At 39.4% G+C, this 72,089-nt stretch overlaps 5 protein-coding genes across 5 annotated transcripts in view; 2 read left to right on the top strand and 3 right to left on the bottom strand.

Moving 5' to 3' along the window:
• Window positions 1-37,375: 37,375 nt before the first annotated feature.
• Window positions 37,376-38,584, bottom strand: LOC131006315 (U3 small nucleolar RNA-associated protein 25-like). Its single transcript, XM_057933520.1, has one exon. It carries the CDS (start codon window positions 38,582-38,584, stop codon window positions 37,376-37,378), a length of 1,209 nt encoding a protein of 402 aa, XP_057789503.1.
• Window positions 38,585-45,644: 7,060 nt separating this feature from the next.
• On the top strand, window positions 45,645-54,014 carry LOC131020171 (DDT domain-containing protein PTM-like). Its single transcript, XM_057948863.1, has 10 exons — window positions 45,645-45,901; window positions 46,130-47,064; window positions 47,476-48,159; window positions 48,343-49,585; window positions 50,214-50,505; window positions 50,595-50,719; window positions 50,841-51,289; window positions 51,396-51,424; window positions 51,962-52,438; window positions 52,574-54,014. The coding sequence occupies exons 2-10, from the start codon at window positions 46,232-46,234 to the stop codon at window positions 53,614-53,616; spliced, it is 5,175 nt and encodes a 1,724-aa protein (XP_057804846.1). The 5' UTR covers window positions 45,645-45,901; window positions 46,130-46,231; the 3' UTR covers window positions 53,617-54,014.
• A 5,544-nt stretch (window positions 54,015-59,558) lies between these two features.
• On the bottom strand, window positions 59,559-60,893 carry LOC131006301 (uncharacterized). Its single transcript, XM_057933497.1, has one exon. The coding sequence runs from the start codon at window positions 60,891-60,893 to the stop codon at window positions 59,559-59,561; it is 1,335 nt and encodes a 444-aa protein (XP_057789480.1).
• A 2,760-nt stretch (window positions 60,894-63,653) lies between these two features.
• Window positions 63,654-67,207, top strand: LOC131020243 (protein FAR1-RELATED SEQUENCE 5-like). Its single transcript, XM_057948953.1, is given in 3 exon segments — window positions 63,654-65,991; window positions 65,993-66,217; window positions 66,671-67,207. Coding segments are annotated over 3 exon segments (2,364 nt in total). The 5' UTR covers window positions 63,654-64,026; the 3' UTR covers window positions 66,845-67,207.
• A 528-nt stretch (window positions 67,208-67,735) lies between these two features.
• The window catches only part of LOC131020820 (AP-2 complex subunit alpha-1-like), a 10,167-nt gene continuing 5,813 nt past the window's right edge, over window positions 67,736-72,089 (bottom strand). The window contains 20 exon segments of the mRNA XM_057949860.1: window positions 67,736-68,319; window positions 68,415-68,494; window positions 68,672-68,743; window positions 68,831-68,911; window positions 68,987-69,112; window positions 69,210-69,269; window positions 69,271-69,297; window positions 69,387-69,551; window positions 69,670-69,750; window positions 69,975-70,071; window positions 70,073-70,255; window positions 70,344-70,420; window positions 70,422-70,493; window positions 70,628-70,726; window positions 70,728-70,749; window positions 70,847-70,872; window positions 70,874-70,952; window positions 71,030-71,136; window positions 71,504-71,569; window positions 71,687-71,792. Of these exon segments, the coding sequence (XP_057805843.1) occupies window positions 68,175-68,319; window positions 68,415-68,494; window positions 68,672-68,743; window positions 68,831-68,911; window positions 68,987-69,112; window positions 69,210-69,269; window positions 69,271-69,297; window positions 69,387-69,551; window positions 69,670-69,750; window positions 69,975-70,071; window positions 70,073-70,255; window positions 70,344-70,420; window positions 70,422-70,493; window positions 70,628-70,726; window positions 70,728-70,749; window positions 70,847-70,872; window positions 70,874-70,952; window positions 71,030-71,136; window positions 71,504-71,569; window positions 71,687-71,792 (1,771 nt within the window). The 3' untranslated portion in view covers window positions 67,736-68,174.

The following is a 72,089-nucleotide window of genomic DNA, read 5'->3' as shown; positions in this document are numbered from 1 at the left end:
CCTATACCATTAAATCATCCCGACTTAACCATGCAATAGGACACCTCAGAGCATGCAATTAAACCGAGAAATATTTTGACCTAGATAGACCCGATATTGAACTTAGGCAGACCGTAATCATACTTCAACCTCCCGTGCCCGCAAATACTCTCAAGACGCACAGTGATCGTACACACCCTATAATCTTGATTTATCTATGATCTAAGTCTACTCAATTAATTAATGGCTTGTTAACTAATCAAGTCGATTTAGACACTTGGTTATAATGCCCAGCACTTCGGGAACACAACATGCATTTACTTAAGCACACAATTAAATCTCATGAGTTTATAAGTTCATATCCACATCATCTATGCCTTGCCCAGATCTATAAACTTAGCTAGACATAAAGTAAATTACAAAAACAAAAGATAAATAAGACATGGAAATAAAATAAAGATACTTACTTAATAAAAGAAAAAATGGCAGGATGCTACTCTGCCAGCATAAAGCATAAACTAAATGTCTTGCCCAAATTGGGACTTAAACATAAAATGCAGAAAATAAAAGTGTTTTTGGTACTAGCCCCTACTCCTTGCTAAACTGTGCTATACTGTATTATCTACCCAAAAAAAGTAAAAAAGAACAGGTTTATATAGAGATCCAGGCGTGGGCCAAAGGCCAACACGCAGCTAGGGTTTTGGAGAATTTGACTCCGGCTGGAGTGTGCTTCTTTTGCCCGAGATAGAGTCCACAAGAGCAAGGACTCTACCTTTGATAAAACTCCACCCTCCGATCCGTGCATATCTTCAAGCTTTCGTCCATATCTTCTTAGCGCATGGGAAAAGGAATATTCCCGCGCATCTTCTTCATGCACCAGATCTGCCTCGTCAGCATCTAGCCTTGGACGCCTGGTTATTATGTATTGCTCCCATGTTCACCTTTCCTTCCTCCGTTCTGCCCATCCACATGCCCTCGATGCTTCTCGTGGTGGATGCTGATTTTTGAGCGTAAGTCAGGCCAACCTCTTGGTCAGCGGCAAAAGCCTTAGCTGCAACACTCTCTCCCAGAAACAGCTCCAATTGCCCAGGACGCCATAGAACTCTTCCTCTGAGTGGTACTACCTACTCAATCAACATCATGCCCAGCAAGTCAGCAGAAGCGACTCTCGATCTTTGGGTTGCATCCAACTTGTAGGCTTTGTTAGACTTGATCATTGAGGTATCTTCCCTCTCTCATCAGATTTGCTCATTTTTGCCCATTATAGCATCCACGAGTCCCTGCCAAACAAGTGTCCTCCCAGGCACCAAATTAAAGCACATAAAAAACACACGCAAAGACTCGATCTAGACCTAGACACAACAAGGAAAAAAGAGCACAAAACTTGAGCTTGTCAGGGAGCCTTGGGATTAGATCTTTTACTCTTATGAATAAGTGTTTCTTAATGAAGCTTGCTTGGAAGATGATAAAGGGTGTCGATCATTCTCATAAGATTCTCCGTAATCGTTATCTCGATGATTTTAGCTATGCTAAGGATTCGGTAGCCAACTCTTCGATTTGGATTGGTATTAAGCCTGAGGTGAATTCTCTTGTTGATAATACTTATGCGCTGATTGGTAATGGGGATCGGACGTATTTTTGGATGGATGATTGGTTGGGATATAAATTAATGGATAAACTTCGGATTCCTCATTACATGAGTGAGCATTTGAATTTTTCTGTTCGTGATTATCTCTATGATGGGATTTGGCACTTTTCGGAGTATTTTGTGCGTCGTTTTCCAGATGTGGTTGTTGATATTCTTTTGGTGCCGATTGGAATGGAAGAGGACACTAGATATTGGAAGCACTCGGTTAGGGGTGTGTTACGACTGCTCTTGCTTTTGCAAATTCTTGTCATCGTTTCACGTCTGTTAAATGGGGTAAGTGGATATGGAAACCTTTCATTCTGGTGAGACGTTCTCTTCTTTGCTGGCGTATTATTCATCGACGTCTTCCAACGATGGATGTTCTCATGCGACAAGGAATGATTACGGCTAATGGTTGTCCTTTTTGTTTTCATGAAAAGAAATCTATCACTCATATCATGTGGAGTTGCAGTAAATTGTTCCGCTTTGGTGTGAACTTCTTAGTTGGTTTAATAAGAGCGAGTTTCTCTCTTGTGTTGATATTCACTCTTTCTTGGTTTGTGCTTGGAATAGTCACTTTTGTTCGCAGGTTCTTAATTTGTGGAAGGTGGGGGTTATTACGCTTCTTTGGAAAATTTGGGATGCTCGTAATAGGATGATTTTTGAGAATGAAAGGTTTGAGCAGTGTCGGATTATTGTTTTTCTCAAGATTTATATTAAAGAAGTTGATATGAGTTTCCCGCGCATAGGCTCCGTTGCTAATTCTTGGAGTGATTATCTTATCACTCGTAGCCTCGGGGTAGCTAGTCGTGTTGCTCCTCCACCGCAAATGATAGAGGTTCATTGGTGGCCTCCGGTGAGTCAGTGAATTAAAGTTAATATGGACGGCTCGGCAACTGGTTCTCCGGGTTTAATTACAGCAGGTGGTGTTTTTAGAGATAAATGGGCTACAATTCGTGGTTGTTTTCATGTCAAAGGTGGTCGGGGGCTCGCTTTTGAAGCAAAGTTGCTGGCTATTATTACGGCTATTAATATAACTCATGCTAGAGGTTGGAATCATCTATGGCTGGAGGCTGACTCCACATGTGTTGTGAACTTGGTTAATTCGCGTTCCATGGATGTGCCATGGAGGTTTATTGCATCCTGGAAAGCCACGTTGAATATTTTGTCGAAGTTTCAGATTATTGTTAGTCACATTTATAGAGAATGGAATCGTCCAGCTGATATTATGGCAAATATGGAGCGTGTGGAGGGTTGGTGGCCGCATCCGATTGAGGAGATTCGTAGCGCGGCGGCTTTGGATATGGCTACTCATAGCCACGTTAGATTGGTTAAATGTGTTGGGAACCCCATGGAATATCAGGTTTTATTTTGATGATACCAAAATCTTTAGGTTTAATTTGTAATAGACTAGAACTGTTTTGAACTCAAGTGTTAGAGTTCGTTTCTAGTTTAGTTAGCAGTTTTGAAGACTGAAGACTGAAGACTGAAGGAATGAAGGACTGAAGGACTGAAGATACCAACTGAAGTATCAGTTGAAGAATCAGTTCACAACTGATTACTTAATGCGTGCTTCGAGGACTCAGCAGACTGATACTAAAGTCAAGTATCAGTTAAACATTCTTCCTCGGACTGAACTTCCAACGTTCAAAGGAAGCCACGTGCTTATACAGTACAGCCGCATTAAATGCAGAGATCTCAGGATCATCCCTCTCTGCAGAGGTCATTCCTATTTGGTGGCTACTTTATCAGAGACGTCACGTCTTCTGTCTTTCAAGAGAGCCGTTTTCACCAAACAAGGAACCTCGAAGATTGAAGCTTCAGCCCAAATTCGAAATGCTCTCCAACAGAAGAAATCTTGAAGACATTCTCCGCCAACAGATCTATTCAAGACCTCTCCAATAAATAGCGCTCGAGGATCAACTTCAATCTTCACCGATTCAACGACCATAGCTGAAGCTCTGCCGAAATTGCTACTCAGCCCAAAGCTTAATCTCCCCAAAGCTTGAATCGAAAAAGAGAATTCCAAAGCCAAAATCAGTCACTACTGATTACACACATTCTCTTAGACCTTAGGCATATATCTGTTTACCAGAAGCCCAGGTCAAAACTTGCTCCAAAGAACTTGTTCTTTGAAGTCTAGTTGGCAAGTTTTTCAAACCTCCTTTCGTGAGAAAGAAACCGAGTGTTTGAGTGAAAAGGAGTTCAGGAAAGTACTCTGACTCCGTGAGATCCTAGTGCAAGGTCGTGCTAGGAGCGAGAAATCCGACGCGAGTGAAGCGTGGGTACTGAAGTAAGGTCTCTTCAGTGAAACGGTTGTGTGCACCCGGTAAGCACACGGTTCGGTTTGCAGTGCACCAGTTAAGCACTTGCGGAGTGGATTGTTGGTCTGATCAACCGACCGTGGATGCAGGAAAGTGTTTTCCGAACCACGTAAAAATCTCTGTGTTATTTACAGCTTTCAGTCTTTACATTCTTATCTGTGTTCTTACTGTTGATAAACTGAATACTGAATAACTGCAAAGAGAAACCTAATACTAACAATGTGCTCAACCGAGGCTATTACGAAACAAGTTTATTTTCGCTGCGTGTGATATCAGTCTGACTGATCTATCCTCTGATAGTCAGGAAGACTTGTATCATCTCTGTTTTAGCAAACTCGACTGAAGCCCTTACGTGCATCAGTTAAGTTCCAGTGACTTAACTGATAACTCATTACTGAAGAGTTTTCAGTATCAGTCGTCAACCCTGTTTGGTCAAAATTGGTTTCAGTCAACAGGTGTCATAGTTTGCGTGTAAAGTTTCGTTTTGATCTCATTTTTGAGATCCCTCTGTTTTTAGAGGAAATTGTAAAAATAGCCCATAGGTGTATTCCCCCCCCCATACACCTATTCGAGACCCTCCGGACCTAACAAAATGATTGAACATTTGGAGTACAGGTTTTTTGGGATGGCTTTTTGTTTCTTAGGCTTTTATTTGGTCAGGTTTTATTGTTATGGTTGTAGAAGGTGGTTTTTGGTTGACTGGAGGTGTGATTTGGCCATTGATATGAAGAGGTGTTGCTGCTGTTTGGCCGTGGTTGCTGTTATGTGGTTTGGGGTTTTGAAGCGCAAGTTTCCGGCTGTTGCTGCGGGAGGGTTGCTGCCTGGCTGCTGCTATGCGCAGTTGCAGCCTCTGCCCTCTTACTTTTTGGAGATTCGGCGAGTTGGTGATGTTCGACGTGGTGTGTCCGGTGGCTTGTCCCTGGGCGCGAGGGTCTCGAAAGTTTTCATCAGTGTTGAGCTCCTTTTTTGCTCTTGTTCGTTGCTTCTCTTTTTCTTGGATTCTTTATTTTGATTATTTTCTTTTATGGTTTTTGTTGTTCGTCTGGTGGGTTGGAAAGTCGGGGTTACTTTAGAGAAATGGTTCGGCCGGAGCTCTAGAAGCAACCTCAACTCCGCTTTTCTTCTCGGTTTTTTCTATTTTTTCCGTTTAAACGAGTACTCTTTTCCCTCCTTCTATGGAAGGTTTTAATGAGGCTCGGCCCTTAGTCTGCTCCTTTGTGCTTTCAAAGGTTTAGGTTTTCTTCTTTTTCTTTTAATAAAATTCAATATTAGAAATAGAAGACAACCAAGACTAAGTCATCCACATTTTTAGGGATGTTGGTTAGGGCTTGTTAATTAACCAATCAAACTTCGACTCTATGTTTGTAATCGATCCCATTTCTTCAAGCACGATCTGCAACTCTTACTCTTCAAGCATACTATATGTTTATAAATAGGGTGGAAAGTCACTACATTCGATACCAGTTCATACGCAAAGAAAATACAAATGTCAAAGAAAACGACTGTTAAGTTGTATTGTTCTATCACACACTTCAACGTGTAGTTTCATATACCTTGATTGAGAAACTCATATGTCTAGCATACGTTTAGTGAGAGACTTGTATGTCTAGGGCTAGGTTATAGGTTTTGTATATTTGTGATATACATATTAGCTTTAGTATAATGCCAAGGCTAGTTATTGCAAGCATAGTCGATAGAATTAAGAGATTTCTTTTCTTATCGAATCTACTTAATGGGAAGGATTCTATTGAGTAGATCGTGTAATTCATTGTAAAATGGGTTTTTATAGTGAATTGACAACTACAATAAATTAACATTTCAGTACTGTTTTTCATACTTATTTATTGGATCAATTGTTCAAACATTCTATCTAACATACTCTAATTTGCGGGAGCAAAAAGTTTCAAGTTTAATAATAGAAAGCATCAAAATAAGAATATTTCATTGTAGAGTGAAATGTAGAGTTACTATTGAAAATAAAAATGTAATTGCTCTATATGTTACTCTACCATAGAGTGAAGTCCACTCTATTAATGTAGAGTTATCCTTTGGAAATGCTCTTAGAATAGTGAAAATCAATAGTTGTCCATTGAATATTATTTCAATGATATGTAGGTAATTTTAAATGTTTTAGATGGAATTATCCTCGCGTTATCCTACAAAAAAACACGGTCTCCTTCTATTTTCCTCACTATCTCTATTTCTCTGTATTTGAAATCCCATTTTATCGACCGTCTTGTCGAGCTGCTATCTCTGCCCATCTTTGATGTCACAAGTATGTCGCCGTCAATATCATCTTCTCCAAATATACATTCGTTCAAGATCTACAAGAATTACGAGATGTAAATATAGATTTAAGAATAGGGGGAGCAAACCCAAACCGAACCCGCTACACCGACCTGGACCGGGCCGACCTAATATGCATATACGGTCCGGTCCAGATCTATTTTTTAGAGACTGAAAATATTCGGGTCGGCCTGGGATTAAACCCGCTCGAACCCGTGTTCGCTATTTTATTTAACACGCCGCAAGTGTACGGGGTGCAATTGTGTATAGCAGTGACAAGGTCGAATCCACAGGGACTAATTGTTATCAATGCCTATTCTTAATTACTTTACTCTATCTGGAAAACCGAATTGTAAAGGTTTGATTTTGGAAAACAAATTTAAATTAAAAATAAAGAAACACTAAAAAGAAATCAAGCTGTGAAAAATGCGAAGTAACAGAAGAAAGAGAGTTTCCCAAGGCAAAGGTTTCAACAGATTCTCCTAACTAACACGTTTGATTCAATTAATGAGATAATTCCTAAGACAATCTCAAAGTTAATTCATACCCACTCCCGTGGCATACAAATCGTTGATTACATGCAAGGCTACCATCCCTGGATCACACTTCTAACATGTAACTCCTAAAAGTACCTAGGATTAACGCCCTCACAATTATTAATTCCCTTTAGAATTAGAATAAATGTGTTCTATGTTCTTAGTTCAGGTTATAATTATCATCTCCCGATCTCAAATTAAAACCTATGATAATGCTAAATTGGTGATCAAGCAATAAAGCAAACAGTTATAACAAGAACATAGAAAGGAATATAAATCTTAATTAATTAAATCAACAGTCAGAAGTTTGAATCATGTTTACTCCCTAAACCCTGGGAAAAAGGGATTTAGCCACACATAGACATATGACTAATAATCACAATCTCAATAAAACTAATGAACATTAAACAATGAAAAACCGTAGAGAAGTCGAGATTCTTCAGTCTTGCACTTGCTCCGTGTCTCACAGCTCTCAGGAAAAGTCAGAATATGATAAAAGATGATAAAAGGTTTAGAGAATAAGTTCTTGGGGAGTATTTATATGCCGTAGGTCTTGTAGCTCTCAAAAATACCCAAAATCACTAAAAAAAATGAATTTTGGGCGGAAAAACGGCGACTCGCGCGGCCACGTCGCGCGGCCGCGCCTCCAGCCCGCGCGCGCTGTCCAGAACTTCCTGTTCCGTCGCGCGGCCGGGTCGCGCGGCCGCGCGCCTGGACCGCGCGACCTCGCGCGGCTTTGCGCAGTGATTTTGTTTTGGCTCGTTCTCCCTCGTCCGAACTCCGATTTACGAACCGTTTGCGCTCACGAACTCCTCTCGAGATGAACTACAACTTGTATTTCAGCCAAAACTTCCAAATTCTGCTTCTTTATTTCTGAAAAATACGTTCAAACACAAGCAAGTGACAAGTTCTTGACCAAAAACCAATATAAGCTCAAAATAAACCATCAAACACACAAAAACCTCATAACTAACCATCAAATATGACACATCAAGAGGTAAAAATACATGTTTATCAACCCCCCAAACTTGAACTATTGTCCGTCCTCGGACAAAACAAAGATGAACCAAGAATGAATCAACAAGAGCGTAGAGAAAAGTGGATAACATTGTGGCTTCAGATTTGTCAACAAAAATAACGACATGCATTTGTATCTTTTATCATCAAGATATCACACTCATGACAAACTCAAATTATGGTCTCAATGAATTGCAATCCTCACAAAAAAAGATAAAGAATTTAAGATCTCTCAACTCTCAAGTGTATCAATCAAGATCATGGACGTGTATACGCTCAGTTCAAGCAAAACAAGTACTCATCCATAAGCTTGTCAATCGTCTCACCTCTCCACCACTAAATGTGTGCTCCTATAATCAAGATCAAAAAGGTCTTTATTGAGGGTTGTAATGTAGGCTCTTTGGTAGGGTAGGATATATTTGGCTAAGTGACTAATAAATACTCTCAATGTAGCACAATCACCAACCTTATAGCATTCTTACTCAACACAATCCTCCACCTCCCATAAACCAAAATTTTCAATACAAAATCCATTACAACTCATCAATTATTCCTCATGACATTATGACTTTCTAAAGCATCCTATGTACCTTTTTTTTTCTTTTTTCTTTTCTTTCAACTCTTTTTCTTTTCTTTTCTTTTCTTTTCTTTCTCTTTTTTTTTTCTTCTTTTTTTTTTCTCAAACAAGCCAGGGTACTAGGATTTTTTCAATCAAGAATAAAATTCACAATTCATGATCACTCATCTCCACAACTCAATTATCTCATATCAACGATTTCCAAGCTCCCACCCATGGCTACGACAAAGAATATGGAAAAATAAGGCTCAAAAGGGGTGAACTAGGATCATATCAAGATATAGGACAAATATGGGATAAACAGGCTAGCAAAGATGGCCTTCTATCATCTCAAAGTTATTAAGCACACTATGTGACCTCGAGGGAGAAACCAAGACAAGTTCTAGTGAGACACATGCATGCTCGAACAATCACTCAATAATAAGAAATAAGACTGTAAAAATGGTGACAGTCAAAGCTCAAATCTCACAGCTTATTTCATTGATTGCAAACACATAGAGACCATGCTTATCATTCATCAATCATGCTCAATCACAACGATATCAACACAAATGCATGCAATTTCACAATTTTAAAGCAGAAATCATCATAAGCCAATTATCCAACAAAACTCTACACATCTCACATCATCATCAAGGTACATCACAAAGAAACCAACAAAGCAAGACTAAACAACTCAACGACAAAACAAACAAGAACAACCAAAGCAAACAGTGCACCCACAAAGACACATCCCCCTCAAGAACATAGAAAGGAATATAAATCTTAATTAATTAAATCAACAGTCAGAAGTTTGAATCATGTTTACTCCCTAAACCCTGGGAAAAAGGGATTTAGCCACACATAGACATATGACTAATAATCACAATCTCAATAAAACTAATGAACATTAAACAATGAAAAACCGTAGAGAAGTCGAGATTCTTCAGTCTTGCACTTGCTCCGTGTCTCACAGCTCTCAGGAAAAGTCAGAATATGATAAAAGATGATAAAAGGTTTAGAGAATAAGTTCTTGGGGAGTATTTATATGCCGTAGGTCTTGTAGCTCTCAAAAATACCCAAAATCACTAAAAAAAATGAATTTTGGGCGGAAAAACGGCGACTCGCGCGGCCACGTCGCGCGGCCGCGCCTCCAGCCCGCGCGCGCTGTCCAGAACTTCCTGTTCCGTCGCGCGGCCGGGTCGCGCGGCCGCGCGCCTGGACCGCGCGACCTCGCGCGGCTTTGCGCAGTGATTTTGTTTTGGCTCGTTCTCCCTCGTCCGAACTCCGATTTACGAACCGTTTGCGCTCACGAACTCCTCTCGAGATGAACTACAACTTGTATTTCAGCCAAAACTTCCAAATTCTGCTTCTTTATTTCTGAAAAATACGTTCAAACACAAGCAAGTGACAAGTTCTTGACCAAAAACCAATATAAGCTCAAAATAAACCATCAAACACACAAAAACCTCATAACTAACCATCAAATATGACACATCAAGAGGTAAAATACATGTTTATCAACCCCCCAAACTTGAACTATTGTCCGTCCTCGGACAAAACAAAGATGAACCAAGAATGAATCAACAAGAGCGTAGAGAAAAGTGGATAACATTGTGGCTTCAGATTTGTCAACAAAAATAACGACATGCATTTGTATCTTTTATCATCAAGATATCACACTCATGACAAACTCAAATTATGGTCTCAATGAATTGCAATCCTCACAAAAAAAGATAAAGAATTTAAGATCTCTCAACTCTCAAGTGTATCAATCAAGATCATGGACGTGTATACGCTCAGTTCAAGCAAAACAAGTACTCATCCATAAGCTTGTCAATCGTCTCACCTCTCCACCACTAAATGTGTGCTCCTATAATCAAGATCAAAAAGGTCTTTATTGAGGGTTGTAATGTAGGCTCTTTGGTAGGGTAGGATATATTTGGCTAAGTGACTAATAAATACTCTCAATGTAGCACAATCACCAACCTTATAGCATTCTTACTCAACACAATCCTCCACCTCCCATAAACCAAAATTTTCAATACAAAATCCATTACAACTCATCAATTATTCCTCATGACATTATGACTTTCTAAAGCATCCTATGTACCTTTTTTTTTCTTTTTTCTTTTCTTTCAACTCTTTTTCTTTTCTTTTCTTTTCTTTTCTTTCTCTTTTTTTTTTCTTTTTTTTTTTTCTCAAACAAGCCAGGGTACTAGGATTTTTTCAATCAAGAATAAAATTCACAATTCATGATCACTCATCTCCACAACTCAATTATCTCATATCAACGATTTCCAAGCTCCCACCCATGGCTACGACAAAGAATATGGAAAAATAAGGCTCAAAAGGGGTGAACTAGGATCATATCAAGATATAGGACAAATATGGGATAAACAGGCTAGCAAAGATGGCCTTCTATCATCTCAAAGTTATTAAGCACACTATGTGACCTCGAGGGAGAAACCAAGACAAGTTCTAGTGAGACACATGCATGCTCGAACAATCACTCAATAATAAGAAATAAGACTGTAAAAATGGTGACAGTCAAAGCTCAAATCTCACAGCTTATTTCATTGATTGCAAACACATAGAGACCATGCTTATCATTCATCAATCATGCTCAATCACAACGATATCAACACAAATGCATGCAATTTCACAATTTTAAAGCAGAAATCATCATAAGCCAATTATCCAACAAAACTCTACACATCTCACATCATCATCAAGGTACATCACAAAGAAACCAACAAAGCAAGACTAAACAACTCAACGACAAAACAAACAAGAACAACCAAAGCAAACAGTGCACCCACAAAGACACATCCCCCCAAACTTATTCACCACCAAGGAGAATAAGTTTGAAAAGGATTTGTGGGGCACGAAAACAAACAAACAAACAAACGAAAAGGAACAAACTAACCAGAAATTGGGTTGCCTCCCAATAAGCGCTATTTTTAACGTCGTTAGCTCGACAGAACAGCAACCTCTTCAAGGTGGCTGGTACAAGCAGTGCTGCGACCAGCTGCTTCCTACTCCATGCTTTTCATCCAGAGCTCTTCCTTTAAACTTTCGATCACGTGGGTCCTGCCAAGAAAAAGGATCCGTATCAAATGTATTAAATATATCAACACTTACCTTGCCTGGATCTTTAGCTTTCTTGGGCACTTCATCTTCTTGGATGTGGCATGGTTCATAGACATGGAACGTTTGGCTTTCCTCATGAACCCTCAACGTGAGCTCTCCTTTCTCCACATCAATCAAAGCTCTTCCCGTTGCAAGGAACGGGCGCCCCAAAATCAGCGGAATTTTGTTGTCGTCCTCAATGTCTAAAACCACAAAATCTGCAGGGAAAATAAAATCCCCCACCTTCACGAGCACGTTCTCCACAACTCCACGAGGATAAGTGACCGACCTGTCTGCCATCTGCAACCTCATAGATGTCGGCTTTAACTCCCCAATCGCCAGCTGCTTGAAAACAGATAACGGCATGAGATTGATGCTCGCCCCCAGGTCGCAGAGTGACCTTCCGAAATGCTGGCTTCCAATAATGCAGGAAAGTGTGAAGCTGCCCGGATCTTTGACCTTCGCCGGCAGCTTCCTCTGCAAGATTGCGCTGCATTCTTCATTGAGATTCACCGTCTCAAACTCCACCAACTTCTTCTTCCTCGAGATAATGTCCTTCAGGAATCTAGCATATTGCGGCATCTCCTGCAATGCTTCCACCAACGGAATATTAATTTGCACTTTCCTGAAGATCTCTAAGAACTTGGAGAACTGCTCCTGCACCCTCTCTTTCTTATAGCGCTGAGGGAAAGGTATAGTCACAGTTGCTGGCAAAGTAGCTGTCTGCTTTTCATCCTTCTTTCTGCCAGAAACCTCAACAGTGACCTCCTCAGCTTTTTCCTCAATTAGCCGTGCGCTTTCCTCTGTTGCCGTCATAGCCCCTTCCTGTGTAGTCCCGCTCGGCAGATCAACCATCTTAAAGTGACGCTGGGGAAACGGCAACCACCCAGGAGGACGCAGATGAGGTGGAAGTCGTCGACCTTCTTCCCAGACTCTCCACGATAGCTCTGGTCTCTCCATCTCACGAGATCCATGGCTGCAATCTGAGGTGCCTTCACTATTTAACCCAATGGCCATGCACTGCTCCTTTGCATTCACCTTGGCATTGTTTGTGAGGTTGCCCGACTGTTGGAGTTTGTTGACGGCTGTGGCTATTTGGCCCAATTGGGTCTCGAACATCTTCATTTGAGTCCCCACAGCAACGGCATTGGACTCCAGCTTTTCCATCCTCTCATCTGCCCTGGAGATGAACTTCATCATCAGCTCTTCCAAATTAGGCTTCTTTTCATCATTGATGACTCCATTGGTGACAGAGAATCCTGGTGGAGCATGAAGTGCGTTATTCGGATTCCCATAAGCCAAATTGGGATGTGGACGCCCTCCATGATGAAACTGTTGTCCATGCTGATAGTTCCCATAGTTTCTGCCATTGATGTAGTTGACGTCTTCTACGCCTGTTGGGATCTCCACAGCCGGCTCAGGATGGCCAACAGTCATAGCCTTGATCTTCGAGTTCATCTCTGCCAGCTGAGTCAAAATCAACGCCATAGGCTCCGAACTGGAGGTAGCAGCAACTTTCTTCAAGTGAACTCTCTCCGATGGCCATTGATAGCTCGTGGTGGCCATGCTCTCAATGATCTCCATAGCTTCAGAACTCCCTTTCTTGAGCAATGAGCCCCCTGCAGCTGTATCCATGAACATCCTGGTGCGCTCCCCACAAGCGTTATAGAACATAACCACCAGAGTCCCCTCATCGAAACCATGGGACGGGCACTTTCTCAACTTTTCTTGGTATCTCTCCCATGTCTCTGCTAGTGTCTCTCCATCAAACTGTTGGAATTGGAGAATCTCCATCTTTAGCTTCAATGTGAGCCCGGGGGGATGGAACTTCCGTAGGAAAAGATCAGCCAAATCCCCCCATACCGGATTAGCTCCCAGCTGCAAAGTTTGATACCATGACTTTGCCTTATCCCGGAGTGAGAATGGAAAAAAGGCGGAGTCGTATGATATCATCTGGGACTCCGTTCATCTTGACGGTGCTGCACAACTCCAAGAATTGCGCCAGATGCGCATTGGGATCTTCCACAGCTTTGCCTCCATACTGGTTTTGCTGCACCATCGTGATTAAACCAGTCTTGAGCTCAAAATTATTTGCGTTGACTCTTGGAGGCTCATGAAAATAATAATGCGGAGTGAACGCCTCATTGATCGGGGCCTGTTTCTGCTTGCCAGCATCTTTCTGAGCATCTAACAACGCCTGCAGCTGTTCTCTCAACGCCCGGACTTCTTCTGCAGTGGCAGCCATCATGTCTAGTGTGGCTTCTCTTTTCTTGTTGATGTTGAGGTGGAACGTGGCTTCAATCTCTGGATCAAAATCTTCAAGAGGAAGATTCTGAGATCGTGTGTTCATTCACTACCTGGAAAGCTCCAAACACAAGAATTAGAACCACAGGAAAAACAAAGAACTGTAAAATAAATAACAGAAATAAAAATCCAGATTAGTATCAAACAATTAACAGAATAGTACTGATAAAAATCAGTCCCCGGCAACGGCGCCAAAAACTTGTTCGCTATTTTATTTAACACGCCGCAAGTGTACGGGGTGCAATTGTGTATAGCAGTGACAAGGTCGAATCCACAGGGACTAATTGTTATCAATGCCTATTCTTAATTACTTTACTCTATCTGGAAAACCGAATTGTAAAGGTTTGATTTTGGAAAACAAATTTAAATTAAAAATAAAGAAACACTAAAAAGAAATCAAGCTGTGAAAAATGCGAAGTAACAGAAGAAAGAGAGTTTCCCAAGGCAAAGGTTTCAACAGATTCTCCTAACTAACACGTTTGATTCAATTAATGAGATAATTCCTAAGACAATCTCAAAGTTAATTCATACCCACTCCCGTGGCATACAAATCGTTGATTACATGCAAGGCTACCATCCCTGGATCACACTTCTAACATGTAACTCCTAAAAGTACCTAGGATTAACGCCCTCACAATTATTAATTCCCTTTAGAATTAGAATAAATGTGTTCTATGTTCTTAGTTCAGGTTATAATTATCATCTCCCGATCTCAAATTAAAACCTATGATAATGCTAAATTGGTGATCAAGCAATAAAGCAAACAGTTATAACAAGAACATAGAAAGGAATATAAATCTTAATTAATTAAATCAACAGTCAGAAGTTTGAATCATGTTTACTCCCTAAACCCTGGGAAAAAGGGATTTAGCCACACATAGACATATGACTAATAATCACAATCTCAATAAAACTAATGAACATTAAACAATGAAAAACCGTAGAGAAGTCGAGATTCTTCAGTCTTGCACTTGCTCCGTGTCTCACAGCTCTCAGGAAAAGTCAGAATATGATAAAAGATGATAAAAGGTTTAGAGAATAAGTTCTTGGGGAGTATTTATATGCCGTAGGTCTTGTAGCTCTCAAAAATACCCAAAATCACTAAAAAAAATGAATTTTGGGCGGAAAAAACGGCGACTCGCGCGGCCACGTCGCGCGGCCGCGCCTCCAGCCCGCGCGCGCTGTCCAGAACTTCCTGTTCCGTCGCGCGGCCGGGTCGCGCGGCCGCGCGCCTGGACCGCGCGACCTCGCGCGGCTTTGCGCAGTGATTTTGTTTTGGCTCGTTCTCCCTCGTCCGAACTCCGATTTACAAACCGTTTGCGCTCACGAACTCCTCTCGAGATGAACTACAACTTGTATTTCAGCCAAAACTTCCAAATTCTGCTTCTTTATTTCTGAAAAATACGTTCAAACACAAGCAAGTGACAAGTTCTTGACCAAAAACCAATATAAGCTCAAAATAAACCATCAAACACACAAAAACCTCATAACTAACCATCAAATATGACACATCAAGAGGTAAAAATACATGTTTATCAACCCGCCGAATCCGGACCGACCCATACCTTTTATAAAATAATTATTTAAATTATATATTTATAATAACATTAATAAATAAATTATATTTAACCTAATATCCCTAAATGTGTAGAATCTGAATCTGCCCCACCCTAATACCCTAGCCAATCGTTGTTGCTCGCCCATCCCTTACCCATTCGCACCCGCTGCTCTGCCCCGTTACAAACTAGACCGTCGCCCACCCTCGTGCCGGACCATCCCTCTCCGTCTCAGCAAGTTGTGCCGCCCCGCAGCAGCCTCGCCCTCGCCGGACCTTCCCTCTGCCCCTCCAAAAAGGCGCGACGCGAGGCACGACCACCTCGCAGCAGCCTCACGGCCCCCAGTAGCAGCAGCCACCCCGCGACCACTCCACGCCGCCTCGCCAATAGCCGCCTCTGGTAAGCTCGCCAACACTTTACTCATATTTGATATTTCCACTGACCCAAAATGGTTAAATGGGGAATTCCTCCTAAGTGATGATAATAATATGTTAATAGAGTTATCAACTAATTTGCATCAGAGAATAAATTATGGGAGATTTTTGATGCTCAAATTTTGATTGCTTTTATTTTATGTTTCTCGAACTAATTTGCCAACACTTTTTGATTGCTTTTATGCTCTGTTTCTCGAGCTTTTTCTGCTTCTACTCAGAATTGTTTAACGATTGTTTAAGAAATTCAAAATTTAATACTCCACAAAAACTTGATTTTCGCGGGTCGGACCCGGACCGAACCGGACCCGATGTTCAGGTTCGGTTCGATCCTAGGTTGGTCCTCTCTTAAAATTCGGTTCGGGTCGGTCCAGATTTTTAAAATTTTCGACCATCAAACCCGATTGGGTCAGTCCGGGTTGGTCCGGGTCCTACCCGCTGCTCACCCCTATTTAAGAAGATTTAGTACGAAATCATAAGAATTTCTACCATTCGTACCAAGATCTATCATGTTAGGTGGCTACCTAAGCCCGTTGTCAAAACTTCAGGCAAAATGATATTTGTATTTTCCCGTGTTGTGCAATCAAGATCAGCTAATGCCAAGCATAAGATCGAACCCACAGAGAGTTGGTGTATCTAGGTACTCGATGTCACAGTTTTTGATGGGATGTACTTTGATCTAAGTGCCTGCAGGACTCTGGTCTGAACAGAATGTAAACTTTGGCTAAAAGTAAAATGCTGAAAAGGTACGTAAATATAGAAAATATCAATAATAAATGAAACCTGGGGCATAGTCTAATTAGGTATGGGATTTATTTTCGGTCATTGGTTCAAGGTTATTCGTTGTGCTTGCATGTCATTGGTTATGGGCCATTTAATACGAGTGTTGTTTCCCCATTGTTACGGTGTCACGAACACAAGCTCACCCAGCCCTCATCCGCGCCTTCGTATTGGGTGGAAGTGGTTTGTTTCCTCTCTCTGTCCTGGTAGATTCCCTGCGTCAAAACTTGAGTTGAGCAAGTATGTCCAAAATGCATTATTGATTAGCAGACCCAAATGGTCACAGGCATGTCCAAATACATACTACCACTGCTTGCATTAGTCACACTGTGACACCCAAATTTAATTAAAATTTAAATGTATATTTGTGCGGAAAAACCATGAATATAAATAAATATTTGATGTGAAAATCGTGAAATAAATATTTTTTTTATTATAAAATACATTACAATTAAAATATCATTTTCTTAAAATAATTTGTTGCACCATTCGACCTTCCACGCGCCTCCCACATCAATTACTTGAAAAATGTTAAATATGGGATGAACATATAAAATATACTCAGTATAAGAACATGCAATCATTGTCCACATTAATAAAATGGTCAACACATACGTACTGCATTGAACATTTATAACTAAAATTTGCACGGTGGTATACCAAAGACTTTAATATCCTGGACCCATGAGCAGGTCCCTGGCGAATAGATTACAACCTTAACTGTAACATGAAATCGCATTGTGGCATACCAAGGACTGTGAAGTCTCGGACCCATTGAATGAGCCCCTAACAATATAATTTAATTCACATATGATAAACACATAATATTAAAATGGACAATAATTAACCACAATATGTATTCAAATAAATCCTACACCTGAAACTTGAGTTTGAACTTCACTTGAGCAAATTCAAATAAATTTTTATCACTGATTACTGAAAACTTAAGCTCTTTTAATTTAATAAAGTTAAGCTGATCTTGTAGTGTATATATGTGCTCATGGTTGGTCTTATATATACTAGAAAAAAAATGACGAATCATCATATAATCATTAGCCTAGTATATGTAGGTTAGCTTACCAATTTATAAAATTTCCACACGTGGCTATTAATGAATAATGAGTCATACATACAAATTAATAATTTAAAACTGGAAACTTGCATTATCATATATATATTGTAAGTACTTAAAATATAGAAAGAGTTTCGATATTTAATACAAATATGTAATGTAAATGAACATTTTTTTTTAATTAAAAATGCTTGAAAAGGTTTTGGGGCTCAATTGACTAGCTAAAAAGCTCGATAAATACAATATTTTTGTAAACTTTATTACTTAAAATTTAAATAATTTTCAAATAAAAATTGTAAAAAAAGTAAATGATTTTGGGTTGTGACACACTATACGAAGTGGGAGATCTCTTCACTTTTGCCTACTTACTGTTTGTAACTTAATCTTGCCTAGAATGTTATCGGTCTAATAATATTCCAAGTTTGATTAAGTTATTTGATTCAAACCTAATGCTTAATTAAAGAACACACATGCAGAACTATTATGCCCAATTAGACCTCACGAATTCTTGGAGTGATTATCTTATCACTCGTAGCCTCGGGGTAGCTAGTCGTGCTGCTCCTCCACCGCAAATGATAGAGGTTCATTGGTGGCCTCCGGTGAGTCAGTGAATTAAAGTTAATATGGACGGCTCGGCAACTGGTTCTCCGGGTTTAATTACAGCAGGTGGTGTTTTTAGAGATAAATGGGCTACAATTCGTGGTTGTTTTCATGTCAAAGGTGGTCGGGGGCTCGCTTTTGAAGCAAAGTTGCTGGCTATTATTACGGCTATTAATATAACTCATGCTAGAGGTTGGAATCATCTATGGCTGGAGGCTGACTCCACATGTGTTGTGAACTTGGTTAATTCGCGTTCCATGGATGTGCCATGGAGGTTTATTGCATCCTGGAAAGCCACGTTGAATATTTTGTCGAAGTTTCAGATTATTGTTAGTCACATTTATAGAGAATGGAATCGTCCAGCTGATATTATGGCAAATATGGAGCGTGTGGAGGGTTGGTGGCCGCATCCGATTGAGGAGATTCGTAGCGCGGCGGCTTTGGATATGGCTACTCATAGCCACGTTAGATTGGTTAAATGTGTTGGGAACCCCATGGAATATCAGGTTTTATTTTGATGATACCAAAATCTTTAGGTTTAATTTGTAATAGACTAGAACTGTTTTGAACTCAAGTGTTAGAGTTCGTTTCTAGTTTAGTTAGCAGTTTTGAAGACTGAAGACTGAAGACTGAAGGAATGAAGGACTGAAGGACTGAAGATACCAACTGAAGTATCAGTTGAAGAATCAGTTCACAACTGATTACTTAATGCGTGCTTCGAGGACTCAGTAGACTGATACTAAAGTCAAGTATCAGTTAAACATTCTTCCTCGGACTGAACTTCCAACGTTCAAAGGAAGCCACATGCTTATACAGTACAGCCGCATTAAATGCAGAGATCTCAGGATCATCCCTCTCTGCAGAGGTCATTCCTATTTGGTGGCTACTTTATCAGAGACGTCACGTCTTCTGTCTTTCAAGAGAGCCGTTTTCACCAAACAAGGAACCTCGAAGATTGAAGCTTCAGCCCAAATTCGAAATGCTCTCCAACAGAAGAAATCTTGAAGACATTCTCCGCCAACAGATCTATTCAAGACCTCTCCAATAAATAGCGCTCGAGGATCAACTTCAATCTTCACCGATTCAACGACCATAGCTGAAGCTCTGCCGAAATTGCTACTCAGCCCAAAGCTTAATCTCCCCAAAGCTTGAATCGAAAAAGAGAATTCCAAAGCCAAAATCAGTCACTACTGATTACACACATTCTCTTAGACTTTAGGCATATATCTGTTTACCAGAAGCCCAGGTCAAAACTTGCTCCAAAGAACTTGTTCTTTGAAGTCTAGTTGGCAAGTTTTTCAAACCTCCTTTCGTGAGAAAGAAACCGAGTGTTTGAGTGAAAAGGAGTTCAGGAAAGTACTCTGACTCCGTGAGATCCTAGTGCAAGGTCGTGCTAGGAGCGAGAAATCCGACGCGAGTGAAGCGTGGGTACTGAAGTAAGGTCTCTTCAGTGAAACGGTTGTGTGCACCCGGTAAGCACACGGTTCGGTTTGCAGTGCACCAGTTAAGCACTTGCGGAGTGGATTGTTGGTCTGATCAACCGACCGTGGATGCAGGAAAGTGTTTTCCGAACCACGTAAAAATCTCTGTGTTATTTACAGCTTTCAGTCTTTACATTCTTATCTGTGTTCTTACTGTTGATAAACTGAATACTGAATAACTGCAAAGAGAAACCTAATACTAACAATGTGCTCAACCGAGGCTATTACGAAACAAGTTTATTTTCGCTGCGTGTGATATCAGTCTGACTGATCTATCCTCTGATAGTCAGGAAGACTTGTATCATCTCTGTTTTAGCAAACTCGACTGAAGCCCTTACGTGCATCAGTTAAGTTCCAGTGACTTAACTGATAACTCATTACTGAAGAGTTTTCAGTATCAGTCGTCAACCCTGTTTGGTCAAAATTGGTTTCAGTCAACAGGTGTCATAGTTTGCGTGTAAAGTTTCGTTTTGATCTCATTTTTGAGATCCCTCTGTTTTTAGAGGAAATTGTAAAAATAGCCCATAGGTGTATTCCCCCCCCCATACACCTATTCGAGACCCTCCGGACCTAACAAAATGATTGAACATTTGGAGTACAGGTTTTTTGGGATGGCTTTTTGTTTCTTAGGCTTTTATTTGGTCAGGTTTTATTGTTATGGTTGTAGAAGGTGGTTTTTGGTTGACTGGAGGTGTGATTTGGCCATTGATATGAAGAGGTGTTGCTGCTGTTTGGCCGTGGTTGCTGTTATGTGGTTTGGGGTTTTGAAGCGCAAGTTTCCGGCTGTTGCTGCGGGAGGGTTGCTGCCTGGCTGCTGCTATGCGCAGTTGCAGCCTCTGCCCTCTTACTTTTTGGAGATTCGGCGAGTTGGTGATGTTCGACGTGGTGTGTCCGGTGGCTTGTCCCTGGGCGCGAGGGTCTCGAAAGTTTTCATCAGTGTTGAGCTCCTTTTTTGCTCTTGTTCGTTGCTTCTCTTTTTCTTGGATTCTTTATTTTGATTATTTTCTTTTATGGTTTTTGTTGTTCGTCTGGTGGGTTGGAAAGTCGGGGTTACTTTAGAGAAATGGTTCGGCCGGAGCTCTAGAAGCAACCTCAACTCCGCTTTTCTTCTCGGTTTTTTCTATTTTTTCCGTTTAAACGAGTACTCTTTTCCCTCCTTCTATGGAAGGTTTTAATGAGGCTCGGCCCTTAGTCTGCTCCTTTGTGCTTTCAAAGGTTTAGGTTTTCTTCTTTTTCTTTTAATAAAATTCAATATTAGAAATAGAAGACAACCAAGACTAAGTCATCCACATTTTTAGGGATGTTGGTTAGGGCTTGTTAATTAACCAATCAAACTTCGACTCTATGTTTGTAATCGATCCCATTTCTTCAAGCACGATCTGCAACTCTTACTCTTCAAGCATACTATATGTTTATAAATAGGGTGGAAAGTCACTACATTCGATACCAGTTCATACGCAAAGAAAATACAAATGTCAAAGAAAACGACTGTTAAGTTGTATTGTTCTATCACACACTTCAACGTGTAGTTTCATATACCTTGATTGAGAAACTCATATGTCTAGCATACGTTTAGTGAGAGACTTGTATGTCTAGGGCTAGGTTATAGGTTTTGTATATTTGTGATATACATATTAGCTTTAGTATAATGCCAAGGCTAGTTATTGCAAGCATAGTCGATAGAATTAAGAGATTTCTTTTCTTATCGAATCTACTTAATGGGAAGGATTCTATTGAGTAGATCGTGTAATTCATTGTAAAATGGGTTTTTATAGTGAATTGACAACTACAATAAATTAACATTTCAGTACTGTTTTTCATACTTATTTATTGGATCAATTGTTCAAACATTCTATCTAACATACTCTAATTTGCGGGAGCAAAAAGTTTCAAGTTTAATAATAGAAAGCATCAAAATAAGAATATTTCATTGTAGAGTGAAATGTAGAGTTACTATTGAAAATAAAAATGTAATTGCTCTATATGTTACTCTACCATAGAGTGAAGTCCACTCTATTAATGTAGAGTTATCCTTTGGAAATGCTCTTAGAATAGTGAAAATCAATAGTTGTCCATTGAATATTATTTCAATGATATGTAGGTAATTTTAAATGTTTTAGATGGAATTATCCTCGCGTTATCCTACAAAAAAACACGGTCTCCTTCTATTTTCCTCACTATCTCTATTTCTCTGTATTTGAAATCCCATTTTATCGACCGTCTTGTCGAGCTGCTATCTCTGCCCATCTTTGATGTCACAAGTATGTCGCCGTCAATATCATCTTCTCCAAATATACATTCGTTCAAGATCTACAAGAATTACGAGATGTAAATATAGATTTAAGAATAGGGGGAGCAAACCCAAACCGAACCCGCTACACCGACCTGGACCGGGCCGACCTAATATGCATATACGGTCCGGTCCAGATCTATTTTTTAGAGACTGAAAATATTCGGGTCGGCCTGGGATTAAACCCGCTCGAACCCGCCGAATCCGGACCGACCCATACCTTTTATAAAATAATTATTTAAATTATATATTTATAATAACATTAATAAATAAATTATATTTAACCTAATATCCCTAAATGTGTAGAATCTGAATCTGCCCCACCCTAATACCCTAGCCAATCGTTGTTGCTCGCCCATCCCTTACCCATTCGCACCCGCTGCTCTGCCCCGTTACAAACTAGACCGTCGCCCACCCTCGTGCCGGACCATCCCTCTCCGTCTCAGCAAGTTGTGCCGCCCCGCAGCAGCCTCGCCCTCGCCGGACCTTCCCTCTGCCCCTCCAAAAAGGCGCGACGCGAGGCACGACCACCTCGCAGCAGCCTCACGGCCCCCAGTAGCAGCAGCCACCCCGCGACCACTCCACGCCGCCTCGCCAATAGCCGCCTCTGGTAAGCTCGCCAACACTTTACTCATATTTGATATTTCCACTGACCCAAAATGGTTAAATGGGGAATTCCTCCTAAGTGATGATAATAATATGTTAATAGAGTTATCAACTAATTTGCATCAGAGAATAAATTATGGGAGATTTTTGATGCTCAAATTTTGATTGCTTTTATTTTATGTTTCTCGAACTAATTTGCCAACACTTTTTGATTGCTTTTATGCTCTGTTTCTCGAGCTTTTTCTGCTTCTACTCAGAATTGTTTAACGATTGTTTAAGAAATTCAAAATTTAATACTCCACAAAAACTTGATTTTCGCGGGTCGGACCCGGACCGAACCGGACCCGATGTTCAGGTTCGGTTCGATCCTAGGTTGGTCCTCTCTTAAAATTCGGTTCGGGTCGGTCCAGATTTTTAAAATTTTCGACCATCAAACCCGATTGGGTCAGTCCGGGTTGGTCCGGGTCCTACCCGCTGCTCACCCCTATTTAAGAAGATTTAGTACGAAATCATAAGAATTTCTACCATTCGTACCAAGATCTATCATGTTAGGTGGCTACCTAAGCCCGTTGTCAAAACTTCAGGCAAAATGATATTTGTATTTTCCCGTGTTGTGCAATCAAGATCAGCTAATGCCAAGCATAAGATCGAACCCACAGAGAGTTGGTGTATCTAGGTACTCGATGTCACAGTTTTTGATGGGATGTACTTTGATCTAAGTGCCTGCAGGACTCTGGTCTGAACAGAATGTAAACTTTGGCTAAAAGTAAAATGCTGAAAAGGTACGTAAATATAGAAAATATCAATAATAAATGAAACCTGGGGCATAGTCTAATTAGGTATGGGATTTATTTTCGGTCATTGGTTCAAGGTTATTCGTTGTGCTTGCATGTCATTGGTTATGGGCCATTTAATACGAGTGTTGTTTCCCCATTGTTACGGTGTCACGAACACAAGCTCACCCAGCCCTCATCCGCGCCTTCGTATTGGGTGGAAGTGGTTTGTTTCCTCTCTCTGTCCTGGTAGATTCCCTGCGTCAAAACTTGAGTTGAGCAAGTATGTCCAAAATGCATTATTGATTAGCAGACCCAAATGGTCACAGGCATGTCCAAATACATACTACCACTGCTTGCATTAGTCACACTGTGACACCCAAATTTAATTAAAATTTAAATGTATATTTGTGCGGAAAAACCATGAATATAAATAAATATTTGATGTGAAAATCGTGAAATAAATATTTTTTTTATTATAAAATACATTACAATTAAAATATCATTTTCTTAAAATAATTTGTTGCACCATTCGACCTTCCACGCGCCTCCCACATCAATTACTTGAAAAATGTTAAATATGGGATGAACATATAAAATATACTCAGTATAAGAACATGCAATCATTGTCCACATTAATAAAATGGTCAACACATACGTACTGCATTGAACATTTATAACTAAAATTTGCACGGTGGTATACCAAAGACTTTAATATCCTGGACCCATGAGCAGGTCCCTGGCGAATAGATTACAACCTTAACTGTAACATGAAATCGCATTGTGGCATACCAAGGACTGTGAAGTCTCGGACCCATTGAATGAGCCCCTAACAATATAATTTAATTCACATATGATAAACACATAATATTAAAATGGACAATAATTAACCACAATATGTATTCAAATAAATCCTACACCTGAAACTTGAGTTTGAACTTCACTTGAGCAAATTCAAATAAATTTTTATCACTGATTACTGAAAACTTAAGCTCTTTTAATTTAATAAAGTTAAGCTGATCTTGTAGTGTATATATGTGCTCATGGTTGGTCTTATATATACTAGAAAAAAAATGACGAATCATCATATAATCATTAGCCTAGTATATGTAGGTTAGCTTACCAATTTATAAAATTTCCACACGTGGCTATTAATGAATAATGAGTCATACATACAAATTAATAATTTAAAACTGGAAACTTGCATTATCATATATATATTGTAAGTACTTAAAATATAGAAAGAGTTTCGATATTTAATACAAATATGTAATGTAAATGAACATTTTTTTTTAATTAAAAATGCTTGAAAAGGTTTTGGGGCTCAATTGACTAGCTAAAAAGCTCGATAAATACAATATTTTTGTAAACTTTATTACTTAAAATTTAAATAATTTTCAAATAAAAATTGTAAAAAAAGTAAATGATTTTGGGTTGTGACACACTATACGAAGTGGGAGATCTCTTCACTTTTGCCTACTTACTGTTTGTAACTTAATCTTGCCTAGAATGTTATCGGTCTAATAATATTCCAAGTTTGATTAAGTTATTTGATTCAAACCTAATGCTTAATTAAAGAACACACATGCAGAACTATTATGCCCAATTAGACCTCACGAATTCTTGGAGTGATTATCTTATCACTCGTAGCCTCGGGGTAGCTAGTCGTGCTGCTCCTCCACCGCAAATGATAGAGGTTCATTGGTGGCCTCCGGTGAGTCAGTGAATTAAAGTTAATATGGACGGCTCGGCAACTGGTTCTCCGGGTTTAATTACAGCAGGTGGTGTTTTTAGAGATAAATGGGCTACAATTCGTGGTTGTTTTCATGTCAAAGGTGGTCGGGGGCTCGCTTTTGAAGCAAAGTTGCTGGCTATTATTACGGCTATTAATATAACTCATGCTAGAGGTTGGAATCATCTATGGCTGGAGGCTGACTCCACATGTGTTGTGAACTTGGTTAATTCGCGTTCCATGGATGTGCCATGGAGGTTTATTGCATCCTGGAAAGCCACGTTGAATATTTTGTCGAAGTTTCAGATTATTGTTAGTCGCATTTATAGAGAATGGAATCGTCCAGCTGATATTATGGCAAATATGGAGCGTGTGGAGGGTTGGTGGCCGCATCCGATTGAGGAGATTCGTAGCGCGGCGGCTTTGGATATGGCTACTCATAGCCACGTTAGATTGGTTAAATGTGTTGGGAACCCCATGGAATATCAGGTTTTATTTTGATGATACCAAAATCTTTAGGTTTAATTTGTAATAGACTAGAACTGTTTTGAACTCAAGTGTTAGAGTTCGTTTCTAGTTTAGTTAGCAGTTTTGAAGACTGAAGACTGAAGACTGAAGGAATGAAGGACTGAAGGACTGAAGATACCAACTGAAGTATCAGTTGAAGAATCAGTTCACAACTGATTACTTAATGCGTGCTTCGAGGACTCAGTAGACTGATACTAAAGTCAAGTATCAGTTAAACATTCTTCCTCGGACTGAACTTCCAACGTTCAAAGGAAGCCACGTGCTTATACAGTACAGCCGCATTAAATGCAGAGATCTCAGGATCATCCCTCTCTGCAGAGGTCATTCCTATTTGGTGGCTACTTTATCAGAGACGTCACGTCTTCTGTCTTTCAAGAGAGCCATTTTCACCAAACAAGGAACCTCGAAGATTGAAGCTTCAGCCCAAATTCGAAATGCTCTCCAACAGAAGAAATCTTGAAGACATTCTCCGCCAACAGATCTATTCAAGACCTCTCCAATAAATAGCGCTCGAGGATCAACTTCAATCTTCACCGATTCAACGACCATAGCTGAAGCTCTGCCGAAATTGCTACTCAGCCCAAAGCTTAATCTCCCCAAAGCTTGAATCGAAAAAGAGAATTCCAAAGCCAAAATCAGTCACTACTGATTACACACATTCTCTTAGACCTTAGGCATATATCTGTTTACCAGAAGCCCAGGTCAAAACTTGCTCCAAAGAACTTGTTCTTTGAAGTCTAGTTGGCAAGTTTTTCAAACCTCCTTTCGTGAGAAAGAAACCGAGTGTTTGAGTGAAAAGGAGTTCAGGAAAGTACTCTGACTCCGTGAGATCCTAGTGCAAGGTCGTGCTAGGAGCGAGAAATCCGACGCGAGTGAAGCGTGGGTACTGAAGTAAGGTCTCTTCAGTGAAACGGTTGTGTGCACCCGGTAAGCACACGGTTCGGTTTGCAGTGCACCAGTTAAGCACTTGCGGAGTGGATTGTTGGTCTGATCAACCGACCGTGGATGCAGGAAAGTGTTTTCCGAACCACGTAAAAATCTCTGTGTTATTTACAGCTTTCAGTCTTTACATTCTTATCTGTGTTCTTACTGTTGATAAACTGAATACTGAATAACTGCAAAGAGAAACCTAATACTAACAATGTGCTCAACCGAGGCTATTACGAAACAAGTTTATTTTCGCTGCGTGTGATATCAGTCTGACTGATCTATCCTCTGATAGTCAGGAAGACTTGTATCATCTCTGTTTTAGCAAACTCGACTGAAGCCCTTACGTGCATCAGTTAAGTTCCAGTGACTTAACTGATAACTCATTACTGAAGAGTTTTCAGTATCAGTCGTCAACCCTGTTTGGTCAAAATTGGTTTCAGTCAACAGGTGTCATAGTTTGCGTGTAAAGTTTCGTTTTGATCTCATTTTTGAGATCCCTCTGTTTTTAGAGGAAATTGTAAAAATAGCCCATAGGTGTATTCCCCCCCCATACACCTATTCGAGACCCTCCGGACCTAACAAAATGATTGAACATTTGGAGTACAGGTTTTTTGGGATGGCTTTTTGTTTCTTAGGCTTTTATTTGGTCAGGTTTTATTGTTATGGTTGTAGAAGGTGGTTTTTGGTTGACTGGAGGTGTGATTTGGCCATTGATATGAAGAGGTGTTGCTGCTGTTTGGCCGTGGTTGCTGTTATGTGGTTTGGGGTTTTGAAGCGCAAGTTTCCGGCTGTTGCTGCGGGAGGGTTGCTGCCTGGCTGCTGCTATGCGCAGTTGCAGCCTCTGCCCTCTTACTTTTTGGAGATTCGGCGAGTTGGTGATGTTCGACGTGGTGTGTCCGGTGGCTTGTCCCTGGGCGCGAGGGTCTCGAAAGTTTTCATCAGTGTTGAGCTCCTTTTTTGCTCTTGTTCGTTGCTTCTCTTTTTCTTGGATTCTTTATTTTGATTATTTTCTTTTATGGTTTTTGTTGTTCGTCTGGTGGGTTGGAAAGTCGGGGTTACTTTAGAGAAATGGTTCGGCCGGAGCTCTAGAAGCAACCTCAACTCCGCTTTTCTTCTCGGTTTTTTCTATTTTTTTCCGTTTAAACGAGTACTCTTTTCCCTCCTTCTATGGAAGGTTTTAATGAGGCTCGGCCCTTAGTCTGCTCCTTTGTGCTTTCAAAGGTTTAGGTTTTCTTCTTTTTCTTTTAATAAAATTCAATATTAGAAATAGAAGACAACCAAGACTAAGTCATCCACATTTTTAGGGATGTTGGTTAGGGCTTGTTAATTAACCAATCAAACTTCGACTCTATGTTTGTAATCGATCCCATTTCTTCAAGCACGATCTGCAACTCTTACTCTTCAAGCATACTATATGTTTATAAATAGGGTGGAAAGTCACTACATTCGATACCAGTTCATACGCAAAGAAAATACAAATGTCAAAGAAAACGACTGTTAAGTTGTATTGTTCTATCACACACTTCAACGTGTAGTTTCATATACCTTGATTGAGAAACTCATATGTCTAGCATACGTTTAGTGAGAGACTTGTATGTCTAGGGCTAGGTTATAGGTTTTGTATATTTGTGATATACATATTAGCTTTAGTATAATGCCAAGGCTAGTTATTGCAAGCATAGTCGATAGAATTAAGAGATTTCTTTTCTTATCGAATCTACTTAATGGGAAGGATTCTATTGAGTAGATCGTGTAATTCATTGTAAAATGGGTTTTTATAGTGAATTGACAACTACAATAAATTAACATTTCAGTACTGTTTTTCATACTTATTTATTGGATCAATTGTTCAAACATTCTATCTAACATACTCTAATTTGCGGGAGCAAAAAGTTTCAAGTTTAATAATAGAAAGCATCAAAATAAGAATATTTCATTGTAGAGTGAAATGTAGAGTTACTATTGAAAATAAAAATGTAATTGCTCTATATGTTACTCTACCATAGAGTGAAGTCCACTCTATTAATGTAGAGTTATCCTTTGGAAATGCTCTTAGAATAGTGAAAATCAATAGTTGTCCATTGAATATTATTTCAATGATATGTAGGTAATTTTAAATGTTTTAGATGGAATTATCCTCGCGTTATCCTACAAAAAAACACGGTCTCCTTCTATTTTCCTCACTATCTCTATTTCTCTGTATTTGAAATCCCATTTTATCGACCGTCTTGTCGAGCTGCTATCTCTGCCCATCTTTGATGTCACAAGTATGTCGCCGTCAATATCATCTTCTCCAAATATACATTCGTTCAAGATCTACAAGAATTACGAGATGTAAATATAGATTTAAGAATAGGGGGAGCAAACCCAAACCGAACCCGCTACACCGACCTGGACCGGGCCGACCTAATATGCATATACGGTCCGGTCCAGATCTATTTTTTAGAGACTGAAAATATTCGGGTCGGCCTGGGATTAAACCCGCTCGAACCCGCCGAATCCGGACCGACCCATACCTTTTATAAAATAATTATTTAAATTATATATTTATAATAACATTAATAAATAAATTATATTTAACCTAATATCCCTAAATGTGTAGAATCTGAATCTGCCCCACCCTAATACCCTAGCCAATCGTTGTTGCTCGCCCATCCCTTACCCATTCGCACCCGCTGCTCTGCCCCGTTACAAACTAGACCGTCGCCCACCCTCGTGCCGGACCATCCCTCTCCGTCTCAGCAAGTTGTGCCGCCCCGCAGCAGCCTCGCCCTCGCCGGACCTTCCCTCTGCCCCTCCAAAAAGGCGCGACGCGAGGCACGACCACCTCGCAGCAGCCTCACGGCCCCCAGTAGCAGCAGCCACCCCGCGACCACTCCACGCCGCCTCGCCAATAGCCGCCTCTGGTAAGCTCGCCAACACTTTACTCATATTTGATATTTCCACTGACCCAAAATGGTTAAATGGGGAATTCCTCCTAAGTGATGATAATAATATGTTAATAGAGTTATCAACTAATTTGCATCAGAGAATAAATTATGGGAGATTTTTGATGCTCAAATTTTGATTGCTTTTATTTTATGTTTCTCGAACTAATTTGCCAACACTTTTTGATTGCTTTTATGCTCTGTTTCTCGAGCTTTTTCTGCTTCTACTCAGAATTGTTTAACGATTGTTTAAGAAATTCAAAATTTAATACTCCACAAAAACTTGATTTTCGCGGGTCGGACCCGGACCGAACCGGACCCGATGTTCAGGTTCGGTTCGATCCTAGGTTGGTCCTCTCTTAAAATTCGGTTCGGGTCGGTCCAGATTTTTAAAATTTTCGACCATCAAACCCGATTGGGTCAGTCCGGGTTGGTCCGGGTCCTACCCGCTGCTCACCCCTATTTAAGAAGATTTAGTACGAAATCATAAGAATTTCTACCATTCGTACCAAGATCTATCATGTTAGGTGGCTACCTAAGCCCGTTGTCAAAACTTCAGGCAAAATGATATTTGTATTTTCCCGTGTTGTGCAATCAAGATCAGCTAATGCCAAGCATAAGATCGAACCCACAGAGAGTTGGTGTATCTAGGTACTCGATGTCACAGTTTTTGATGGGATGTACTTTGATCTAAGTGCCTGCAGGACTCTGGTCTGAACAGAATGTAAACTTTGGCTAAAAGTAAAATGCTGAAAAGGTACGTAAATATAGAAAATATCAATAATAAATGAAACCTGGGGCATAGTCTAATTAGGTATGGGATTTATTTTCGGTCATTGGTTCAAGGTTATTCGTTGTGCTTGCATGTCATTGGTTATGGGCCATTTAATACGAGTGTTGTTTCCCCATTGTTACGGTGTCACGAACACAAGCTCACCCAGCCCTCATCCGCGCCTTCGTATTGGGTGGAAGTGGTTTGTTTCCTCTCTCTGTCCTGGTAGATTCCCTGCGTCAAAACTTGAGTTGAGCAAGTATGTCCAAAATGCATTATTGATTAGCAGACCCAAATGGTCACAGGCATGTCCAAATACATACTACCACTGCTTGCATTAGTCACACTGTGACACCCAAATTTAATTAAAATTTAAATGTATATTTGTGCGGAAAAACCATGAATATAAATAAATATTTGATGTGAAAATCGTGAAATAAATATTTTTTTTATTATAAAATACATTACAATTAAAATATCATTTTCTTAAAATAATTTGTTGCACCATTCGACCTTCCACGCGCCTCCCACATCAATTACTTGAAAAATGTTAAATATGGGATGAACATATAAAATATACTCAGTATAAGAACATGCAATCATTGTCCACATTAATAAAATGGTCAACACATACGTACTGCATTGAACATTTATAACTAAAATTTGCACGGTGGTATACCAAAGACTTTAATATCCTGGACCCATGAGCAGGTCCCTGGCGAATAGATTACAACCTTAACTGTAACATGAAATCGCATTGTGGCATACCAAGGACTGTGAAGTCTCGGACCCATTGAATGAGCCCCTAACAATATAATTTAATTCACATATGATAAACACATAATATTAAAATGGACAATAATTAACCACAATATGTATTCAAATAAATCCTACACCTGAAACTTGAGTTTGAACTTCACTTGAGCAAATTCAAATAAATTTTTATCACTGATTACTGAAAACTTAAGCTCTTTTAATTTAATAAAGTTAAGCTGATCTTGTAGTGTATATATGTGCTCATGGTTGGTCTTATATATACTAGAAAAAAAATGACGAATCATCATATAATCATTAGCCTAGTATATGTAGGTTAGCTTACCAATTTATAAAATTTCCACACGTGGCTATTAATGAATAATGAGTCATACATACAAATTAATAATTTAAAACTGGAAACTTGCATTATCATATATATATTGTAAGTACTTAAAATATAGAAAGAGTTTCGATATTTAATACAAATATGTAATGTAAATGAACATTTTTTTTTAATTAAAAATGCTTGAAAAGGTTTTGGGGCTCAATTGACTAGCTAAAAAGCTCGATAAATACAATATTTTTGTAAACTTTATTACTTAAAATTTAAATAATTTTCAAATAAAAATTGTAAAAAAAGTAAATGATTTTGGGTTGTGACACACTATACGAAGTGGGAGATCTCTTCACTTTTGCCTACTTACTGTTTGTAACTTAATCTTGCCTAGAATGTTATCGGTCTAATAATATTCCAAGTTTGATTAAGTTATTTGATTCAAACCTAATGCTTAATTAAAGAACACACATGCACTATTATGCCCAATTAGACCTCACGAATTCATTACCCCTCGGAGGCGGATGATGAAGTGTTGCATGTTTGAGAGGCAAATGATAAGAGCATTTAAGATTTCTTTGCAATGGAACTATGGAAGACGTTGGGAGAGTAGGATTGGGAAAGGATTTAGGGTTTCTCTTAATGGAACTATGGTAACCCTAAAAAATGAACTTCTTTTTCTATTTATAGTGTGTCATTAAAATAATAATCGTAATCAATGTTTTGATTCTGGGAGTAATATTTAATAGAGAATTGCATAGTGTTAATTTACGGCACATGAGATGTTGGGCTCCAAAATAATTATGTTTTTTTTTTTTTTTTTTTTTGCTTTGTTTTTGTGTGGTGGGCGAAAAGAAAAAAAAAATCTTATACTTGGACTGAAAAGGCCAGTCATTTTGAATATAAGTAGATCAAGTCTTATGTGCAGATTAGATCAGACTCATGGTTGGTTAACTTCAAGAAATGAGAGGAATTAGGTGAGCATTTATTTAATTTTATCATATTTGCACAAATTCCTTACTTTGAAAATGCTAATAGATTAAAAGAGTGGACTTCAGTTTTTGAGAATACATGATTTGCTTAGTGAATTTGAAGTATGGATTTTGGCATATACATAAGTTGATGATGGGGAGGATTGTACGTCTACTAAGAATATTGTGTAATTGAAAATTTATGAAATAAATTTTTATAAGATATTTTGCAATGTTGTTTTATACATTATGTTTTATTTATTATGATGTTTCTCTCCGTATTTATAATTAGATTTCGTACATATGTAAAATTCTATAAATTTTGATACTACACATCACACATGTATAACACTAATTATATTGAATGACATCATACATACACACATAGATAGGGATGTCAATGCAGCCCGAAAACCGTGGGCCGACCCGAATAACCCGACAAAATTAGAGGGTTAGGGTTGAAAAATCGCAACCCGAAAAAACCTCCAGCCCGATTAGCCCGCACCCGACTAACCCGAAACCCGATAGGGCTAGCCCGAAAACCCGATGGGCTGGCCCGGTGGCTGACGGAATTATGACTGATGCATCCAATTACAACTTCTGCTGTGTTTAGATCTATGGTATTTGCTTAAATATATATATGTAGCCTCATTAAAAAAAGTGAAATTAAGTTAGAATATATATGTGTGTGTGTGTGTGCAATCTCATTAAAAAAAGTAAAATTAATTACGGATTTTTTGTAGAAATTGATTATTAGTATCTCATTAATTAGAAATTAATTATTAGTATCTCATTTTAAAGTGATACCATTTTTGTTTTCTGTCAATGAGACGTGCATGGCAAATCCACTAATTATTCAGTAATAATCCAGATTGATTCTAGTGCATTGATACATGTTAAATTTTACTATCTCATTTTAATATAATTTTGTTTATGTAATCTTGAATATCTTATATTTTTGCATTTCATGCTTTGCTATATAATTTATATCTTTAATATCTATGTACTATATTTTATACATTATACATTAGATCATTAGGAATAATAAAATACAAATGATAATTTTATTTTTACGCCTTTAACCTGATTAGCCCGATGGGCTAGCCCGAAACCCGAAAGTTTAGGGTTAGGGTTGAAGATTTACAACCCGAAAAAATCTCCAACCCGATTAGCCCGCACCCGACTAACCCGGAACCCGATAGGGCTAGCCCGAAAACCCGGTGGGCTGGCCCGATTGACATCCCTACACATAGATAAGTGCTAGGTGGAATGGGATGCAAGATGTAATATAAAAATATAGTAGCATATAAGTATAACCATTATAAGTATGATATTATAAAACATACAAGTAACACCAAGTAACTGTATGCATTTATCTAATAATATAGTACAAGGTAGATAATACGTGTAAAAATATGAATATAAAATTGCTATATTTAAAGACTTTTATCTTATTTGCAATTAGGGATGTTAATTTAGTTCAAAATTGATACGTTGATTCGAATAGATCGACAAAAAGAGGATTGGAGTAACAACTTTATAGTCCAATTTTTTAGCTTGATTAATTCAAATCAAAAATAGTCCAAGCCTGACATGACTATATTGAATTGACTAGTTGAAATTTTACTTGTTACTTGATTGTCATACTTTATTATTTTGTTTTTTAATTTGAAAATAGGATTAAGGTGCAGATAGGCCCCTGTAGTATAAGCCCCTATAGCGTATTGCTCCCCATACTCACTGTGTGTGCAAATTAGCCCATAAAGCTCAAAAAATTGTACACTTAAACTCCTCTGACCAAATGCCGCAACGTTAGTGATTTTTTTCTAATTCAAATTGGGGCCCACCTGCAACTTTTTCTGCTGTCTTCTTCAGCGCCCGACCTCCATACATCTTACTAAAGGGTTAAGGTACAGATACCCCCTAGAACGTATACCCCCCCTCCATTCTCCAACTTGGTACAAATTCCCCCCCAAACTCGACAGAAAGTATACAACCAACCCCAACCCACAGACGGATGTTAGACGCCGTCCAGAAAATATATATATTTTTTATTAAATATGGGGCCCACCAAGCAACGTCTATCAACAGCTTTCAAATTAGAAATTAGGGTTCAAATACTAAGAACCCTAATTTACGATCTCATTTCAGATTCTTGGAGAGAAATTGAAGGAAATTTCTAGAATTAGCTTAGGGTTTAACTTGGTTTATTGAAATCGAGCAAGTACACATGAGTGTTAACTCTGGATTCGGGTGTAGCTCGTCGCGAGCTCAACGATAGATGTGAACTGAGAATGGGAGTGATTACGGTTGTTGTCTTTGCGAATTTGAAGGCAAGCGACTTAAAGCTCCAAGAATGACCTTGTGGACAGACGACAACCCAGAAGGTTCTATGGGTGTATAAATTGGAAGGTATTTCACTAAATTTTGAACTTTAGATTGGCAACACTCTTTTTGAAATTTCTGTACATTTTTTACCCCCTTGTAGACGAAGAACTGTGGTTTTTTCGATTGGTACGACGAGCCAATGTGTGAGAGGGCAAGAGATGTTATAAACATGTTGAAGAATGAAAATATAAAGCTCTTGAAGATCCATCAAACTTCGGCCCCATCCATGGACGTGAAAACTGAAATTGATGATCTTTGGAGTGTATTGGAAGTGTTGAAGGAAGAATGCAGTAAGGTTAGAAGGAAAAATACACTTGTGATTTTGATTTTGATTTTCTCTTGGTTGTTGCTAGTGTATGTAGTTGTAGCATGAAGAAAAACTTTTTTGTGTTGCTCTTTTTTATGCTCATTGATGTTGTATCATCCATTGAGCAATGAAGGAAATTAGCAACCTTCAAGTTCTTGTATCTGTGTTTGTTACAATGATTTGATGGAATGGATTTGCAAATTTTAGTGTAATCTCTATTTGTGCAGTTTATACACATGTGTGGTGAGGCCCCATTTTAATGTCCCTCTGAGCAGCTCTGACTCGGCCTTGTACTCTGGCAGCTGCGCGCCAGCTCTGGCTAGGCCTTCTCCTCTGGTAGCTGCGCAACCAGCTCTGACTCGGCCTTCTCCTATGGTAGCTACGCAGCCAGCTCTGGCTCGGCCTTGTACTCTGGCAACTGCGTGCCAGCTCTGGCTAGGCCTTCTCCTCTGGTAGCTGCGCAGCCAGCTCTGACTCGGTTTTCTCCTATGGTAGCTACGCAGCCAACTCTGGCTCGGCCTTGTACTCTGGTAGTTGTGCGCCAACTCTTGCTAGGCCTTCTCCTCTGGTAGCTGTGCAGGTAGCTCTGGAATTCATACAAATTGAACTAGTATTGTACTAACTGAATTCATAACATAAGCTCCCAAAAACATCACAAAATTCATAACAATTGAGGCTCCTAAAAAACATCACAAATTGTTTCCAAATTCACAAGTTTGTACTAACTGAAATCATAACACCCTGTTCTATCACAAGACCAAAAGTTTGTAACACTCTATTCTATCGCATCACAAGTTTGTATTTGTTCTATCACAACACCAAAAGATGAATATCATGTCAACCCGTAGTGGTGGATCCAAGTGTTAAGATGACATTTTTCCCCTTAGGTAATCTCCTTAATATCTGTGCTTGCTGGTCATCTGCCTTCTTCCCTCTGGGTGCCTTGAATGGCTTGATTTTTTCCTTCTTCACTTGTGCTGGGTCAGGTTCTTCAGTTCTTTGTCTCTGCCTCTTTTCTTTTCTTATCTTAGATTCATTTGGTATAGGGAATCTGGTCTGTGGATCAGTTTCTCTTGGGGTCCCTTCATCTATGACAATAGATGAGGATCTTCCACTCTGTGTTAACATGTAATAGCTTTACAGTTTAGTCAATTGAACTAGTATGGAGATAGACAATAAATTACATATACTTACCAATAGAACTTGTTTTCCAGTCTTCTCATTCACATACAAACCTACTCCTGGGTTTGATCTTTTTATTCCACTCTTCTTTGTTGGCTTGGATGATGTTGAAGCTTGTGATTCATTGATCAGCTGCAAAAGAATCACAGAATGTTAGTTAATTCACAAATAAATAGTGGAATGCAGTTTAGATTGATACCTGTTAAGGCTTTTGAGGGCAGCTATCTTTCTTGTGTGACATACTCCCACATAGACTGCAGTGTTGCACTTTACCCTTTCTTGAGAGCTTGTGCTTCAGTTTAGGCTCATTTGTAGCTCTAACCCTGTTTTTCTTGGGCCTTCCAACCTTCTTCTCCACGGGTGGAGGCTCAATTGCATCATCCTCATTCACATTCCAGAATTTAACTCCAGCTATAGGTTGTATGGTATGTTCATAACACTTCAAATAGGTATCCCTAGTATACCAGTGACTCATCACAGAGACTGATGGAGCTTGAATAGGTTGTATGGTATGTTCATAACAGGTATCCCTTGCATGGAATACCTGTTAATTCACATGCCCTGCATGTACACATCCTCCTATCAACAAACACAATGTGTTTGTCCTCTCCATCACTGACCTCATACCCACTGTCTCCATTCCAGAGCACATTGCATTCAATTGAAAGTTGTTTGTTTTCTTCATATTGCTTCATTGCATTTGGACACCAAATACTTTTCCAACCACTAACAAATGACCTTTTATCTCTAATCCTAGACATAACCATCACTCTAATATCTTCAAGCATAGAGATTATGGGTTTGTGCCTAGCTTCAGATATGCTTGCATTAAAGGATTCAGAAATATTGTTATCAACCATAAAAGTAGAGCACTTGGGGGATTGGAAAGCTCTGCACCAGTTTTCAGCTGGATAGTGCATGAGATCATATGCTGCTTTTTTGTTGATAGCACTGATTTTAGCAAGGTTCAGTTTGAACTCTTGATGGTAAGAGCTCCACACGCAGCTATCCAGAATCTCTTCTTGAGCTCTTCCCCCCTCCACTTCTTGCTCCAGTTTGCATAAATATGGCGAGCACACCATCGGTGCTCGGCTTGTGGAGTAATTTCTTTGACAGCTTCCATTAGCCCCTGTGAGAAAGTATGAAGTTAAATTACACACAATCAATGAATCACCAATATGATACTGTAAAGAATGCATCATACCTTCTGCATGTCAGACATGATTGTCACCTCATCTCCCTCACCTAATTTCAGCCCCTGCTTCAACCAATTCATGAACCATCTCCAATTATTTTTGTTTTCCTTGTTCACCACTGCCCATGCAATGGGAACAATTCCCTCGTTGCCATAATTTCCAACTGCTGTTAAAAGACGGCCAAAGGTGACTCCTTTCAAATGGCAACCATCCAATGATATCAATTTTCTACAACCTCTCAACCAGTTCAATCTACACGGCTCAAGCATGACAAAGAGTCTTTTAAAAACTCTCTTTCCAGCTTGCAATTGTTCTGTAGATAACTGGAGCTCTAACCTACTTCCTGGCATACACTCCTTGACCTTCTCAATGTAGGCACAAAGCCTACTGAACTCTTCCTTGTAGCTCCCCTCCAAATTGCATATGATTTTCTTCTTTGCCCTCTTGCATTTGGCCAAATTAACATGCAATTTCAGATGGTCTTTCACATGACCTTGCATGTCCTTGGAGGTGTATTTTGGGTTCCTACAAACTGCTTGCTTGAAATACTTAGCCAAGTATCCCTGACTAGCACTAAGTACCTCCCTCTGTTTGCAACATGTATGCTCTAGAATAAGAGTCTTAATCACCAAACCCTCAGCATCACCATCCTTGGACACATGCATGAGAAAGGGACACTCTTTCTCATTCATACATACGACCCTTATCCTAGTTTTCTCATTTTTTACAAATTTTATTTTGTAACCAAACTTCACACCATATGAATTGATGGCCTCTCTAGCTTCCTTTGCCCCAGCAAATGTCTGCCCCAACTGAAATCTACCCTCCTCCCCATCCTCTACAGTAACCATCACTTGCTCTACTTCTTGCTCATCAACCTCACTCTTACTTAAATGACCACTGTAAACACTAGAGTCATCATCACTAATCATCCCCTCATCTCTGTCATTATCCCTGCCCTCATCTCTTTCACTCTCACCCTCATCCACCTCTGCTTCCATATCAACTGCCTCATCTCTTACTTCATCCCTAATCACCCCCTCATCTCTGTCATTATCCCTGCCCTCATCTTTGTCATCATCCCTGCCCTCTTCTCTTTCATCATTCCTACCCACAACATCATCATTATTTTGCTCACCCATATCCTCTGCCTCTAGACCTCTATCGAGCTCTTCTTCTGTAAACAAGCTCAATGGTGTGAAACTAGGCATAGGAATCTTTTCAAAGTCAGCAAAAAATTGAATTTCTCCTTGGCTTAGTCTAACACCTTTGCACAATGCCTTTGATCCCTAATGAGAATTAGGCCTTTATCTAATCTGTAATCTTCGTCATACACATAAACTGCCCTAGGTTTAGACATCCAGCAAGACTCAGATGACTCAAACTCAGACATTATTCGTTCAAAAGTCATATTGCCTAAGATGTCTTCTATTTCCGACGAATCATAACCCTCGTATTGGATTTCACCACTGTTTTCATCTTTAGACCAAATACCAAAAAGATTTAACACAAAGGTGACCATAGGATTTGCCATCCTGCACTACGAAATAACAGAAACAACACTATTTTAACATTCCATTAATCTATTAACATTCATTGATTCGGGATTAATTGCATGCAATCAAAAACCATCCCCACGATTCGAGTTTAAGTAAAACTTACCTTTTTTTGGAACTAGCAATCTGTGGTCGCCGGTGGAGACTTATTGCCTGAGAAATCGCTCGTTGCTGCTTCCAACTTCGTCGTCTTCAATATCTTTAGCCGCTCTTGAGTTTTGAATGTGGGAGACTCTTCGTTTCCATCGGTTGTTAGATAAACCCGCATAAACATTCTTGGTGGGCTCTGCATTTAATAAAAAAAAATTATTTTTTGGACGGCGTCTGACGTCCGTCTGTGGGCTGGGGTTAATTGTATACTTTCCGTCGAGTTTGGGGGGCAATTTGTACCAAGTTGGAGAATAGGGGGTATACGTTCTAGGGGGGTCATGTTTAGGGGGGTATCTGTGCCTTAACCCCTTACTAAAACCTTCACTCATCAACTTCTCCTTCAACCCATCGCTAACTTCAACCTCTATCTTCTTCTTCTCTGCAACTTTCTCACAAAATTCATCAACCATGTTTTCAAGAATCACCTCCACGTCCATCTTCTCCAGCTGCTTAAACACCACCACTTGGTCTAATCTGTTGAGCAGCTCCGCCTTGAAATGCCCCTTCAGTTCCCCAATCATGTCCCTCACTTCACTCCCAGTGCTCCCTATATTTGATGTTAGTATCATAATGGTGTTCCTAAAATCAATCGTCTTGCCCTTGTCGTCGATCAGCCTCCCATCGTCCAGAATCTGAAGCAACAAATTGAGCATCTTCTTATGCGCTTTCTCGATCTCATCGAATAAGACCACACTGTGAGGCTGACAGCGGATCAGCTCCGTCAGCTGCCCGCTGGCTTCGTGGCCGACGTAGCTCGGGAGAGAGCCGATCAGGCGCAATACGGAGTGCGGCTACTAGCTCATGTTGAGGCACGCCATCGCCTCCTTGGAGCCCATGCACTCCTTAGCCAGCAGCTATCTCGATTTTGCCCACGCCGGTGGGGCCCTTGAAAAAGAGGCATGCAATCGGCTTTGTCTCGTCTTTGATGCTGAGGCGAGCTTGGCGGATGGCGCGGGTGACGGCGCCGACGGCCTCGCGCTGCTCGATGAGAGTTTCGTTTAAAGTGTCCTCGAAGAGCAGAAGGTCTTGTGATTCTTGGGCGAAGATTTTTGTGAGGAGAATGTCGGTCCACATGGATAAGACCTTCTCTATCTCCGCCGGCGTCACCATTTCTTTGCCGAGGATCTGCTGAGGAAGATGATCGCTAAGGAAGAAGAAGAAACAAAAAAGGAATATGCAGAAAAAGTTGCAGATGGGCCCCAATTCGAATTAAAAAAAATCACTAACGTTGACTGACGGCGTTTGGTCAGAGGGGTTTAAGTGTACAATTTTTTGAACTTTAGGGGCTAATTTGCACACACAGTGAGTATGAGGAGCAATACGCTATAGGGGCCTATACTACAGGGGCCTATCTGCACCTTAACCCTTGAAAATAAGGTTTTGATGTTTAAGAGATGTGTTTTGGTTTTCTCAAAAGTTTAATAAAAACTTTATAACCTGAAAATTAAAGAGAGATAATTATCTATGTTTAATGCTCACCTGATTCAAAGTTACTCATGTAAGTTGATATTGAAATTACGCTCATTTTTTATATATAATACGAAATAAGTGTCTCAATTGCATAAACACAATCATTTTTACATGAATACGGTTATAAAAGACCATAAATGTTAAAAGAATTTCATAAACTTTTTGATTTGACGGAATGAGCTCGAAAATCGAAGATTTAGGGTTAGGATCAAAACCTTATAGCCAAATGCTCAAATAATCAAAATCGAAAATAACTCAAAATTAAGTCGATTGATTTGAAATTGAATGGGTTGACCTGATTGCATTCATATTTGTAAATATGGGAGTTCCAATTTAATATATGAAACATACAATCGACTGTGACTATTACGATAATAGTGCACTATTTAATAATAGTCACGTATGTATTTAATATAAATCAAACTTTCTCACGCAATAAGCACAATATTTTTTTAGACTCCACTACTATATAAACTTCGTTGCGTCTCCAAATGTAATAGTCAAGTGTGACAATCATCTAGGTAGGCTGAAAAATGTAATTTCAATTATAAACTAAATACATGGGTGCAAAAGTTAGCAAAAATAACCATATATTATGGCTTGAAAATTTACAACAAACAAATTATTGGCGGGGAACACAAAATCAGTTCGCAAATTGACTCCCGCCAATTCTGCCTTCGCACTACTTTGTGTCTTATTTGATTGATAAATGAAAAATATGAGTTTGTATTATGCAAAATGAAGGCGAAGGCTCCCATCCCACTCGTAACTCACAGGGTCAACTCAGCTACCGCAAATTATTTTTTTTAATCTTGTTTTGTTTTTTTCTTCTATCTTCATTTAAGAAATGATTTTTTTGAGCAGTTCATTTAAGAAAGGAATGATTTGTTCCTTTTTCTTTTAAAAAGAAGGGGGATTATTACTGAGATGTAAATAACTGGAGACTCTATTTTATTTCAATATTGGTTTTTCTTAATTACTAGTGTTGTACTACTATTTTTTTTATTCGTTCCAAATGATTATATCTTTTTTTTATTGGATGAGACATAAAAGATGAGTTGTTGCATAATCATAAGTATGTTACAATTTAGTACTCCCTCCGTCCACGAATCATCTTTCTATTTGGTGTTCGGCACGGGTTTTAAGAAAACTGAAAAAGGTGGTGTAAAGGTGGTGTAAAAGACTGAAAGGGTAGTGATAATGTATTGTGATTACTTTTAGTAATCTTTCACTAACTATTTGGCATTTTTTTAAAGCTTTGACTTAAATTATTTTTGTTTTTTTTGTTAAGCTATTTCTTGATTTTTTTTAATGTTTAATTAAATTTATTCTTAGGTTTTTTAATTTATCTTTTAAATTTACAGAACAGTGCAAAATCTGCTGCGAATTCAATTAGACACTTGGTCTAACATCCATGAATTTAATGCTGGAAAACATAAATTGATGTCATATGCATGCACAAAATTAAATGTCAACATATAAAGAGATTGCAAAAAGAGAAAAAGCTGACTTCATTGAAAATGAATTAAAGGTGATTTACAAAGCTAAAGTGGTGCCACTTTGTATACTAACACCCTCCAAAATTTTTGGAGGGAATTTTAAACCACACCTACCTACTTACTTAGTCAATAAATACATGGAGTAGTAGTTGAACTCATTCAATGTTGTCAACAACACAAAATGGCAGAATTTAGGGAAAGCAATAAACTAACTGAAGACAAAAGGAATCAAATAGCACAGTGACTATTGCAACATAGTTCGAATGGCAAATTGAAGTACGGGGCTAAGCAAGAGGCTGCCAGCATCTTCAACACAAGTGACAGGACGATCTATACGATCTGGAAGGTGGCAACGGCGCAACAAGCAGCATGCATTCCTATCAAATTAAAGAACATGAAAAAAGGGTCAACTCACAAAGACAAATTCAAACTCGATGCAGAAAAGATAAAAAGTCTTAGTGTTCTACAAAGATCATCCATTAGAGTGATGGCATGTTCATTAGGTGTTAGTAAGCCGCTTCTTCATACTTGCGTGAAAAAGAAGGAACTTAGAGCACATACCAATTCAATCAAGCCTTTCTTAACTACTCAAAACAAAAAAGCAAGGTTGCAATGGAGCCTATCACAGCTAAGTGATGTGAGTGAGATGGGAATGATGAAATTTCAAATAATGTTTAACACTATACATATAGACGAGAAGTGGTTTTACTTAACAAAGACTAAGGATAGGTATATATTACCTTATGCCGGATGAGAAGGAACCATATAGAACATGCAAAACTAAGAGATTTATTCTGAAAATCATGTTTACATCTGCCATTGCACGCCCAATCATAGATGAATAGGGGAATGTTCTCTTTGATGGAAAATTGGGCATTTTTCCATTCACAAATGAAGAGGCAGCGAAAAGAAACTCAAAGAATAGATCCAAAGGCACTATAGAAGTAAAACCAATACCAAACATCACAAAAAACATCATGATGGAATGCATGATCGCTAAGGTAAGTGTTTACTATGGTATGCTATATATTAGAATTTAATAACTCCATTCATCATTTAGCTTTTTTACTTTTCTCCACAGATGTTACCTGCTTTTAAGGCTAAGTGGCCTACATTTTCAAGCAAAGACATTTTCATACAACAGGACAATGCGAAGCCACACATCAAACCCGATGACTCGGAGTTTCTAGCAGTTGCAAACTTAGATGGTTTCAATTTCCAACTAGTTTGCCAACCTGCGAACTTGCCGGACACCAATGTCAATGATCTTGGTTTCTTTAGAGCAATTCAAACATTGAAGGACCAGAAACTAGCCAAGGATGTCAATGAATTACTAAAAAATGTTAATGAAGCATACTTAGAGTATCCACCACAGAAAATCAACCATGTCTTCCTCACTCTACAGGGATGTTACTATGAGATACTCAAAGCTAAAGGGGATAACAACTACACAATCCCTCATATGAATAAAGAAAGATTGGAAAGGGCAGGGACTCTACCAGAAACTCTACAAGTTGATGAAGTACTAGTGCAGGAGTGTGTTGAGTACCTAGAGGGTCTACAAGATAATGGCAGCTATGAAGAGGCAGCACATCAAACCATGGAGGAAGCAGAGATGCAAGAAATCATGGAGGGGTTCATGCATGTGCAAATCAGTTAGAGTAGTGTAGGAATTCCATTTTGGGTTGGGTTTACAAAACCAAACATCATTCCATGGCTTCATTTTGTATGTTTGGAATGTAAACTTTTTAAGTGTAAGACATTTTGTATGTTTACATCATAAGAAACCTCCAAACTAAGTCATAAACTTAGTGATAGCTCTCTTAAGAGGTAAACAATTCCCCTCAGATTATACATCATCATTGGGGCTGACTAAGACCAACTTATATAGTATCAGTAGTAATCAATTAAAATCTGAAATGCAGGCATCACCAACAACAAGTATTCAGAGAACATATACACAGCACCAGAGAACATATATAGAGCACCAAAGCACATCACCAGAGCACATATACAGAGAACATATTCAACGCATATATTCATGCACAACTAGCAAACAATAAACACCATAGGCATCACCAGCCAACCAACAGACCCCATAGGCATCACCAGCCACCAACAAAACAAAAGAGACGATAGATTCAGTTAGATATCACCTTAATCGAGCAAATCTAGCATGCAAGGAAAATAGATGGCTAGGGTTTTAAGGTAGCGGCAGCGCGGACAGGGATCTGAAGGCGGCGGCGGGGCAGCGGGGTAGCGGCCGTATGTCAGAGACGAGGCCACCGGCAGCAAACCATGCTTGGTACTCAGTATCGTCGCCGATGGACTCCGAAATACCTACGTATTTCGTGTATTTCTCAGCTTCAAACTAAGCAAAATTGTAAAAGATGGCTTTTTCCACAGATCCGGGTGCCGGCACCGTTAGAGGTGGAGTAGGGGTCGGCGGCTACCACGGGTCAACAGATCCAGTTGCCGGAGTGGAATCTACAAAAGATTCAGTCTCCTCAACCATGGATTCCGTCTCCACCACGAATGAATCAGTCTCCGGCACAAATGATTCAGTCTCCGGCACGAATGATTCAGTCTCCGGCACGGCCTCTTCAAGAGAAGCCACATACTTATTCACTACATCTTCCATGAAGGGATAGACGAAAAAGGTATCGACTTCCTCTGATTCAACAACCCTCTCAATTGAATAAGTGGGAGGAGACATCGGAATAGAAGCCATAGAACATCAACCGGTGGGAGGAAGAAGAAGATCGGAGAAGAGGAAGTAAAGGGAAAGCGGCGCTACTCAAGAAGTTAGGGTTTGCGCCGAATTGGTTGCAATTCCCATTTTAGGGAATAAAATAGGGAAGCAACCCTATTTTAGGTGGGCCGAAAATGGGTAAAATAAATTAAAGAGGCTGACAGCTGTTAGCCAATTTAATTAGATGAGCCTAATTAAGTGAGATTAATTAGTGAGTAGTGTGGTGGGCCCAATTGGTAAAAGGTTGTAATTTAAAAATAAAGGAAGGGTATATATGTCCAAAAAGCAGAGTAGGAAGTTATTTGGTGGACAAAATTTTAGAGGCAAACAGGAAGATGATTCGTGGACGGAGGGTGTATGATTTTTCATTTTTAATTAATTGCTAATTTATCGTTTAAAAAAAACTAGTACTAATTTGAATTAAGTGTAAAATTGATTATGAAGACTCTTAACACTCGTATGTTTATATTTTTCTAATTTATATGTACCTTTTATCTTACAGAAATTAGTATTTAAACATGGAATCTATTACTTATAATAATTTACTTGTGTGATTGTACTTCACTGAAAATCCTAAAAGATACCTTTAACTTGCAAAATAAATATATAAAATAAAAAAGACAACTTACAATTACAAACAAGATGCTATTAGAGTAGCCCTGTTAAACACAACTAAAAAATTATTTTTAAAAAATAAAAATAAAAAAATCAGCCATGTAAGAAATATTTGTAGTTTTAAGTGGCAAAATATGGTAATAATCCGCGTTAACTGAAAAATTGAGACTCGGACGAGTCGTGTGAGTCGACTCAGACAGTAATTAATCTTACTATCTCGAGACGCAGAGAATCTACGAGACAAAAGAGACGAGTAAGGCGAAGGCTTTTGGTTAGGCTGTTTTTACCATTTCCTAAAATCATCACATCACACAGCAACCCCGCTCCCCCTTTCCTCTCAATTCTTCTTCAATGGCGCTGTAATTCTACTTGTTTTCTAACCAAAAAGCTACATAATTCTCGCCGTTTTTTTGCCCTCGCCGCGCATATACGCGAACCCTAAGTTGATTTGCGTCGGCGTCGGAATCGGAATCCAATCGATTATCGGTAACTTCTGTTCGCGTTTTCCGCTATTATTTGTGCCTATTGTCATTTTCTGTTTGTAAATTTTGGTCTTCTATTTTTCTATTCTGTTTTTTGGGGAATTTGGATGACGAGCTTTAATGTTCGATCTAAAACGGCCGTGGAGTCCGCATCTGGTTGTTGTTTTAGTTTTTAATTGAATGTCTTATGAGATGCGAATGCGCTGAGAGTTGTATTGATTGAATGTGATAGGTTTTGATGAGAGAAGCTGATATATCTGCGGGGCGAGAAGCTGGAATGTTTAATTAGATTTAGGGATTGTTTCTGAGGAATTCAATTGCCGTTGGTGGTACAATGGAGTCTACGGCAGCTGAACCGCCAAAGCGTCGTGGGAGAAAACGGAAGAATCGTGATTTGGAGAGCACAGGGGAGCGTGATGGTAAGAGGATAATGGCGACGAGGTCATTAAGACTTGTGGGAAGATATGTGCGGAAAGATTTTCAGGGAAGTGGATTGTTTTTGGGGAAAATCATGTCTTATGACTCAGGGTTGTATCGGGTAAACTACGAGGATGGAGATTTTGAGGATTTGGATAGTGGAGAAGTGAAGATGATTTTGGTGGAAGATTGTGATTTGATTGGTGAGTGGTCTAAAAAGAAAGAGAAGTTGGACGAGTTACTGCCAATTAAAGAAGTAAATGGCAAGGTTTTGAAAGTTGAGAACACGCTAGAGCCAGGAAATGGGAATCAAGTTGAGTCATCATTGTCAAGTGACCAGAGGAATGGTGAAGCTGCTGCTGACATAGTAGCAGAGAATCACGATGATGGTAATAGGGATGCAGATGCTGATTCTTCAAATGATTCATGTGTGGATACTCCAGATCAAGACAATAGTGTAGGCATGGAAGAGCCACTTTTTCCACCTCCAGAGTTGCCTCCTTCTTCTGGGCATATTGGTGTCCCGGAGGAGTATGTTTCTCATCTTCTCTCTGTACATAGTTTCTTACGCTCGTTTGGTGTTCCGCTGTTTCTATACCCCTTTGGATTAGATGATTTTGTGGGAGCACTAAATTGCTCTGTCGCAAATACATTGTTGGACTCCATTCATGTTGCTCTGTTGCATGTTTTGAAGCGCCACATTGAGAGGCTCTCATCAGAAGGTTCAGAGCTGGCATTAAAATGCATGAGGTATTCTAAAACTTCTGTTATGATTTGAATATATATCATGAGGTTTCTTGATCTGTTTGTTGTCAGTCTTATCATTCAAATATTTTTGGGCCGGGCTAGAGGGGGGTGGTTGTATTTGTGCACGATAAATTGTTTTCCTGTTAGTTTATTCATACCCAGTGTGCTAATGCTTTCTTGCTGTGTCCTCGTACACGGGACTAGAATCTAGTAATCATGCTATCAGTCAACTTTAGCTTTTTGATTGTAAATAAATCTTCTTATCGTCAGAATTGGCGGTTCTGTGTACTTTGGAACAACTATTCTGACAATTATTTTTCCAAACATTTTGGTAAAATGATCTTGTATGTTTGGGTGCTTATTTTTCAACTTCTGTGACTTACTGCATATCAAACTTCTTTTCTGTCTGTATAGGTGTCTGGACTGGAATTTGCTGGACAACTTAACTTGGCCAGTCTACTTGGTCCATTATCTAATGGTGATGAGTCATCAAAATGGCCCTGACTGGAAGGAATTTTATGTCCATTCGTTGGAGAGAGATTATTACACTTTATCAGCTGCAAGGAAATTGGTTGTTTTGCAGATTTTGTGTGATGATATTTTGGACTCTGAAGAACTGAGAGCGGAGATGGATATGCGTGAAGAATCAGAAGTAGGAATAGACATGGATACAAGTACAGTGGTTAAACCTACTAGTGCATCCAGAAGACATCCTAGAGCCACCTCTGGGTTCAAGGATAGAGAAGCAGTGAAGAGCTTTGCTGAGCATCACGAAGCGAAGTCTTCTCTTGATAGTAATTCTATTCAAGTAGGCAGAACAGAAAGTTCTACTGATGAGGATGCTAATGGTGATGAATGTCGCATCTGTGGCATGGATGGTTTGCTGCTTTGCTGCGATGGATGCCCATCGTCCTACCACTCAAGATGTGTGGGACTGAACAAGATGCATATGCCTGAAGGTTCATGGTATTGCCCTGAGTGTAAAATAAATGCGACCGAACCAAAAATTTTGCAAGGAACAACCTTACGGGGAGGACATAATTTTGGTGTCGATCCATATGGACAAGTCTTTGTTGCTACATGTGACCATTTACTTGTGTATGTTTCTACTTTTGACTTGAACCCATGCTTTTGGTAAAAAAATTTGTTTGTGTTTACGTATAATTTGTGGTCCTTTTGCTTGTCCTTTCCATTATGTGGGGTTTCTCACCTGCCTCACCAAGTGTGAAAATTTATCACCTTTATTAACGTGGTTTGATTTTTCTGGAAATATTTGTGCAGATTGAAGGCCTCAGTTGACTCTGAAGTTTGTCTGAGGTACTACAATAGACCCGACATTCCTACGGCTCTCCATGCCCTTTACTCAAAAGCAGAGCATGTTGCCACATATGCAGAAATATGCAGGGGGGTCGTGCTGTATTGGCAACTGCCTGAGGAAATTGTACCTCTCAATAAGATGATTGAAGTTGGTGCACAATCAGCAAATGAAATAGGAGGTGGTGTATGTACCACTCGTTTGGATAATCCGTTGGACAAGTCAGTTGCAAAGACGACTGAGGTTGAGAAGACTGGTAGTTGTGTCAGTACTACTAGCGAGGCAGATATGACTGTTTCAAGTCTTATGAACTGTATTCATGAACCTGTGCTATGTGTGAACACTTCGGATAAGGTTGTCCAATCTGTTCAGTTGGGTAACACTGGTTATGCTAGAGAGCAATCTGGTGTTATTGTGAACACCACCAAATCTGATGAACCCACTTCTTATAGTGGGTTAATGGGTCAACCTGCTGATACCAGTGATTTGAGCCAACAAAGCACTTCAAATGTGACAGAAATTGCTGCCTACTCAACAAGAAACCAAAGCAATTATTACAGTGGTCCAAGCAGCGGTGCTTCTCAAGATGCCAAAATGTCCTCTTCGTTTGTGGAACTTAACAATAGGGTGGACAAGCCATCGTATGGAAATTCATGTGATGGTTGCTCATACATGGGATCTTCCTTCAAAACAACTGGTTATATAAATAATTACTTGCATGGAGATTTTGCTGCTTCTGCAGCTGCTAATTTGGCCATTCTTTCATCTGAAGAAAATCATGTCCCTGATCGATCTTCATACAACCGCCGAAAAGTTATGTCTGAAAATGTTTTACTTCATGTAAAAGCATTCTCTTCAGCATATATGCAATTTTTCTGGCCAAATTCCGAGAAGAAGCTTGTTGAGATCCCGAGGGAGAGATGTACCTGGTGCTTTTATTGCAAAGCTCCTGTGGTAAGCAAGAGAGGATGCTTACTAAATGCAGCTGCCTCAAACGCCAACAGAGGGGCTATAAAGGTACTTGCTGGTGTTCGCTCTATGAAGAAGGATGGGAGGCTTCCTGGCATTGCAACATATATCATGTTTATGGAGGAGAGCTTAGGTGGTCTACTTATTGGTCCTTTCCGTAACGACACTTTCAGGAAAAGATGGCGTAAAGAAGTTGAGCAAGCCACTGCTTGCAATGCAATAAAAATACTTTTGCTTGAAGTAAGAATCTTTGTCTTTTTGTACTTGGTGATTTTTTTTTATTTGTTGCCATCACCAGGTTATTGATCTTACTTAATACTCTCTCCGTCCACGAAAATTGTAGTGTGGTTTGGGGGGCACGGGTTTTTAATAAATGGTTGGGAGATGTTATAAAGTGGAGAAATGGGTCCACCAAAGTTGAGTGAAGAAAGGGACCTGCTGAAATTGATGTGTTAAATGGTTGGGTTTTTTTTGTAAATATTAAGTGTGAATGAGGTTTAAATTTAATAGGTAGTTTCCAAAAAAAGAAAGACTGCAATTTTCCTGGACGGATGAAAGTAGTAATAAGCCTACAATTTTTATGGACGGATGGACTAGTTGTTTAGCTATAGGAGAGCTGGCATGGACTCAAATTTAGGTGTTTTGTCACGGTCTCTTCTTGTTTTGCATGCATTGCATCCTTCTTTAAACTGTTTGTTAGTTCATGTAAGTTTCGTGAATTTAGTATATGTGACATAGTTATTGGGTTTTGAAGATTGTTCTCTGACACTTTTCTCCCATAGTTGACAACTATATTCTGGAATTTTCTTCAATCTTTATGCTTGTCTAGAATTGTAGTTTAAACGCTCAACCTTGTTTATATCTGCAGCTTGAGGAGAATGTGCACACTGTTGCCCTTTCTGGAGATTGGATAAAGCTTGTTGATAGTGGTTCAACTCAATCTTCTACCACTCATATTGCAGCAAATGCTGCCGGATCAACCCAGAAGCGCAGGCCAGGAAGGCGTGGCCGGAAACCTTCTGCTGTAGTGGAAGTTGCAACTGATGATTGCCAGGATACATCACCTGATTTTACCTGGTGGAGAGGAGGTACACTTTCAAAGCTTATGTTCCAAAGAGGTGTTCTGCCTTCGTCAATGGTTAGAAAAGCAGCCCGTCAAGGTAATGTGCTGGTTGTAGTGTGTTGTTTCTGTATGTGATTCTGTCGAAATTTCATAACTATATTTAGTGACAAGTTAAATTCATAGCAGGTGGTTCAAAAAAGATACCTGGAATAAATTATGTTGAAGGACATGAAACTCCAAAAACTAGCAGGCAGCTTATATGGAGGTCAGCAGTTGAAATGAGTAGGAACATGGCACAATTGGCTCTTCAGGTGCATCTGAATACACGTACACAGACACACACACCCCCTTTGTGAGCAGAATATTCTGCGAGTGATTACTTTTCTGTTACAATTCTGTTCTATCCTGATACAACTATTGACCTTGGATCAGGTTCGATACCTTGACTTTCACGTAAGGTGGAATGATCTAGTACGTCCAGAGCAGAACCCTCCTGATGGAAAAGGTCCTGATGCAGAGGCTTCTGCTTTTAGAAATGCTTTTATTTGTGATAAGAAATCTTTGGGAAATGAAGTCAGATACTGCATTGATTTTGGTAATCAAAAGCACCTGCCTTCTCGTGTCTTGAAAAGTGTAGCAGAAGTAGAGCAAATTCTTGTTGAGGGGAAGGAAAGATACTGGTTTGCTGAGACACGGATCCCCTTGTATCTGATTAAAGATTATGAAGAAAAAACAGAGAAAAACAAGCCTCTAGACATGCCCAAACTGCAGAGGAGACATGGGAAGGCTTCCCGTAAAAATATATTCTCCTATCTTGCACGGAAGCAGGATATCATTACCAGAAGTAATTGTCCTACATGTCATCATGATGTCTTGTATAGGTATTTTACCAACATATTTTTCTGTTTCTTTTCTCTTTGAGCTCATTACCTTTTTTCCCCTTTATATTAATTATAAACATTTTGGGTCTTTCGATTTGATGTTCAGGGATGCTGTCAAGTGCAGTTCGTGCCAAGGTATTGCAATTATAAGTAGTACTGTATTTGCATCACCATCTTTTGAATTGTATCACTCTTCTCTAAAATATCAAGGAATAGTTTCTCCCGAGAGCATAAATTGTCATATGCTACAACATATTAATCGATCCCTAGTAGTTTGAAGATGATTATGATGATGATAATCTATTGTAACTATATTTTGCATTTCCTGCTGTCCTTTCACCTTTTGTTTTCCCTTCAAACATTCTTTATTGACAAAAACCTACTTGCTTTTTTGGTGTCTGAGAGTGACCTCCTTCTGTTAAGTCAGACATAGCAAGTCTTTTTTTTGGTAAAGAGGATGAACTTATCACCTTCTGTTTTTTGCATTAATAATAGCCAAAAGTCAGCTTTGTCACTACATTAGGTAAATCTTTGAATGTAAATAAAGAGGATTGTCACTTCATCCTGTTCTTCTCAAGTTTCTTGTGGCGAAGAAGATTTTATAGTTTTTATTTTTATTTTTTTTACGACTTATGATTATATTGTAAGAAAAATAACATGTTTGCTGGCCAGGTTTCTGTCATCAACAATGTACCATCAGTTCAACAGTTCATAAGAATGAGGAAGTTGAGTTTTTGGTTACCTGCAAGTCTTGCTCTGATGCTCAGGCTCTCACTCAAGTTCAAAATAGTTATGGGTCCCCTACGAGCCCTTTGCTCCTTCAAGGTCAAGACCTGCTGAATGCGGGCACTGCTATCAAAAGTGAAAAATTAGTAGGTTATAAACGACCAGTAGAATCTGTTGGGGTGAAGGAGTATTCTTCTGAGATAAAATCAACTAATGCTTCTGCAATTAAGAAGAAAAGTAACAATAAAAATTGGGGTCTTATTTGGAGGAAGAACAATACTGAAGACACTGGCGTTGATTTCAGATTGAGAAACATTATTCTGAGGGGCAATCCAGATATGGACTTGACAAAACCTGTTTGCCGTCTTTGCAATCAGCCATATAATGCTGACCTTATGTACATTAAATGTGAAGCGTGCAAACGTAAGCTTTGACTGCAAATTTCATATTTGATCTTCATTTCGTAAGTAGTGATTATTCCTTTTTTCTTATAAAGAAAATGAAACTTATGGAACTGTACTGAACTAATTGATGTGTTGGTTTTCTGCCAATTTACAGATTGGTTGCATGCTGATGCTGTGGAATTGGATGAGTCGAATATTTTTCGCCTGGTGGGATTCAAATGTAGCCGGTGCCGTAGGATAAAAAATCCTGTGTGTCCTTATAAGGTATTAGATGATAAAACAGAGAGCAAAGCTCCAAAGCTGGACATGTATGAGATGGATTCTAATTCTCGATTCTCTGGGCATCTAATGGAAGGGTCACCTGGTTACTCTGCAAAACTAATGAAGGAGGAAGTTGGTCGTGTAGTAGCAGATGATCCTCGTGTCCTTTCTCCTGCTTCAGAAAGCACTGACATGAAGGATGTTGATTATGGATGGAATAATTTAAACGGACCTCGTTCTGGTTCAAACAAGCTGCCAGTAAGGAGACATTTAAAGCAGGAGAAGGACATGTACACTCCTCGTCTGCGAGATCCCTTTCAGGCCAGCATTCCAGCCCCCTCTGAAGCAAATGTCTTGAATTCTTCTGGAAAATTGCCTGTCAGACGACATATAAAGAGGGAAAACAACTCAGATAACTATCCAGCTGTTGATCCCCTTCAAATTGAAACTCCCAGCCCTTTAGAACCCAAGGCCGAGAGCTCGGTGATGGTTTCTTTATCCTCTGAGGCCCAATGGGATGTTTCTAATGGGAGCTTCGATGATGGTATAACATTGGACTACGATGGTATTGGTTTTGATGATATGGACTTCGAACCTCAAACGTATTTCTCCTTCCATGAATTGCTTGCATCTGATGATGGTAGCCGCGCAAGTGTTAATGCACCAGCAGGGGATGTCATGCAAAATCTGGAGAGTGCCTCCACGCTTGCAGAAAGCAGAATGCTTGAGATCTCTTATGATGAGGAGGAACCCATCATATCTATAGGAACGGGGATGGAGATTGTGCCTTGCAACATTTGCTCTCACACGGAACCTTGTCCGGACCTCTCATGCCAAGTATGTGGTATGTGGATACACAGCCACTGCTCACCCTGGGTCGAACTCTCATCCTGGGAGGAGAGCTGGAGGTGTGGCAACTGTCGTGAATGGAGGTAGTCGAAAATCGAGCTTTTGCTTCCATATTTGGGGTAAGTGCTATCATTGTGTGCACTTGGTTGCTCTCTCTTGTATCCAGTTGAGATTAGAAATTGAGGCCGTACAGAGCAGTGGAACTCTCTCTTGCTATTCGCTCATTGCTCGTACCATTGATGAGGGAAGGAGGGGAGCATTCTTATCTGACTTGATGGATAAGCTGGTTTTTTTGTGTGCTTATCTAAATTCATTTGGTAATAGAAAACATTCAATCCAGCATTTTGTAACTACCATTGTCAATTCCTCAACACGCTATACTCTTCTCTTATCATACCTTCTACTTGCGCTTAATATTTATTCTCACTTTGTCGGAGGCTTTAACTTTTAAAGAGAAGAAAAAAAACAGTTTGTTTGCCATGTTATTTGATATTCCAATCAAGCCCGCTCTTTTTTCTTCATCACTTCTACTCTAGAATTAGCTTTGATAGATAAAAATGATAAGATTAATATTTTATTTTTTATAAAATTGGAATTTTGGAATATCTTCAAATCTTGATTGTTTTAATTATTTAAACTAAGTGTACTTGATTTATATCCCATTGAAATGATGTAATTAAGAAAATATTATTGTAAGGATAAAAATGCTCAACCATACATCTTATCAATCATAAAGTAAGTGTCCCTTGTGACTCGTTTGGTACGGGTGATTAGAGTGTATAATATACTTATGACAACATAATATCTTGTTTGATAAGAAGTGGTCATTCCGTTCATGAAAGAACTTTTTGGATGGAGTGCCACTATTTTACGAAAAAAGTTGTTGAATATATTGAGAATGGAGAAAAAGTTGTTAAGTGTATTGAGAATGGTGAAAATGAGTTATAATTATAGTCCAAAAATAGGTAAAAAGTGTTTCTGTGGACGTCCCAAAAAGGAAAAGTATGAAGTTTTTTCATTAACGAAGGTAGCAATACGAAACACACAACCCTTTATAATTAAGAGTCAAAAAATATTACTCCTGATTTGATGGATTTATCATCTACGAAGATGGTATACATGATACAAATCATAATTATAACTAATTATTAATTTTATATAATCTTAATACATTACACAGAATAATTCTACCAAACATGACATTAATATGACATGTAAATAAAAAAAACATCTAAGTCAAACATAACACATATTACGTACCAAACGGGCCTTAAGATATTACAAATGTAGCTCATAAAAATTTGTGGTGGCATTTACAAAAACTTATACGGTTATGATGAAATTTAATAATCTTAACGCATTAGTCGAATATTGCAATTCAATGGTATTTGTCTTTGTATAATGGTGGGAGACTAATACAGATCTCAGTCCCAATCACCTTATCCTCGATTCAAAAATTTCAATTGCTAACCATGTCTCCGGCGTCCCCTCAGCCGTGACTGGAGAGCCATCAAGCCTCTGCTTCATCGGTGGAGATCCGACGGAGCTGAAGCTACTCGAAGAAGAGCACCTGCACCACCACCCTCAGTGGCGGCCTCTGCTCCATCGTCTCTATTCTTTTTCTCTATTTATTTTATTTTTCATTACAATAATGAATTTGTTATTGTTCGTATGGAAGCTTGTTGAATGTTAGATTAGAATACTTGAAAATTATATTTTTTATTTAAATCTATTTTAGCTAGAGTTAAAGGGTTGCTATGCATTTGCTTTTTTTGTTTTTCCTGTGAATGAGACAATGAGTGCTTGTGTACTGAACTAGACCGTGATATTTGCAATTTGCAGATGGGGAAAAATGGTTTGTTAACAATTGAAGGGTCAAATAATTATTGTCCTAAGAAAAAAGTAATTATTGATATGAAAAAAATGTAATGTTTCAAACATTTTTTTACGATAATTATTATTTTTACTCACGATAACTTGTACTTTTAGTTATTTGGTCAAATAATTATTGACGTAACAAAAAAAAATATTGATATGATGTAATATTTCAAAAAAGTAAAGAAATTTCGAAAATAATTATTACTTTTAACTCAAGGAAACTTATATTTTTAGTTATTTGATCAAGTAATTATTGTTATAAAAAAAATAATACTCCATCCATCTACAAAGATTGTGTGTTTCCGTCCACAAAAATTGTGTGTTTTCCTTTTATAAAAACTTCTTTGATACTTTAAACCTCATTCTTCCTCAATATTTATAAAATACTCACCCTTTACTTTTACAATTTGATGGACTCAATACTACCCTTTAACACTAAAATCACATATTATAACTTTTTTATTAAAACTCGCGTCTTCCACTCCACCACACACTCTTTGTGGACGACAGTAATTCATATGAAGAAAGGTAATGTTTGAAAAAAGAAAATGAATTTTGAAAACAATTGTTATTTTTTTACTTATGAGAACTTATACTTTTAGTTATTTGATCAAGTAATTATTATCGTAAGAAAAAATAACCATTGATATGAATAAAGATAATATTTCAAAAAGGGAAAAAAAAAAAAAAAAACAAACAAACAAACAAAAATCCACGTGTTGAAGGTTTCAAACTCAGTGCCATTAGATTAAAAATGTAAAGCTTTACAACTAGGGTTGTTTAATTGGTTATCGGATTTTGGGTATCCAATTAACTGAATTGAAATTCTCGGATTTGGGTACCCAATAACCGAAATTTTCGGGTAATGGGTCGGTTTCGGTTATCATTTTTTTAGAAATTTTGGGTATCGGTTAACCCGATCGATTTTTCGGGTTAACCGAATAACCGATAAATATTTACTTAATAATTTAATATATATTTTAATTATAATAATTATTTAAAAATTAAAACTAAAGCCCTAATTTCTAATCTGAACCGTGAACAAATCCCCTTTCCCTACCCTACCAGCACTGCTGTACGCCCCAACCCCATCATCTCTTCTCTATATCGCCGCCCGTCGGCGACGCCGTCCACCGCCGCCTTCCGTCCGCCGCTGCAAGTCCTCGGTGCGGCTGCCCTCTTGCGAGCGACGTTAGCTGCCTGCTCCACTTCTTGCCAGACTCCACCGCTTCGCCACGACTCCGCCGCCCCGCTCCTTCCAGACTCCGTCCGCCACTCATAGCTTGTTTCTTGTAAATCCATTGTCAGATTTTCTTTCATTTGTTTCATTTTGGGGATTAATGGATTATATTGGGGGCAGCAGAGCAAATATTTTACTTGAATTTTCATGCTGAATTTTAGTTGTTTTATGTTGATTGTTTGAATTTTCATGCTGATTGTTTGAATTTGGTTTTATCGAAAGTTGTTTTATGCTCTAAATCTACTCGAATTTTTGAGCTTGTGATTGTCTGAGTTTGTGATTGAAAGAGGCTGAATTTACTCTATCTTTTTGTCCAAGTTGTTGCTGAAAGAATTCTAAACTGCTGCGGTGTATTTTTGTGCTATGCTAATCTGAATCAACTCGAATTTTTATTTTTTATTTTTTGATCAGGAAAAGGATTAAATATAAATATGGAAAGTCGGTACCAGAGGTACCAAAGTACAGAACCAAAAAAACAGAGAGAAGCTGAGGCGCACAGAGGGAAGAAAAGGATCCAAACTATCCCAGCCAAAAAACAAAAAACTTGGGTTAATCTAACAACTTTGCATCTAAACACCAAGCTCTAAAATCAGAAGAATAATGCGCCACCTTATAAGCTAAAAGCCAACTCCACACTCTTGAGTTGATCTCCGCCATCACTTTGTCCGATTTCCACATAACTTGGTTAAACTTACAATCATTCCTCCATTTCCACAGGCACCAAACACAACAAAACCAAATGCATGTAAGGAGGGGGGATATCTGTTTTCTTTCCAAGGTTTCTAAAGAGATGGAGGTGAGACTTAGCATTGGGGGGTAGAGCCGAGAATTTTCCGATCCACTGCAAAATTTCATACCAGATTTCTGTAGAAGCAGAGCACGAGAAAAAAAGATGGTCAGCGGTTTTTGTCTGGTTCTTACAGAGGATGCATTCGGCGTCGATGCTCGAGGTGATAACTTTTCTTTTCTGGAGATTATCACACGTTGCCATCTTTCCTTTTAAGATCCTCCAGACCGTCGTTTTTGCTTTCATCGGCACAGGTGCTTTCCATGTGATTAAGAATTCCGGTTCATTATCTCTTGTTCTGCTGGGTTCTGCTACCTGACTAAGAACCCCATACGCCGATTTGACCGAGAACGAGCCCTTCGGATCAGCCTTCCACCTCCATCCATCAGATGTACCTGCAATGACTTCGACATTTTGAATCAAAGAAAGAAGGATAGAACATTGATCAGTTTCCCTCCCTCTCAAATGACGTATCCAACCAAGTTTCCACTCCCAAGTCCCCTCTACCCTCTGCCCCATGTTGCGAATAACTCCCCCCTGATTAGTACTAATCCTGAAGAGTCTAGGGAACAATTCTTTAAGACTCTTTTCACCAACCCAAATATGATGGCAGAACAAGAACCTATCACCCTCCCCAATTTTGACAACTAAATTATCCCTCAGCCATTTCCCGTTCTCTCCTCGACTCCAATCCAGCACCCTCTTCCACCACCCCGACCTTGCCCCCTAGTGCCGAGAGTTTTAAAACCTTCACCATCCCACGAAAGCTCCCCCCTGCAAGCTCTAATCACCCGAACCCACAGAGATTCTCGCTCCACGAGGAAGTGCCAAATCCATTTGACATAAGGGCCTTGTTAAACTAATCTAAGTCTTTAATTCCAAGCCCTCCAAGACCACGCTCTCTACATAAAAGCTCCCACTTGACCCATGTATTTTTCTTTCCTCCACCCCCCCTCCCCAAAGAAAGTTGCACAGTAAAGCTCGAATTTGGGATAACACACATTTGTTCAACAGAGAAAATGACAGTTGGTATATCGGAATAGACAAGAGAATAGATCGGAGAAGAGTTAACCTCCCAGCAAAAGATATTTTCCTATTTTTCCACTTACCAATTTTATTCTTGACCTTCTCCACCAAATAATTCCAGTCCGCTGATCTAAAGGTGCTCGTGCAATCTTAATGCCGAGATACTTGATTGGTAGACTGCCCGTCTGACAATCGAGGGTCGCCGCCATATCGTTGGTTCTTTGAGCATCCATACCGATTCCCACCATCACACTTTTATCAAAGTTAACTTTAAGGCCGAGATCAACTCAAATAACTTAAGAATGCTTTTAAACGCCCACGCATTTTCTCTCTTATCTGTGGCAATAAGCATCGTGTCATCAGCGTACTGCAAGTGTGATATGCGTATTTCTCCGTTACCGATTGGGAACGGTTCCAACATCCCCTTGAAAACCGCCTTTTTCCACTAATAAGTGCAGCCCTTCAACCACAATGAGGAAAAGAAAAGGAGAAAGGGGATCTCCTTGTCGAAGTCCTCTCTCAAGCTGAAATTCCCCCGAGGGACTACCGTTGACCAGCACGTTGGCCGAAGCCGACTCAAGACAACCCGAAATCCACCTTTTCCACTTCGGACTGAAATTCATTTTCTCTAGCATTGTATCAAGAAAATCCCACTCAACAGAATCATATGCTTTGGCGAAATCAATTTTGAACATTGCAATACCTTTCTTTCTCCTTTTAGCCTCGGCTATTATCTCATTGAGCACCACCACTCCATCAAGAATATACCACCCTTCGATGAAGGCACTTTGGCACTCAGAGATGATGAAGTTCATGACCTGTTTTATTCTGGAAGCAAGAACTTTTGCTATGACCTTGTAGAGACAGTTGATTACAGAAATTGGTCTGAAATCTTTCAGCTCAGCAGCACCTTCTTTCTTTGGTATCAACGTGATAAAAGAAGGGTTACAACCTCTAACCAATCTCCCGTGTGTATAGAAATCTTTCATAACATCCAACAGATCTGCCTTGATTATTCCCCAACATTGCTTCATGAAAACAAAATTAAAACCATTAGGGCCTGGGCTCTTTCCCCCCTCGCAATTCCATATTGCTTCTTTAATCTCCTCCTCTGTGAAAGGGAGAATCGAGCCACTCTCGATAGTTGTCAGGAATCTTCTTTTGCACAAAGTTTTTTGGGAGCAGAGGTCTAACTCGAGGGCTGCTCTGGAACTGAGCTTGAAAGAAAGCTTTTACCATATTTTTTACCTCAGTTGGGTCATCTATCCAGCGATTATTGTTCCACAAGCCTGAAATCTCATTTTTGAGTCTTCTTCCTTTGATCACCTTATGGAAAAAAATGCTATTAACATCCCCATCGGCAAGCCATCGAGCTCTTGATTTTTGTGAAAGTATGCTATCTCTGTTCTTCAATTGTAAGATCAAATTTGTCGCGGCTTTGTTCCTCTTGATTAGTTCTCCTTCTTCCAACCCGAAAGAATCATCAATTGCATCCCACGTTTGGATTTCATCCTTCAAGTTTTTGATGTTCACCTCAATTAAACCAAAGGTCGAGGAATTCCACTTCTTAAGATCTCCCTTAAGCTTCTTCAATTTTTCTTTGAACACGAAGCTTTTCCAACCGAAGATGCCGCTCCTGTCCCACGATTCTTTTACCACCTTCTCAAAATCCTTGTGGCTAGTCCACGCATTTAAGAAACAAAAAGGTTTGGGGCCCCAATCAACCCATTTTGTTTCCAGCAAGATCGGACAATGGTCAGAGATTGACCATTGTAAACCATTCGCCTTTGAGTGTGGCCACACTTCCAACCATTTCTCGTTCACGAGAAAACGATTGAGCTTAGTCTTACATTGGCCATTTGGTTGATACCAAGTGAAATTCCTACCTTGCAGCCTGATTTCCACAAGATCATTGGCCCTAATGAAGTTATCAAAAGCCAAGATATCTCTATACGAAAATTGCAGACCTCTTCCAACTCTTTCAAAATCATATCGAATGGTGTTAAAATCCCCAGCTATACAAATACATGAGTCACAATTTTGTCTAATCACCATGCCAAGGCTATCCCATAACAGCTCTCTATCGCTCAAAATCTGGAAAGCGTAAACATTGATAATACATCCAAGAAGATTGTTAGACATCCACTTACCGTTCACGATGAGTGCTCCCGGAATGTCCCACTGACTCAAACTGGAGAAAATCATTGGATTCCAAATTGAGATGATGCCCCCCAATCTGCCCTCTGCCTGTTTCCTTGCAAAATCAAATTTCTCGGACCCCCAGATACTTCTCAAATCGGAATCACTGAAATTTTCCATTTTTGTTTCTTGTATCAAACAAAGATCGATCATCTGTTTCTGAATAAGCTCTCGAATTTCTCGCTTCTTAATCTTACTCCCAAGCCCTCGTATGTTATATGAGGCCAACTTCATTGATGGAACGACTTCGATTGCTCCTCGGTCCTTTCAATGACAGCAGCTTTCATCAATTGCTTAGCCATTTCTGTATCTTCAAGGTGGCTGTGCAATCCGATTTGTTTCCCGAATTCCCAAATTTTGAGACCTTCTTCCAAAAGTTCATTTGGCGGAGACAAGTTTTCTCCCACCGTCACATTCTCTCCCTGGGTCTGAGAAAAATCCTCCCTCGATCTATCCGCAATAACAGTTTCCTCCGTCCCCATCACCTGCTCCCCTTTGCTGGATTGCGATTTGTGAAGTATTTTCTTGTTTCTGAGATGAAGGAAATGGTGGATCCCTAGTTTCAAGGAAGCTTCGCCCAATTTCTTCTTTTTTAGAATTTGTTTGCTAATATCCCAGTTGCTCTGTCTCGCATTAAGGGACTTAACAGCGAGACTTTTGCTTCCAGGATGGCAAGTAAGAGGCACTTTAATCTTAGTAGGCCGCCCCTTCTCCTTATTCTCCTTTAGCCCAACCAACGTGGGCCTAAGAGTTTCATTAGCATTCAGCCCCTTAACAGGAGCACTTTGAGGACCGATTCCCAAATCAACTTGGCCCAATAAAGGTCCGTCAGTTTGTGGTGGGTTTAAAATATCTAGGCTCAGAGCTTTTGGGCTATGAATGTACGAAGACTCTCCTATCCTATTTAGTAACTCTAGTGGGGCCCAAGTAACATTAGGATTTGAAGTGTCAGATTCTGGAACGTGTACCTAATGATTGAGAGAGTGCTTCCCTCGAGAGATCTTTTTCGGAAGACACATCTGAGGCAGCGCCTTTTGTCGAAGCCGAAGAGGCGTTCGACTGTTGCACTGTTTTGGAACCCGATGCACTTTTTTCGAGGGCCAGCTGCTCATAGACGATCATGGCGTTCATCGGAGAATCTAAGACGGCATCCGCTTCTTCCTCCTGTACACTTTCAGTTTCAGATTCCGAAAGGTCCTCAAGAACCTGAGAATTATCTTCAACCTGCGTGTCACCCACCTCCTCAATTCTGATTTTAAAGTGCGCACCTGCAATTCTGCAGTCGATGACTTGATTCAAAGTCTCTAGACCTGTAGACATTTGAATCCATGCTACATCGAGACGATCTTTGGCTGAAGTTTTTTCGTGTATTTTTAAGACCATGCCCATCCAAGCTCCTACTGTATCAAAAAATCTTGAGTTTCATGCTTGTAAGGAAACACCAAACCACTTCGTCCAAATCGTTCTTTGCGAACAAACATCTACATACGACCACGGCCTTAACCATTCAAACCAAAATTTGGACCACTCGTCAAGTTCAGACAAAATATCCTTAACCGACGTTTGATTGGTGCTTTGGATAAGAACTAGGTTCCCGCCTAAGGTTGAGATCTTGAGGAGTCCAGCGCACTCACTGTTAATCTCGACTTCAAAGTCCTCCCAAACGAAAACAGCTTTAACGTATCCAGTGAAAGAAGATTTTAACCATGCAAGCTCCTCCTCCTTGGGTTGAAACCCTACTGACTCATCTGTCGGGGGTTCAGATGAGTTGTTTGACTTCCCTCCTAAGGCTTCAACGAAAGTCTTTCCTTCTGTTCTTTTGTTCAACGGAATATTGAAAACGATTTTCCTCTTACCAACAGCCGCCTTCTTCTCCTTAGTGCTGATTTCAAATCCGTCGCCTTGAGGTAATCCATCAGAACGCTCCAGGGATGGTCTTTCAAATCTAGGTATGTATGCTCTGAGCTTGTAACTTCCAAACCAAATATTATTCATTTCTTTCAAAATACTCTCTCTGTCTGAATCCTTGTCGAAACGAACGAAACCAAAAGGTTTTCCTTTGATGTCTCTTTTCCTTGGACGAAAAATGTTGATAACCTTCCCTAGTTCACTGAATATTCTTTCCAGCGTTTCCAGCCATGTCCCCTCCAGGATGTTGTTGAAAAAGAAGGTGAAGCCTTCTCCGACCGAACCATACCTATTCCGACTACCAACTGATTGGATTTTGGGAATGAACCTCTGTGGGATTGTATATTTGCCTCACCGAATTTCGCTCGGGACGGGATGGACCTACCCATCTCCTCCTCACCTCTCTCCACTCTTCCATTATTTTTCTACTCGAATTTTTATTGATGTGATTGTCTGAGTTTGTCTGAATTTTTATTTTTTAAATGGGTATTTCGGATACCCAAATAACCCAATCGGTTAACCGAAGTGGTTATTGGGTAACCGAACACCTAAAACAGTTCGGGAACGGTTATTAAAATTTGGCAATTTCGGGTTCAGGTAACCGAAAATTCGGATACGGGTAACCGAACCCGAACCGATCGACACCCCTATTTATCACCCACTGAGCCAACATCTTATTTTAATAATTCTTTATGAATATATATTTTTTATATATTTTTCAACGTAATCAACTCTATAATCCTTTGACCCGCACCCTGCTTTAACCCGATCGATTTCTTGGAGGAGACTGAGCTCAAGACCAACTCTGAAATTAAAAGTTTCATCTTAACATTTGATTACACATTGTATAGTTATATTTTTAAAATTATAGAAATATATTCTCCGATGAAAAAAAGTTTCAATTTAGTATTTGGTCAATAAATCGTATCATACTTTTTTCCTATTACGGCTATATATTCTTTTTTATGGAGTATATAAGAAAGACGAAGTAATTGAAAATATGCAATTGAGGGTGGCGTCTTAGGTTTGCAAGCAGATCCCTACATAAACGAAAATCCGAAATTAGCCCCCACAAATAAATTGGAGTTGGTAAAATTAGGGCTCTGATTAGCTGCACCCGCTCTCATCACTCGTCACTCACTCTCCTTTTCTTCCCTACCCAAACAAAACAACAAAAATTTGCACAATTTCATTTTTTCTGTATAAAGACAATCATTAGATTCCGGTAAGTATCTTTTATTCCCTCCCTCCCTCCCTAATTCCTGCGCTCCCCCCCTTTTTCTGGGGTCCATTTCAGTTTCAGTTTTCATGATTTGAATTACTTCAAAGATTTATTGGTACATGGATCAGATTGGCATCCCAGATTCGTCCTTTTTGTATATACGGAAGAATTGCCCTTTGTTATTTGGATAGTTGTTGTGCAGATTTTAGGTTGGTTGAAATTTGTGTGTATAAAAGAATGGAAAATGGGGTTATAGAATTTGATATTGGTTTAAGCGGTGGAGATGATGGTATTGATATTGAGCCACCAAACGATGATGGCGACATACCTGATGGCTCATCAAATGATGCTAATTCTCTTGGTAGTGGTAGTGGCGAGACCTCTTTTAGTCTTCAGGTTTACATTCCGGAGGGGGATCATGATCTCGAGCCTTATGAGGGGATGGAATTCGAGTCGGAGGAGGCTGCGAAAGCCTTCTACAACTCGTATGCTAGGCGGGTTGGATTTAGCACTCGTGTGAGCTCCTCCCGCCGCTCTAGGAAGGATGGGGCGATCATACAGCGGTCTTTCGTGTGTGCCAAGGAGGGGTTTCGGAATTTGAATGAGAAGAGGACCAAGGATAGGGAGATCAAGAGGCCACGGACTGTGACTCGAGTAGGGTGTAAGGCATCCTTGTCTGTTAAGGTACAGGAATCGGGGAAGTGGGTGGTGTCGGGGTTTGTTAAGGAGCACAATCATGAGCTGGTGCCGCCTGATCAGGTGCATTGCCTCCGCTCCCATCGCCAAATCTCTGGCCCTGCAAAGACTTTGATTGATACGTTGCAGGCTGCTGGGATGGGACCGCGTAGGATAATGTCTGTCCTCATCAAGGAGTATGGTGGGATTAGTAGAGTCGGGTTCACGGAGGTGGATTGTAGGAATTATATGAGAAACAATAGGCAGAGGAGCATGGAGGGAGATATTCAGCTGCTTTTGGATTATTTGAAGCAGAAGCAAGCTGAGAATCTTAACTTTTTCTATGCAGTGCAAGGGGACGAGGATCAGTACGCGGGTAATGTGTTTTGGGCTGATCCAAAGGCGCGGTCTGACTACAGCCATTTCGGAGATACCGTTACATTTGACACCACGTACAGGTCGAATAGGTATAGATTACCTTTTGCGCCTTTCACGGGGTTGAATCATCACGGACAGCCGGTCCTGTTTGGTTGTGCTTTCCTAATTAATGAATCAGAATCATCATTTGTGTGGTTATTCAAAACTTGGCTGGAGGCTATGTCTGGCCGCGCTCCAGTGTCAATCACCACGGAGCATGATAGTGTGATTCGCTCTGCCATCATGCAGGTCTTCCCAAATACTCGCCACCGGTTCTGCAAATGGCATATATTCAAGCAATGCCAGGAGAAGTTGTCTAACGTGTTGCTACAGCATCCTCATTTTGAAGCTGCTTTCTACAAGTCTGTGAACTTGTCTGATAGCACTGAGGAATTTGAATCGTGCTGGCATTCCCTTGCGGATAAATATGACCTCAGAGAGCATAAGTGGCTTCAAGCCATCTATGCTGATCGACGGCAATGGGTCCCTGTCTATCTTCGTGATACTTTCTTTGCTGAAATGTCAATCACTCAGAGAAGCGACAGCATGAATTCTTACTTTGATGGGTATGTGAATGCATCCACAAATTTGAACCAGTTCTTTAAGCTGTACGAAAAGGCGTTAGAGAGTCGCCATGAGAAAGAAGTTAAGGCGGATTTTGATACAATGAATGCATCGCCTGTTCTGAAGACTCCTTCTCCAATGGAGAAACAGGTGTCTGAATTTTACACGAGAAAAATATTCGCAAGATTTCAAGAGGAGTTGGTTAGTACTCTCACTTTCATGGCATCCAAAGTGGATGATGATGAGGAGGTAACAAGTTATCAAGTGTCAAAATTTGGTGAAGAACACAGAGCTTATCACGTGAGGTTCAATGTTCTCGAAATGAGAGCTACTTGTAGCTGCCAGATGTTCGAGTTTTCGGGTCTTCTTTGCAGACATGTATTGGCTGTTTTCAGAGTAACTAACGTTCTCACACTCCCATCCCATTACATCTTGAAGAGATGGACAAGAAATGCCAAAAGTAGCGTTACACTGGAAGAACGAGTTAGTGATCCATACCACAGTTATTTGGAATCCCATACTGTTAGATATAATACTCTTCGGCACTGAGGCCTTTAAATTTGTAGATGAAGGAGCAGAGTCATTAGATTCCTATAATGTTGCTATGGCTGCTTTGGCGGAGGCTTCAAACAAAGTTGCTCTTGGGATAAAGAATGAGGGGAAGTCATCTTTAACCAATGGTCGAATGAGGGATGTCTCAGCACGGATTGGAGTTCAGGCGAATCAATGTACTGCAGAAGTGCCAGGGAGCTCGGCTCAACAACTTTCCGAGGTTCGTCACTCCCCTCTAGTTAAGTTGTAATACTTGGCTGAGTTTGGATGATTTTGTAGATATTTTTCTTTAGTGGTATGGCAGCTGTTGAATCATATAAATTAATTTATGTCTTTTTTTAGCTTTGTGTACCAAGATTCTAGTAACGGTCGTTAAGCCTGAATTCTGCTTTTAATGTGTTCATACGCAGTATTGCGTGGATTAGTTAGATTTCATGATAAAAGTGCTCTTACATTAACTACATAAATACAACAATGTCCACGTGTTTCTTTTTGGTCGTTAAGCCTGAATTCTGCGTTTAATGTGTTCATATGCAGTATTGAGTGGATTAGTTAGATCTCATGATAATAGTGCTCTTACATTAACTACATAAATACAACAACAATGTCCACGTGTTTCTTTTTCTTTTTTTCTTGTCGTATGCGCCTTCATAAATTCACATAATCTCTGTAGGATGACATGGATCAGAAGATTAATGAGCTTTCTGTGGATCTGGACCGTGCCAACCACAAGTGTGAAGTATACCGCACAAATCTCCTCTCACTTCTGAAAGATATAGAGGACCATAAGCAGCGTTTATCCGTTGAAGTCCAAAACATTAAGCTGAGCATGAAAGATAGCCTATAAAGGTGCAGTTTCTGTTCTTCACTCTGTTTTATGGAGTTTATCCGCAATTCTTGTGTTGAGGAGATTTTTCCTACTTTGCGTTGATGGGAAAAGAATCTGTTGACTTGTCTTAGGCGCGTGATCCTGCAATGCAGTAATTAGAACTCTCTAGCGACTAGCAGCCGTTTTCTTTCTTGAAAAATTGTTAATGCTGCTTATATATAGGATTTCATAAGTTGCTGTCTGGTGTCAAATGATCTATCAGCAGCTAACCAACCATTATGTAGTTAGTGCCGCAAATGATTAAACGTCGATTTAGTGTAAATATTAATGTGTTCAATGCACAGTTGAAATGCTTCTCAGTCTATTGGTTTTTCTCAGCAATCCAAACGTTTATATCTATTATGATGATTAGTGATATACAATCAGTCATTTTTTGCTTCTTTAAAGGGCATTTTTTTTCATGCTTCTCGTCTCTCTCTCTTTGGTTCCCTACCTATTTACTCAAATTTGGCTGTTATAATCTACGGTGTAAATTTTGGAAGTACATTTTGATGTTATTTTATTTGTTCTAAATAGATAACACCATATTTATTTTATTTTTTTCGTCCTATAGTCAGTCTATTTTCCCTATCAAATGGGACTTTTTTTCTTTTTGATTTTGTGCTCTTATAGATAAACCATCTTGGGTTATCAAATATAGGTAGAATGCGTAATTTATGTTAATTTTACCACCGAAACCGTAAAAAGAGCATAATCTTGTACTTAAATTATAGCATAACTAAAGAAAACGACATCAAGAACTTTCAGCTTTTATCGACCTTCAAATCTTGAAAATTGAATTTCATTTCATTTTAGTTTAGAAGAAAACAATCACTAAAGAGAAATATATCACCCATTCAATTACCGATGTTAAATCAAATACACATCCATTGACAAACAAAATATTTAATTGTTACAACCTCAAGCAGATCTCTTCAGTATGACTCGAATTACAGAAAATCAATGGAGTAAAACCTGACTAGAAAAGAAGGGGATAATGAAAGAAAAAAAGACACAAAAAAAGGAGAAAAATAAAGAAACAAGAATAGACCCACCCGCCACCCCACCCCACCCCTCGCCCGAAAAAGAGGAAAACCTCGCTAAAGCACAAATCTAGTTGTGCAAAGAATATCAAAACTTGAAAGCCTCCAAAGTATTCCAACTCTAGCGCTCACCCTCGACTCCGCCAGCCCTTGCATCATATCGTTCAACGCCTCCCAACTGGCGAGGAGGAGGAAACGCGACAGCTGTGTTGTATGAACATTGGTTACACGGTTGTAAATTACTTTGTGTGGAATGATACCCCACTTCAAAGCAAACCAGCAAGAATAGCTCCAGGATCTGAGGCTGGAGTGGGCGGAGTTATCGGGGGCTGTGCTTGAGGCGGCATAGGTGCAGGTGCTCGAGAAGGAACGGGAATGCTGATTAATTGTTCCTTAATAAACTCCTTCAATCTGTAAAAGTGTGATGACATGAAGCTCAATATAAATCACCAAATAATCTCAAGTGATAGTGGGGTACAATCAACTTAAAAATTAGATATACATACTCGAATGTCAGTGTTGGATCTCCCGATGCTACGGTCATACGCAGCTGTGTTCTGTCTGCTGGATCTGTTTCTATTCGTATCTGATGATAATGCAAGGAATTAATATGATGGCAGTCATAAAGCAAATTATCCAAAAATATAGGGTTAACTCTTCGATATCAGCTGAAAGACTTGGAACAGAGAATTTCTATTTCAATAAAATATGCATGCTACTATTTAAAAAGAAGGGCATTGCAAATAAAGTACTAGAAGCATACCAAGCATAGCATGGCTCGAGTGCTTTCAGAGTAGAATGTTGTGCTCACAACCAAATTATTAGCATTGGGATCCTGGATGGGGAATAAAAAATGATGTATAAGAGGTGAAAAATAATAACCATGGAAAAAACCAGGAACATATTGGAATGAAGCACCTACGAGGCCAGGGCAAACTGTCAGATGCAAACTGCTAAATAAGTTTGCCATTTCTGCAAGCAGCATTGGTCTTACACCTCTAACCTGGTGAGTCAACCGAAAGAAGGTAAGGACACAAGCAACAGGGAAATAATTAACTTAATTCAAAAAGGCACATACAACTTCTTGCAGCTTCAGTGGAGGTCCTGAGAGTGATCTCCATTGTGGGAAAAATTCTTCAGGAGAAACCATAATTGGCTGAAGAAACTTGTTCAAGACAGCGGGAAGCCGAAGTTTTACATTGACCTGTTCATGCAATGTGTTAGGTTTAATGAAAAATAACAGTTCTAACTCTTGTTCCTTGATTGATCATTCAATTATATGCATAGTTCTTAAGTAGTACCACATTGGTTCCAAACTTGTACGAGAAGTCCAGCACGGCTGAATCTCTGCTTGGTTGAACGGTTGACTACTTCAAGTGGACATTGAACCTGAGTGGGGGAAATGTATTTACTTTCAAACTTAGAAACCAATACAGGAAGCGAGCAAAATCCAGTGAAAGAAATTTTGGTGATTCAACCTGCGCCCTTGGGGGAATAGTATCCGGTACTAGCGAGAGTTCTGTCTTTAGATGTGATGGGGGCAATAACAAGGCTTGTACTGACACTAAAGGAGCAGTATTCTTATTTCCCAAGAAGAGAACAACTCTACCATGATGACCTCGCCAGTCAGCTTTTATGCCAATCTGGAACACAATAAAGGTTGAAGTAATTGGAAAACAATCGTTTGAAACTCATATAACTCGATACTGACAATATACCCTGTGAAACTGAACAGGGAAAATGATAAAAAAAAAAGTGCACCTGGATATAGACATCCTCATATAGAACACCACTATCCTTCAGGCATAATGCACGGAACTTTTCCCCAATATCACCAATTGGCTGCAAGCATCAAAGGAAAAGTAAGAACAAGAGAAGTATTAACTGCAGACAGAAGTAGGTAAAAGTGCAGTTCTTTTGCACCAACGGTGCCCCAAAAGATAAAACTCAACAAAGCATTTACAAATATCAAACAAGATTCTGACATGCTAATATTCTCAAGATGCATATAAATATGAAACAAGTATCTATACAGCACATATAAGTAAGCAGAAGAAAACTGATACCTGGACTGTACTAGTCTGCTCTTCAACAGGTGCAAGGGCTAAAGCATCTAGATTCGGACCACCATCCAAACTGGAAGCTACACTTGGATCGGATTGGGGAGCAGTACCCTGGTGGACCTTCAATAGCCAGTGGCCCTAAAAGATCTCCAAGAAGGTCAGGAGATGGTGCACTAGGAGGTTGAGGATCAACTACCGCAACAGTCCCATTTGCATGTGCTAATCCTTGTCCAGACGTGCTTTGATCCTGCCCACATATTTTCTTATTGGATACATATTCAAAACTTATCATTTAAGATCTTCAAGAAAAGTGATTTAATCTATGGAAGGATATCTCACTGCAGTTAGTCATGGTAGGCATCTTTACAAGACCAAGCTGGGGTGCAGGTTGTGTCCCATTCGCATGGGCGTTGATCAGTAAGTACCAATGCATTAGAGGTCTGCTGCTGCTGCCCGCAACTTAATTGCACTTTGCTCGGCTGTATCAGCCTCAGAATCTTCAGCTTTTCTTATCAATGATGACTATAACCAAAGATTTGTCAAGGTCGGCATTGTTAGTAAATCAATAGAAATTACATCAGCAAATGATGGTGCTTCAGCCATGTCCACAACATATATATATTTGACTAATACTAAGTCAACATCCAAATTCCAACCTGTCTCTCAGGGAACTTTGGCATTTCAGCAAGTATATCCATTAGAGCTGCACCTTTCATGCTCAAAGCAAGATATTCAACTGCGCGTTGCTGTATTTCAGGCATCAATACAACTCTCATACCTGGAACATACAATCTTCAAATTCAATGAAAAAAACAGAACATAAAAATATAAAATAACAACTAACTAGATAAACAATAGTTGTTTCATGTAATTACTTTCTGAAAATTGCCCAGATTTGCTTTCTGTAGCTCCTCGTCAGGTGGTTGAGTGTGCATTAAAATCTTTGCATATGTGGAAAGAAGGATAGAAATTGTTGGTGTCCTGGTCATATATGATTTGGTTAGATATAATACAGAAGTTAGAATATATAAAGGGGATATGCAAGAATAGGGCCTTACGAAACAGTGGGTAGTTTCTCATGTATAATGTTGAAAATTTCCCTTGGACTCCATCCTGGACGTCTGGCTAGAAGATGACTATATTCTCCAAGGATATACGCACTGACCTATGATATTACAAAATCGTTTAGCTGAAGTGTTATGGCAAAATTGGCTAAGTAGAGATTCTAGACAGATACATGTATCCAAAAATCCAAAGATACACTAAACTTCTATTAACCAACATTTAGACTTCACCACTCTGTTTTTTAGACTGATTGACATCAGCTTATCCAGCACCTAGTTGTTGTATCCTAATGACATTATTGTAAACTACTTAAGAATTAGAAGATGGGAGCAGATATACAACTAGTTTATTTTATGGCAGATATAAGATTTATAGAGTTGTATAGGAATCTTTAAACATTTTGATGCTGGCATGCGTTCTTTTACAAAACAATCAAAAGTTAGAATAATCAGGTGAGTCTAACACACCTTCACCATCGTCTCATGAATGGCAGGCTTGTCAAGGTACTCTCTGGCTTTCATAGCTGCATATGGCTGACAAGATAGAGGAATGAATATACAAACAAGTTATGTGAAAGTTCATTTATCAATTATTATCAGATTACAGCAACTAGCAGTTACATAAATAACATGACAAGCTGTGTATGTTACCTGTAAATCCTCATTGTTTGTAACGAACTGCACCACACGGAACCAAATGTCATCACTTACGAAATCCCCAGCCTTGTCTATCAACTGAAGAATCACATCCACATACCTGAAACATGGAGAATAGAACATTGAACTGCAGTATCTTATTTGAATCATAAAAGTCGACCAAGTAATATTGGCTTGTGTATGATTATGCTCCTAAATAAAACTCATAGCAAAGTCCTACAAGCACCCAGATGTTTCATATGCACAGTTTGAAAAACAAGCCGATTGCAATGTATCCAGCTTTTACTTGTTTCTAAGGATTTTTTGCTAAGGTTGTACAATTTCACAACAAATTTTTCATAACTGCGCATGGAGCTGAAATAAAACTCAAATCTGGTGTAAGCGACCCTTGAGTACT

Source organism: Salvia miltiorrhiza, chromosome 1 (genome assembly GCF_028751815.1).
Source record: "Salvia miltiorrhiza cultivar Shanhuang (shh) chromosome 1, IMPLAD_Smil_shh, whole genome shotgun sequence".
Classification (NCBI taxonomy): Eukaryota; Viridiplantae; Streptophyta; class Magnoliopsida; order Lamiales; family Lamiaceae; genus Salvia; species Salvia miltiorrhiza.
The sequence above is the reverse complement of the archived record's forward strand: the minus strand, read 5'-3'. Positions and strand labels throughout refer to the sequence as shown.

Excerpts from the sequence above, each read along its gene's own strand:
- LOC131006315 (XM_057933520.1), bottom strand. The coding sequence starts at position 38,584 with ATGCCTAGTTTCACACCATTGAGCTTGTTTACAGAAGAAGAGCTCGAT.
- LOC131006301 (XM_057933497.1), bottom strand. The coding sequence starts at position 60,893 with ATGAAGTTGGCCTCATATAACATACGAGGGCTTGGGAGTAAGATTAAG.
- LOC131020171 (XM_057948863.1), top strand. The coding sequence starts at position 46,232 with ATGGAGTCTACGGCAGCTGAACCGCCAAAGCGTCGTGGGAGAAAACGG. Across the intron at positions 48,160-48,342 it reads ACATGTGACCATTTACTTGT|ATTGAAGGCCTCAGTTGACT; the intron begins GTATGTTTCTAC and ends ATATTTGTGCAG. Across the intron at positions 50,720-50,840 it reads TGGCACAATTGGCTCTTCAG|GTTCGATACCTTGACTTTCA; the intron begins GTGCATCTGAAT and ends ACCTTGGATCAG.